At 40.7% G+C, this 72089-nt stretch overlaps 1 protein-coding gene across 1 annotated transcript; it reads right to left on the minus strand.

Annotated features, from left to right (window-relative positions):
- Positions 1-8252: 8252 nt before the first annotated feature.
- On the minus strand, positions 8253-38203 carry LOC104244182 (zinc finger BED domain-containing protein RICESLEEPER 2-like). Its single transcript, XM_070156826.1, has 5 exons — positions 38021-38203; positions 11122-11230; positions 10345-10419; positions 8603-9558; positions 8253-8528 (listed from the first exon to the last, which is right to left on the minus strand). Exons 1-4 carry the CDS (start codon positions 38201-38203, stop codon positions 8639-8641), a joined length of 1287 nt encoding a protein of 428 aa, XP_070012927.1. The 3' UTR covers positions 8253-8528; positions 8603-8638.
- Between the last annotated feature and the right edge of the window lie 33886 nt (positions 38204-72089).

The raw sequence follows: 72089 nt of genomic DNA on the forward strand, positions 1-72089 counted from the left end.
TGATTTAAATAGAGGAAGGGTCAAGGCTAACTGACCTTCCTTTGAGCAGAAAACCGAACAAGAATTCTCTTAGCCGCTTGGAATCAAGACATAAACCCCAATCAGTGAAAACTCGAAACCGGAAAGAGGAAAGAAATCAAAACTCAGTTAGGAACCCTAGTACCACGACCCAAAATTCACTAGTCGTGATGGCACCTAACCCAACCTGCTAGCTAAGCCAACTAATAACTATCCAATTCCAATAAAGTCAATCAAACAATCAAATAGAGAAGTTAACTGAATTTTATACATTCTCCAAGGACCGGTAGTACAAATCATGAGCTTCTAAGAATAAAATTTACAAAGACGATATGAAATATATACATCATCTATTTGAAAAGTACATAAACAGAGTTTTATAAATCTAAGGCTACCATGAACAAGAGGCAGCTACAACAGGAACGCAGGTACATCTTAAAATCCAGCTCCCATCGAACACAGCAACAACGACAGCCAACATCTGCACGCAAGGTGCCGAAGTGCAGTATGAGTACAACCGACCCCATGTACTCAATAAGTAACAAACCTAATCTTAGGTTGAAAGTAGTAATGAGCTGGAACATAGGTCGGGTCCAACACCAATAACCAACAATAGTTCATAACAATGTAAAGCAAATAATAAAAGAAGTAATAAGTCATGAATGACGTGATACCGTACAACATGAGGAAAAATGCATCTCTATGCCTGTATGTCATGTGTGCATGCCAATGCCATTTATCTCGAGATGAATCATGTACTCATACTCTCAAAGTACTCAATCTCATTGTCTCACACCTTCCACTCATCAATGCTCAACCACTCAGTACTGTATATGGCCCATACGGCCAGGGAAGATCCATCCCGGAATATATACATCACTGATCATCAGTTACTCAATACCGATGAAGGCCAATCCGGCCCCATGAGGAAGATTTATCTCTAGGTATATAAATGCTTCGAACAAGATCCATATCCAGGGAAGATCAATCCCTCAATATAATCAACCGCGCTCACTGGGGGTGTGTACAGACTCCGAAGGGGCTCCTACAGCCCAAGCGCTATAATCTGCACGGACAACTCACACGCCATAGTATCAATATCAGAATCTGCACAGACAACTCACGTGTCATAGTATCAATATCAGAATCTGCACGGACAACTCACGTGATATAGTATCAATATCAAAATCTGCATGGACAACTCACGTGTTGCACGTACAACTCATGTGCTATAGTATCAATACCCTCACAATCAGGCCCTCGGCCTCACTCAGTCACCAACCTCTCCAGTCTCACTCACGGACTCACAATATCATGAATCTAGCCCAACAACAATGATATGATGTGTCAATAAATAATAACTAAGACTGAGATATGATATGAATACATGAATATGACTGAGTACAAAATATCAATGAAATTAGTGAGATGACAGCAAGAAACGACCACTATGGGTCCCAACAATATCGACATAAATCCTAAACATGATATCTAGCATAATTGACAGCTCAATTACTTTATCACATGGTAAAAACACAGATATCAACAAAATAGGACCACTATTCAGTGCCTTGAAAACAATAAAGTCACAATTCACAGGGTGCACGCCCACACGCCTATCTCCTAGCATGTACATCACCTCAACATCAATCACATAGCACGTAATTCGGGGTTTCATACCCTTAACACTAAGTTTAGCAGAGTTACTTAGCTCGAACAAGCCAATTTCAAAACTGAGCAAGCCAAGCGATGCTCCAAAAATTCTATCACGCACGTAGCGACCTCCGAACGGCTCAAATCTAGCTAAAAGCAACTCAAATACATCAAATAAAGCCCAATGAAATAATTCTAAATGATAAAGATCGAATCCTAAATCAAATCCCAAAACTGGCCAAAAATTAAATCTGGGCCCACACCGCGGAACCCAAAAAACTCACAGAATCCGACAACTCATCAATTACGATTTCAACCATACAAGTTTCACTCAATTTCGACTCCAATTCGATGTTCAAAACTCAAAAATTCATATTATGAAACTTTAGGCCAAAGCCCCCAATTTCCTCTTTAAAATTCCTCAACCAAAAGCTAAAATCAAAGATAGATTCATGAAATATAACCAAAATCAAGTAGAGAACACTTACCCCAATTCATATGATGAAAAATTTCTTTAAGAATCGCCTTAATCCGAGCTCTCTAGCTCCAAAATATAAAAATGACTGAAACCCTCGAAATAGAGTACTTTATAATCTGTCCATGCATTTCTCTATGCTATCACGGACAAACTAATGCAATAGTGAAGTACAAAAAAATTTCATCTCTTTTTACTCTATGCAATCACGGCCAATCTCCCGCAATCACGACGAATAAATTTTTCCAACAGCCTTCTCCAACTCTTCCGGAAGGCCTCTAGTATAATGGTCATAACCTTTTTCTACAAAACTCCAAATTACAATTGTTTTGACTTTTTGAAAACTAGAGATCAAGGGCTACAACTTTTATATTTGGATCATCTCCAAATTCCTTATAGATTGTGAGATATAAGCTTCCAAAGTCCGGTTAGTGCAGCAGAACATTTACTCTACGCGATCGCGAAAAGCCTTCCGTCATCGCGAAGCACTGTCGATTTTATTCCATTTTTCTCTTCGCTATCGCGACCAGAACCAAGCTATCACATTGTGCATCACTGTAGCTAAAAACCAGCAAATAGAAATGGTCTTAAACCACCATGAAACTCACCCCAACCCTTCGGGACACCGTCCGAACATACCAACAAGTCTCAAAACATATCACAAATTTAGTCGAGGCCTCAAATCATATCAAACAACGCTAAAAACACGAATCACATTCCAATTCAAAATCAATTAACTTTGAAACTTCAAACATTCACAACCGATGCCGAACCTATCAAATCACGTCCAATTGACCTCAAATTTTGCACACAAGTTACATTTGATATTACGGACCTGGTCCAACTTCCAGAATTGGAATCCGACTTCGATATCAAAAAGTCCACTCCCGGTGAAACTTTTCAAAATTTCAACTTTTGCCATTTCAAGCCAAATTCTACTACGGACCACCAAATTGCAATCCGGACGCGCTCCTAAGTCCAAAATCACCCAACGGAGCTTACATAACCATCAAAAATCCAATTCCAGGTCAAATACTGAAAAGTCAAACTTTGTCACCCCTATCAAATTTAAAGCTTCTAGTAGAGAATCATTCTTCTAAATCAATTTCGAATAACCTGAAAACCAAAACCGACGATTCACATAAGTCATAATACATCATACGGAGCTACTCATACCCTCAAACAACCCAACAAAGTGTAAATGCTCAAAACGACTGATCGGGTCATTACACCTAGCTTTTTACTTTACTACTTGGAACTTTAGGTGTAGTTAATAATACTTCTGTAGTTAGGTCATATTGGTAAGAGCATTGAAGGCTTCCTTTTATAGTGGCATTGAATGTCTTAGGTTTCAACAGATTCAAACGATAGTGGAAGATGACGAAGAGTTGATGATGTGAGTAAAATCAAGTGAAATCAGAGAAGAACAGATATAAAAGTAGTGATAGTTTTTATCTGAGATGGGGAAGCTGACCGTTGAAGGCAAGATCAATCGGGTATAGGCCCATTGTCCAGAGGTCACTATGCTTGACCTCTGGACCAAGAATAATGATGATAACACTTAAGGAATGGCAATGCATGCCCCAGATTTGAAAGTCCATACCTGTGTTACAAACATTTTGAAGTATCGTCTATTAGCTAGGGTTTCGGATTTTAGGGACTTTGAATCTTATTGATGAAAGAGGAAAGAAAACAGCATGATTCACAGTCATAGTGGACAATAAGGATGATTCTATGGTCGATTTGTGACCTTGCACAAATTTGTGCAAGGTTTGTGATTGATTTGTCTGTGGGAGTTGAGAGAATAGAGAGTGGAAGGGGAAAGGGGGACGGCTGAGTCAAAGGAAAATGATTTAGGGTTTGGGTAGGTTAGTCTGTCTCTAAAAGTTAAGAGGGGTGGGAGTGATCTGGGCCGTTAGACTTTAGATCAACGGCCGTGACAATTCAGGGATTAAATGTTTAATGAGAAAAATTAGTTGTCGTTGGATCTCCGTGTTTCAACGATAGGGATCAAAGCTGTTGAGGCATTAAAATTAATGGAAAATTTGGATAAAGTATGAATTGTTGAGCAAATGAATTAACGGCTCAGATGAAATGTGTTTTTTGTGTGAGTGGTAGAGACGGGTGACGTGGCAAATTCTAATTGGTTCTGTCACACCTTCTTTTTCCCGAGGGGATAGGGGAGCTTTTTAAATTAAAGTGACATTAATCGAAATGGGATTATTTATTTAATTTCAGAGTCATCACTTGGAATAATTTATGGTATCCTAAGTCACCGATTTATTTTAAATCCCAAATCGAGGAAATTTGACTCTGTTTTAAAAGTTTGCGAAACCAGAAGACCGGATAAGAAATTCTGTTAATCCGGGAGAAGGTGTGAGGCACTCCCGAGTTCCATGGTTTTAACACGGTCGGTCAACTATTAATAATTAGCCTAATTATCTGATTTATTACATATTTAAAACATATGGTGCATTTTAACTTTATAACCGATTTTAATATTTATGGAATTTATTTGAACAAGTCGTGATACCGCGCACTCGTTTGTTTTTGTACATATTGTAAATCGAGTCAAGTGAAACGCACTTGCGATTTACAACATATTTATTTTATTATTATTTGAAGCAGGGCCGGCTTTTGGGTAAAGCCACTGAAGCCCAAGCTTTAAGCCCCCAATTTCAGGGGGCCCCACTTTTTACCCTATAATATTATTTTTTACTCAAGTATTTTTATTCATATTATATTTTTTGGTAAAAATTGAAAAGGAAAGATATGTATGTTCCTTAAAAATGGGCTCCTAAAATGTAAATACAAAATTTATGGAATAAATAAAGTAATTATTCTTTTTATTTTATTCTTTTTCTCGTTAAATATTATATAAACCTTTCTACTTTCTTTCTTAGTTTCCATAATATTCAATTTTCTTTTTAAATCTTTCTTAGTTAGCACCAAACATTACTACTATTATATTTTTTCTTTATGTATCCAAGATATTCTATTGTCCTGCATTTTTCTTCTATCAAGCTAAAGCTATAAGAAATATATTGAATGCAACAAATATTTATTTTCACATAAAATTAATGAATCATGTTCCTCCATTCCAACTTTTTAGTATTAGTTTTCTACTAACCTTTGTTTTTTTTGATATTTTCAATATGTACGCATATATTATCGTTTTAGTATTTATTGAAATTTAAATATATCAAATAGAAAATATGAGTCGGTTATTCAAAATATAAGAAAAAAAGTTGAATCTTTAATACAATCCCAAAAAGCAAAGATGATAGTACTCCAATCGATATACTCAATCATATAAAAATACTTGGTTCTTTTTCAAATGCTTATATTGCTTATAGAATAATGATAACAGTTCGTGTAATAGTTGCCTCCGACCGCCCTCGACCACAAACTAGAAATTTGAAAGAAGTATTTTAAAATTAAAATTGATAAAATCTTACTTAAGATCAACCATGGCGTAAGAGTGATTGAATAATTTAGCTATATTATCAATTGAAAAAGAATTATTTGAAGAAATTGATTATAAAATAATTATTCATAATTTTGCATCTCGAAAAACTAGAAAATTATGTATATATATAGGTTTTTTTTAGGAAAAAAGTTAAGGGCCTCTTATGAAAGTTTGGCTTTAGGCCCCTAATAGTATTGAGTTGCCCCTGATTTGAAGTTATGGCCGAGTCACGTGAAGCGCACACTCGAATTGGGGATTACGTATCATGACCACGCCACGGGAACCGTACCAATAGTCACAATGATTAATTATTAATCACGCCTAAAGCAGCTAGCCCATTTTAATTATTTTCCTAATATTTGAAATTATTGTGAGGCCAAGAGTTTATGGAAGGAGTTATTTTGGAAGTCGAGAAATCTTTTGGCAACTTAAAGTATAGACAAGTTATCCCCATTTGGAGATATTCACAAATTACTACTCTATCCTTGAGATTATGAGACAATTATCTATTATGGAAGAGTAGGTTAACTATTAATCTATTGACTAAAATCAATGAGGCCTGGCGGATTAAACTTGTTCGGCCCAAGTGCTTACGCAAGGTCCATCCTTAAATTAAGACACACAACCCACTTTGATTTTGCAAGACCCAACAATGACCTACGAGCCTGACACTAAAAATTTTCATTCCCTAATTCTAAACAAATTCCTTTAAGAAAGTTATATTCATTCGTCTGATCAACTTGGCATGTAGCTCAACGGACAAATAGAATCTGAAGGCCATAAGAAAGATAAGCAACTATAATAAACAAAATGGCTTAGCATATCCCACAAATTTAGAGATTCACCCTATTACATAAATAATTACTCACTCATAGTGGCTGAAAATTTAAACATAAGGAAATTTCTAATTACATGGCCAAAGCACTTTTTCAGAATATTTCTTGGACTAGTTTCAAAACATTCCTATGGAGTTTACTTTAAATTCAACAATCCAATTTCGAAATTTCAGTAAACTATGAAGCAATTGTTAATATCTAACTTAAATCTTAAGATTTAAACACCTAACAGAGCAATCAGATGTAGAAGATATAGTAGCCAACCATAATAAATACACAATAATCAGACACGGATTCAGCAGACAATTCAGGCCTTCGTTCATACAATTAATGGAGGATTACAAGTGAGCAATCACGTACCTAGCAGCAAACGAAACAAACTTCAAAAATCAAATAAATCCAACTACTGGAGGAACTTGCTGATTACAGGAAACAACAACAAATCTTCAACAGCAGCAGCAACTCGAATGTTTATTGACGAGCTCAGTGCAAAAACAGATTTAAAATCCTTCGTGGTTTTTTTTACATTTTTGTTTTGTTTTTGAAGCTCTTGAAAAATCAAATTTCAGATTTCTTTAGGATGGCCGAGTTTCTCTATCTCTATCGACGTATATGAGTGAGAGGAGAAGAGAGAAGAAGGAAATGAAGGTGGAGGCTAGGGTTTATAGTCACAATGGGGGGGGGGGTTTGATCTCTTGTTGTATATGGAGAGAGGTGCGCCGCTAGGGTTTCGCTAGGGGAGGGGTCTGTTTTTCGTATCTGGTCTCTGTGTGTGTGATTAGATGCGAGAAGGTGAGAAATGAGAGTGAAGAAGAAGAAGAAGAAGTGGGAGGTGTGGCGGCGCTAGGGTTAGAAATTTTTTTTTTTGGGGGGGGGGGGGAATCCATCAGGTTCTTCTAGGGTTTTGCAAAATGGGGGTTTTAAAGAGAGGGGGGAAGGATTGTGCCAGGCGGGTCAGTGGGATTTGGGCTTGGGCTGGCGGATGATTTTGGGGCGAGAATTGGGTCATGGAGCCTTTGGCCCAGTTTGCAAAAGACTAAACAAACCTTTTATTCATTTCTAGGGATGGAAAATGGTGCGGGGCGGTGCGGTTGCGGGGCACACCCGCGCATACCCGCGAAGACTCCAACTCGCCCCGCCCCGCCCCGCAAAACAAAATTTTCTGTTTTTACCCGCCCCGTCCCGCATATATTTTTTTTAATTTTTTTAATCTGATCTAGTAAACCAGGTAATTTTCTTTGAACTCTGCAATAACCCAGGTAAAATTCTAGTTTCTATTGCTTCCAACGTATGTCATGAATAATTGAATAGCTCCCCTTCCCTGCACTCAGCTTCTGTAATTCTTTTTTTTTTGTTGTCATTTTTAATGTATGTTTTATAAATATTTAGTTGAGAAAAACTTAAATAAAGTAACATGGATAGTGATGACTAGTTATGTGGATTTATGAACCATGGAAATATGTCTTTGTTGAACGCCATACATATTTCAGTTGTGCTGTTCTTTGAATATTTTGTCTATCTTTATAATGCAGCAACCAGGAGGAATAGACAAAGAAAAAAGAATTTCTGGCACAACCAGCAGCTTAAAGAGATACTGTAGAAGTTTTCAGTCCATGTACACATAACACATCTTTATCAAGAAGGTCAATGGAGTTCATCAGTTCAAGTCTTTTCAGAAGGATTAGTATTGATAAAAATAAGCCACATATCTGCTTAGTGAATTCTAAGATAAAATCACACTATTTATTAAGTTTAATGAAAAAGTAGATAACTAGATCAACAAACTATTTTTGTGACCAAGTTAAAAGAAACACAAATGCAGACACCAACTTAGCAAATGGAAAACGAACATCTTAATAAAGTAGATACACAAACCAGTCACAGCAGAAATAATACTAAATGATAACTCTGATTAGTCTGTTATAACAAAGCAAAAATTAAAATATTGGGATCTTCTTCTTCATCGGAAATAATGCATCTTCGACTTCCTTCAGTTATCAAGCAACTGAAACATATGGATCTTCTTCTTCATCAAGCATCGTCGGACATGAAACTCTATCAATGCTTGAACATGAACCTAAAAAAAAACTATAATAGTATAAGAAATTGAATACTATTATTAACATAGTAAATCGTAAAAATGTTACTTACCATTTATCTCGTTCCATAAATAAGTGCGAGCACACATCAACGCCCCAAAGTAGTAGGATGAAGTTTACTACGATGCGGGCTAATCAATCTCCCACTAGTGCTAAAGGCCGATTCTGAAGCAACGGTAGACGTAGGAATGGCTAAGAGGTCAGGAGCTATCTTTTGCAAAGTAGGAAATTTTAATCCGTTTGTCTTCCACCAACTTAAACTGTCAAATGATGGCGTACGAGGTAGCACACCTTCTTCTAAATATGACTCCAACTCCGATCTTGAGTCCATATTCGCGCTACTCGAAGCGACAAATCTATCGAAACTAGACAGTCGATCACCCTCAACAACACCATCAACTTCATTAGAACTAGATGCTTGAAATGACTCATGTAAAGCAACCACTCTGCTCGTATACTCTTGAAAGAGATCAAAACAATGGTTTCGAACTTCTTGAATTTTATGTAAAGTTTCTTCACCATAAATTTGTGCAAGGTAGAACTCAACCAACTTCATCTTAAATCTCGGATCAAAGATAGTAGCTACCCCCATCAAAATATGCATATCATCCCAATATTTTTTAAATTTCAACAACATTGATGATGCCGTAGAGCTAATCAAGGGATTTAAACTTTTCATCCAAGCTTCCAATTCTAGCTTAATATCACAAACTTTTGAAAAGTATTGAGTTGAAGTTGGATATTGACTCCCTGAGAATTGTTCATTGATATGGTGAAACAGCTGCAACGTTTCACAAACTTCATGTGCTGCACTCCATTGCCCTTCAGTTGGAAAATAACGATAATTGGTGTCAGTTAAACTCAACTTTGTGAACACCTCTTTGTAATCTAGGGCTGTTCTCAACATAAGATATGTTGAGTTCCAACGAGTAGGGCAATCATACTCCAACTTTTTAGTACAGGAAATATGTAGCAACCGTGCAGCTTCTTCGAACCTTTCAATTCTGCCTGAAGATGTTATCCAATATAAGACACTGTTACGGACATTACTAATACCATCTTCTATCACCTTTAGTCTTTATTGCACAATCAAATTTAAGATGTGTGCGGCACAACGCACATGCAACATTCGACCCATCTACAATAAATCCCTCTTACAATGTTTCTCATCTAACAAAACTTTCATCATAGCATTGTTTGTACTAGAATTATCAACTGTAATTGTTGATATTCTTCTTTCAAGATTCCACTCTAACAGGCAATTAAGCAACACACTACACAAAGTATCCTTATCATGTGGAGCAGGAACATAAATAAATCTAAGAATATGGCTTTGAAGCCTCCATGAATCATCAATAAAATGTGTCGTAATAGCCATGAACCCTTTTTTTGTATTGTTTGAAGTCCACAAATCAGTTGTTATTGCAATTTTACTTGTGAGTTTTTCCAACAACTTAGAAGTTTTTGATTTTAAATTGTCAAAAATCTTCAAAATATCATTCTTGATTGTGTTCCTAGACACTATTTTAAACAATGGCTGAAGACTAGCAACAAACTTCCTAAATCCAACATGATCGACAATCGACAAAGGGTATTCATGCAAAATGATGGCATGAGCAAGTTCCCTACGTGAAATATCTTGATCAAAACAATGTTGTTGGCTACCATCATCACCCCCCAAACCACCCCCGTCTTCTAAGTTACTTGTCTTTTTACGACATCTACGAATATGATCCCATAAAGATGATGTCCCACATTTTCTTGTTGATTTGATGCGAGTGTTACAATACTTACAAACACCAAAGCGAGCACCATCAAGCTTCACCACTTTGTAATGTTTCCATGCATCAGAACTAAGTTTTCTTTTACCTGTTTCATCAACAACTTCCATATTAACTTCATCAGATTGCATAAGCCCTCGACTCTCAAACTCAATAGGAATTGTACTTGAAGATGAACACATTGGATTTTGTTCGCCTTGAGACTCCATACTTTTCTACAAAAATAAAGATAAAAGCAAGAGATGAAGTTGGTATTGGCTAACAAAGTATTTGCTTTGAGACTCAACTTGACCTGGCACACCTTGCCAATTCTAGTTTAGTGTTGTGATATTGTCTTTAAACTAAAAGCAAGCTAGAGAAAAAGTGATAAAAAATCTTTAACATTATCTTATGATTCTTATAAAGAAATTTATTTTATTCTGTACACCAAAGAGTTTAGGAACCAAAGACTGCAGCTATAACTAACAGTTAAAAGTCCTAAAAAAACCTGATCATATATCGTACAACACCGAATTAAGGAACCAAAGAATTTAACTACCTTAACACTAAAAGAACTTGATAGGGTCAACAAAATCAGTGAATAAATTATTCACCTTTCTTATGAATCCAAAACCTAAGTACTGCTAGTAACAGAAACTCTTGGGCTTGGAAATCCCATGTTACAGAAATTCAAAGTTTGTAAAAGGAATTCAAAGTTTAACAGAAATAAGTCTCGAATTTGTCCAAAAACCATCAAAAAATGGGCAAGTCTGCCATGGCTACAAAAGGCAGATGACTTACTGTAACTTACAGTCTGTAAGAGAGTCGGTGAGGGCTGACGGAAGGCTGATGGGAGGCACTCCGGCGACGGCCGACGGGCTGAGTGCGCTGTGGCCTGGGCGTGACAGCGTGAGTCGTGACTGTATTTAGGTTTTAGTTCAAGATTTAGGATCTGGTATGCTGGTACCGTTTTAGACTTTAGTTCAAGATTTTGGTTTTAAAAAATCTGCGACCCGCGACCCGCACTGCCCCACGTTAATTTTTTTAAAAAAATTAGGCCTCGCCCCGCAAATGCTGAAAACCGCCCCGCCCCATTTGCCATCCCTATTCTTTTCTTTGTTTTCATTCATTTTAAATTCTTCAAAATTAATCCCAATTAAGTTCTAACTTAATATAATTTGAAGAATTAAACTTAATTGTCTACTTCTAACGTTTAATTAACTTAAAACTAATGCAATTACTAATTTAAAACTAATAAACAATAATGTAAAATGGCCAATATGGTTATGATTTTTTTGTTTAATAATGCGATTAAATCATATAATTTTATTCTAAATACAATTAAAATCTAAAATGCTTATTCAATGCAACATTGAACCTTTTTTGATGTTTTTCTATGATTTTAAGGTATTAAATATGCAACTAAATGCAAAACCAAATAAAGAAAAACTCCTAAAATTCATTAAAATTATTTTTGGTCTATTTTTAGAAGTAATTTTCATGCGGGGCAAAAATTAGGTGCTCACAACTGCCCCTCTTTGCTCGGAAACATGACGTATTTCCGGGTAAAGATGATGTGAGAAATTATGAATAATTTTTGCCCTTATGATACTCTATGGGAAGCATTCTTTTAAAGAGTCTGACCGAACCTTGCTTCGGAGGTTGCCTACATATCCTTGGCTATAAAGGAATCAGGTCAGTGTAGTTCTGAAAGTTTTGGTAATTGAGACTACTAAATAGTTGTGATTTCACTGCTGTTGCTACTATTACTGCTTGCTGAGCTCCTTATTGCACCAAAATTAAAATGAAAAGGAACTAAACAAGCCTATCAACTATGAGTTACAATGTTCTTATCTCTAAGTCTTCTGAAACTTGATCTTGAGTCTTGGCTGATTACTAGCACAGACTCTGATCTGAACCTTGATGCTTGCTAGCTGCAGGTACTAGTTCATTCTTCTTTGTGTTTTTCGGATCAAGACGGGAAATGCACAGATTGTGGATTCAGTCATATTTTGACCAGTCCACATCTTTTCTCCGCTTCTGCACTTTGAATTCAATTGTTTTTCGTTTCTTTTCTCTATTTTGGATTGCGACTTTTTATGGTCATCTCGAACCCTGTGTTTCGAGGTATAACATGCTCAGGCACCAAAAACAAACGAACGAAAGGAATTTTTTCTGCCCCAGTTTTCACTAGGAAAATTTCGTGAGTTATTTTTAACAAAACTCTATACTAATTAATTATTGAAAGCAAATAAAAGGACATGACTGGTGTATCCTGAGAAAACGGAGACTAGAGAGTGGAGACCGTATGTCTAAAATGAAAGCAACTAGGGAGTGGAGACCCTATATTGGAAAAGCGACTAGGGAGTGGAGACCCTACGTCTAAAATAAAATCAACTAGGGAGTGGAGATCCTATGTTAGAGAAGCGACTAGGGAGTGGAGACCCTATGTCTAAAACAAAATCAACTAAGGATTGGAGGCCCTATGTTAGAAAAGCGACTAGGGAGTGGAGATCCTCTGTCTAAAACAAAATCAACTAGGGATTGAAGACCCTATGTTGGGAAAGCAACTAGGGAGTGGAGACCTTAAGTATAAACTAAAAACGTAAACTACGGAATGGCGACCCTATGTCTAAAAATCAATAAACTAGGGAGTGGAGACCCTATGTTGGAAAAACGACTAGGGAGTGGAGACCCAAGGTCTAAAACAAAATCAATTAGGGAGTGGAGACATTATTTCTAAAATAAAAGTGACTAGGGAGTGGAGACACTATGTTGGAAAAACGACTAGGGAGTGGAGACCCTATGTCTAACACAAATTCAACTAGGGATTGGAGACCCTATGTTGGTAAAGCTACTAGGCAGTAGAGATCCTATATCTAAAATAAAAATGCAGACTAGGGAATGGAGACCCTATGTCTAAAAATCAATCAACTAGGGAGTGGAGACCCTATGTCTAAAATAAAATCTACTAGGGATTGGAGACCTTATGTTGGAAAAGCGACTAGGGAGTGGAGACCCTATGTCTAAAACAAAATCAACTAGGGATTGAAAACCATATGTTGCGAAAGCGACTAGGGAGTGGAGACCCTATGTCTAAAAATCAATCAACTAGGGAGTGGAGACCCTATGTTGAAAAATCGATTAGGGAGTGGAGAATCTAGGTCTAAAACAAAATCAACTAGGCAGTGGAGACCCTATGTCTAAAACAAAAGCGGTTAGGGGGTGGAAACACTATTTTGGAAAAGCAACTAGGGATTGGAGGCCCTATGTCTAAAACAAAAACAACTAGGCATTAGAGATCCTATGTTGGGAAAACTACTAGGGAGTTGAGATCTTATGTCTAAAATAAAATTGCAGACTAGAGAATGGAGACCCTATGTCTAAAAATCAATTAACTAGGGAGTGGAGATCCTTTGTTGAAAAAGCGACTAGGGAGGGGAGACCCTATGTCTAAAAACAAAATCAACTAGGGAGTGGAGACCCTATGTTGGAAAAGAGACTATGGAGTGGAGACCCTATGTCTAAAAATCATCAACTAGGGAGTGGAGACCCTATGTTGGAAAAGAGACTAGGGAGTGGGGATCCTATGTCTAAAATATTATCAACTAGGGAGTGGAGACCCTATGTTGGAAAATGATCAATTAGGGAGTGGAGACTCTATGTTTGAAATTTTTGGGGTTCCATGGTTTTTGCACGATTGCTCAACTATTAATAATTGACCTAATTATCTGATTTATTACATATTTAAAACCTATTGTGTATTTTAACCTTTTAAACCACTTTTAATTATTTTAAACAATTATGAAATTTATTTAAACAAGTCGCGATATCACACACTCATTTTTGTACATCTTGCGAATCGCATCATGTGAAATGCACCCGCGATTTACAACATGTTGATTTTAATTATTATTTGAAATTATAGTTGAGTGACGTGAAATGCTCAGTCAAATTGGAATTATTAATCGTGACCATGCCACGGGAATCATACCCATAGTCACGATGTTTGTTATTAATCGCGCCTAAAGCAACTAGCACATTTGAATTATTTTTCTAGCCTTTGAGATTGTTGTGATGCCAAATTTATGAACAAGATATTATTGGGCGGAAGATCATACTATTTTGTATACGATTTTGACAGAAATTATTTGAGGAATACATGAATCCCAAGTTCGCCGGTGAATTTTCGGCTATACACAATCAATCTATAGTATAATGTTGATGAGATACAACCAATCAATATTTCTCTTAAAATATCATTTGTTTTTATTGGAAAGACAAATGCTGCACGCAAACAGAACCTAAACACTTACTAAGCAACGACCAACGTTTAAATAATTATGCCTACACTAGTCATAACAGGATAATCACCGAATCATAATTTATTTTTATTTTTTTTAAAAAAATCTCCAAACCATAATCTCGTGAAACAAAGAAATAACCAGATTCAGAAATCTAAGCTCAATAAAATGCACTAAAATATCATGCCATCAAACAATTACACAATTCATCAACTGGCATATTGAGAAAGGTATAAGAAATGGACCTCAATATAGCCGAAAATTGATTGTTTCACTGTTTTGAACTCAAAAATATGATGAACCGCGGACGGGAGCATGAATCGGCGCCGAAAAGCTCGAAACCAAAACGACATCACTCAAACTCCGTCGGATTCCATGATTTCCAAATAGAAAATCAAAAAAGGAGCTAAAATCTTAAAAGACATGAACAAAACATTTTCTTTGAAACTTATTTTTATCCCAAATTTCCAAAAGAAAAACAGCAGTACCGCCCCCCTTACTTTTATTGTGCGTGTTCTCTCTTTTCCCTAGCTCTCCGATGCTTGTTTAACAATGCCTCCAACTAAACAGGTTTCCAAATTTTCATCAAATGAAAATTTCATTTGGCAGCTAAGTTAGAGATTCAAAGCTTCATCTAGGGTCAATGGTGAATACTGGGGAAAGTGAAGCAGAAATGGCGTTTGGGTTCTTCAAGGGTGGTGCGGCTGTCTCTTAGCTTAGGGATTTGCCGTTTTCACTTTCTCTAGGCTCTTTTGAATTAGGTTAGCTTTGTGTTATATTGGGGTTTATATTTGGGCGTAAGAATTGACATGTGCCGGTAGATTGGGGGAGAACAGATGACTAAGATTAAATCTTGCATTTAAGTGGAGAGTGGGCTAATGGGTTGGGAATAATGGGCCTTTATCTTGTTGGGCTTAAATATGGCGGGAAGACTAAAATAATACTCCCTCCATTTCAATTTATGTCAACCCATTTGATTCGGCACGGAGTTTAAGAAAAGAGAGAAGTCTTTTAATCTTGTGGTGTAAAATGAGGCACATATATTTTATGTGACTATAAATCATTGTGTAAAGGTAAATTGTTTCCAAATAAAGAAAGGGATCATTCTTTTTGGCAAGGACTAAAAAGAAAATAGGTTCACATAAATTGAAATGGAGGGAGTATAATGTACTTATAAAAATATAAAAATCACTCTTAATTAATTAAAATAAACTACTAAAATAAAACTAACTATTAAAATTGAAACATTTTTTTTGTATTTTCTTTTAATTTTTAAATACTAAAACAATAAAATTAAACTAATAAAATGGTAATAAAAATGAATTAAAAATCTATAATAACGCAAGTAAATATTTAAAATACTAAAACTAACTTAAAAATTGTGTGGGTCAAAAATTACGTGCTTACAGGTTCGGAGAGAAGGCCATGGATTGCCAAGGTGGAGTGAGGAGGCGTTTAGACTGAGTCAGATTAGGATTGGGCTTGAGTATTAGGTTGGTTTTAATTTAGGAAATAGCCATTTCAGGTTTAATTGTGGAATTGCAATTATAGCCTTTTTAGCCTTTAACCTTGTAGAATTAATTTAATTGACTTAATTAATTTCAGCAAAAATGTCGTACAAATTATAATCATCAAATACAATACTAATTACTGTAATTACTTAATTAATTATTAAATATCTTGTTTTTCTTTTTGTAACACTAATTTCGGATTTATTTTGAAATAGTAGGCTATTTTTCTAAAAATAAGAAACGACCTTATTAAATTAATTACAAATATATATAGCGAATATAAAAGTTATTTTAATAGTTTTAAAAATAGTAAGAGTAATATATTTATAATTATACAATACTAAATTATCAATTTAACACCATTAGTTACTTAATTTATAAAAAATAGGTATTATTAAAAATTAGTATAAATAAATAAATTTTTAAAAGGAAGGTCAAAATTGGTCCTCAACAACTGCCTTTTTGATCGGAGATAATAAAAGAGTTTTCGGGCAAAGAAATCGAACCAAAACCAATTTTGTCTAGACTTTAGGCATACATTGCAGGAATGACATATTGATTTAAGAAAGATTATGAGTTGTAGAGTTAGGGATGGAGTTAAGGAAGACTTCGGGGACTTTTGGAAAAATTGGGGCCGAATTCTCGCTTTGAATAGCTTACATACCTTGGGCTTAACGAGGATCAAGCCTCGTGTAGTTCTGGAATGATGATTTGGAGATGGCGATGCTTGCAGGAATTGACTTAGTATCGTATTATGATGATACTGCAAGACAAAAGATTATGGTACCCATGACATCTCTGAATTGATGTTTGATTTGAAAGATTTGATGAATTAGAGTTCCACTTATCTTATTTGAGTTTGAGTTTGGATCCTTGGCTCGCTTATGAGTTTGTTGTCCCTCATAGCGTTGTAGCTTGGTTTGGTGCTTAGAAGAAGTTCCAAGTCGTGATATTTTGGTCCTACAAAAAACAAAAACAAACACATACCCATGTATCATAAGGCAGATAAGTTAAGCTGTAATGTAAAAGATGCAGGAATGATGATGCCTAGCTACCGACTGGCCATTATTTGGGATCGGGGCAATGATTATCAGAGCATTAAGTCTCCTCACGTTGGGTGTATCCCCGCGCGATAGGAGTAGTTGACTTATAATGTAGAATGTATCTCTGTTTTATGATGGGAGTATCTCCATGCAATGGGAGTAGTTGACTTGAAATGTAAAATATCTCTGCACGATGGGAGTAGTTTCTTTGAAATGTAAAGTATCTCCGCACGATGAGAGTTTCTGACTTGAAAATGTAAAATGCATGTAAGCTGCATGAGCAAAACGTCACAAAATTCGATATAAAATAAAGAAATAAGGAGCATACCCAAGAGACACTCATGACTACAAAACTAATTGCGGCCGTCAATCGACATAATGTATGGCGGGTTTGGACGGTTCGTAAATCAATTGACAAAGTTGACGATGAGATTTGTGACTATCTACTTGTAATCTTCGATATGGTAGAGTGACGGTTTGAAATGCACTGGTTGGAGAAGCGGACAATTTGCTATATATAGGGCTTTGATTGGCAAAGCCGACGACTCGATTTGTACAAGGCACTTCGGTTGATTGAGCAGATGGTTTGCTATATACGTAGCTCTGGTTGGCGGGGTCGACAACTCAATATATACAAGGTTCTCCACTTGGTTGAGTAGGCGATTTTCTATTTACAATATGCTCCGATAATATCGGAGGTCTGGTTCCATAATACCTACAAAAAATGTGGGAGTTAGTCTTTAGTCATATGAGGAAATAAATTAAATAATGAAAGAGAGATAAGAGTCATGAGAGAGTAGAGGGTCCGTTATTGCTCTGAGCGTGCCCCAGTATTTTTCGTATCCTGTTGATCCTGCGTTTAGAGAAATATTCTTAGTTGGGAGGTGTTGGTTTGTGTTGACCGTAGTCCTTGCCTTGCCCTAGTCTGGTGAGATTATACCACAAAGTTCAGTAGGTGGAATGATAGTTTTTCATAAAACATTTTAAAAATTGTCCATTTTTTATGGCAAGTGCCATTGTTCCGGATTACGACATGTTTAGAAATTCCCTTAGACACAAACGTTGTTTTAGGAAGACTCTGTTCGATTGATGTCGATTCTTGGGGATGACCTTGATGACGTAGCTTTTTGCTGTTGCGATGTCACGACCCCAGTTTGCCCTCCGTGAACTATCATGATGGCACCTAGTCTCTACGACTAGGTAAGCCTAACAATTTGTGAAAAAGGGAAACAACAGATAAAAACTAATAGAAACTGCGGATAAACATAATGAAAATATTTAAGATATCGCTCGGCATATACAAATACACACTCTCAACTAAAAAGATCTCCCAAAACCTGCAATCTCATGAAATCACAAGCTATGGATACTACATAGTCGGCATATACAAATACACACTCTCAACTCAAAATATCTCCCAAAACCTGTAATCTCATGAAATCACAAGCTATGGATACTACATAATGCTCTAACTCTAGAATGTCTAAATCAAAGTAAATACAGAAGGGCTATAACTACAAGAGATAATGGAGAGGGACTCCTCGATTTGTGGATGCGGATGATATACCTCGAAGTCTCTGAAGAATCGCCTCGCCTCAATGATGGTAGGGCTGAGCTGAAGAACCTGGATCTGCACATGAAAAACATACGCAGGAAGGGCATGAGTACACAATAACGGTATCCAATAAGTGCCAAGCCTAACCTCAGTCGGGTAGTGACGAGGAAAGTCAGGGCCCTACTGATTATAGATGAAAAATAAGGTAAAACAGTATAGAATACGACAATATAAATAAAGTGCTAACACTCTATAATGAATAAAAACACAGAAAGAATCTAACTTAGCACACAAAAATAGCAACAGGGGATCTCCTAGGATATCGTCCCGTAGTCCCAAACGTAAATGTGCAAGGGAAACTACCCGAATACCAAATCTGTAGTCCTAAAGTAAATATCCAGTACAGGGTATCTATTGATTGTTGTATCGTAGTCCTAATTATAAATGCGCAGGGGGATCTACCGGAATACCGATCCGTAGTCCGAAAGTAAACAAGTAGGGGGATCTCCCGGAATATCGTCCCGTTGTCCCAAAGTAAACACAGTAGCAACACGAAGAATATTTAATTCAATCCAAGTTCATACAAGGTAAAACATGTATTTCTAACCTAGCATGCTGCACAAAATTGAAATAAAGCAGTTTGAACAAGTAAAGCAATTAAGTCACTTAGACATGCTTCCCTAAACTAACAGTAGGCTTAAATTGCAAGCAATGTACAACAAGGAAGAAAAACACAATTATAGTTACTTAATGAAAATAAGATTTTCAACAATTAGCACATGTACGCACTCGTCACCTCACGTACAAGGCATTTCATATATCAACAATACCAAATCCTAAGGGGAGTTCCCCCACACAAGGTTAGACAAGCCACTTACCTCGAACCAACTCAAACAACTCGAAATCACGTTCTTGCCATGAGTACCCGACTCCAAATGGCTCAAATCTATCCAACAATTACATAATGTAAATATAACTTCAAGTAACTAATTCCACTAATTAATTCGAATCTAACACACGAAATTTAGAAAATTTCCCAAAACGTCCCCCGGGGTCATGTCTCGGAATCGGGTAAAAGTTAGGGATTATGAACCACCATTCACTCATGAGTTCATTCGGGCCAAAGTTACTCCAATCCGATACAAAAATCTTGATCAAAACCCCAAAATTAGTCCTAAGAAGTTTTCCAAATTTTCCCCAATTTCTCACCCCAAATCCGAAATTAGGTGATGAATTCATGTTTAGATTAATGGGTTATAAGCAAAAAGGAGTTAAGAATCATTACTCGTAAACTCCCTCCAAAAATCTTTCCAAAATTCGTCTCCTACCGAGATCCCAATTCAATTTTGTGATATGAACTCAAAACCCTCGATTTTGAACTTTATGTTTTTCACAGACGCGGCCTTAATCGCGATCGCGGAAGCTCCCACGCGATCATGAAGAGCAACTTTGCTGGCTCCCAGATTTACCCTACGCGAACGCGATAATCCCTACACGAATGCGATAATCCCTATGTAAATGCGATGCTTGCACTGCTCATCTCTACGCGATAGCGAAGAGAAACTCCCACTGCACAGCTACCTCACTTCTTCCTATTCGCGGACGCGGCGTAGCCCACACGTTCGTGATTCAACTTCCACCAATACTACACATTCACATTCCTTGTCTCGGGATCGTATAGAACAAAATTCCCTCTGCCTCATTTAACCCTTCGCAATCGCGAGCCTCCTCACGCGATCACCATGAAGGAAAGTCCGCAATAGAAAACCAGAAAAATCTGATCCTTCTCCAAATCCAAAAATGGTCCGCTGAGCATCCGAAACACACCCGAGGCCCCCGGGACCTCAACCAAACACACCAACCAATCCTAAAACATCATACGAACTTAGTCCAACCCCCAAATCACATCAAACAACACTAAAACCACGAATCACCCTCCAATCCAAACCTAAAGAACATGAAATTTCAAGAATCCTACAACCGATGTCGAAACCAACCAAACCAAGTCCGATTGACCCCAAATTTTGCACACAAGTCACATTCAACACTACAGAGCTATTCCAACTTTCAAAATCATATTCCGACCACGATATTAAAATCTTACTATTGCTCCGGAAATTTCAAAAATTCAACTTTTGGCATTTCAAGCCTAAATAAGCTACGAACCTCCAAATTACAATCCGAACACGCCCTTAAGGCCGAAATCACCCAACGGAGTTAACGGAATTGAAGGAATTCCATTCTGAGGCCGTCTTCTCACTTCTCCGACTACGGTCCAAATTCTAAAGCTTAAACTCTCTTTTAGGGACTAAGTGTCCCAATACACTCCGAAACTTAAAACAAATCATCCCGGCAAATCAAAATAGCATAAACAAACACGGGGAAAGATGTTAATAGGGGATCGAGGAATAATTCTTAAAACGACCGGCCGGGTCATTACATCCTTCCCCTTTTAAAACATTCGTTCGTCCTCAACGAGCATAGAGACTTACCTGAAGTGGTAAAAAAATGAGGGTAACGACTGCGCTGATCCTGCTCGGTCTCCCAGGTCGCCTCTTCGACCGGCTGACCCCGCCACTAAACCTTCACTGATGCAATGTTCTTTGACCTCAACTTCCGAATCTTCATGTACAATATTGCCACTGGATCCTCAACATAAGATAGATCCTTGTCCAATTGGACTGAACGGAAATCCCATAAGTGTGATGGATCATTGTGATACTTCCGGAGCATTGAAACATGAAATACCAGATGAACTCCTGCCAAGATGGGAGGTAAGGCAAGCTCTTAAGCAACCTCCCCAACACGTCTCAATATCTCAAAAGGACCAATACACCTCGAACTCAACTTCCCTTTCTTCCCAAATCTCATAACGCCCTTCATAGGCGAAACCCGAAGTAAGACCCGCTCTCCAACCATATAGGAAACATCATGAACCTTCCGATCCGCGTAACTCTTTTATCTGGACTAGGCTGTATGGACTCTATCCTGAATCACCTTAACCTTCTCTAAAGCATCCTGAACCAAGTCTGTTCCCAATAATCTAGCCTCACCTGGCTCAAACCAACCCACCGAGGATCTATATCGCCTACCATATAAAGCCTCATACGGCCATTTGAATGTTAGACTGATAATTGTTGTTGTAGGCAAACTTCGCTAGTGGGAAGAACTGATCCAAAGAGCCTCCATACTCCATCACACACGCATGGAGCATATCCTCAAGAATATGAATAGTGCACTCGGACTGTCCGTCCGTCTGGGGTGTGAAATGTTGTGCTCAATTCCACCCAAGTACCTAACTCATGTTGTACGTCCCTCCAAAACCATGATGTGATCTGAGTACCTCTGTATGAAATGATGGAAACTGGAATACCATGTAGGCAAACAATCTCCCAGATATAAATCTCCGCCAACCGCTCAGAAGAATAGGTAGTACACACAGGAATGAAGTGCACAGACTTGGTCACCCAATCCACAATAACCCAAATGGCATCAAACTTCTTCAAAGTCTGTGGGAGTCCAACTACGAAGTCCATGGTCATCCGTTCCCACTTCCACTCCGGAATCTCTATTTGCTAAAGCAACCCACCCGGTCCCTGGTGCTCATACCTCACCCGCTGACAATTGAGGCACCGCGATACAAACCCGACTATATCTTTCTTCATCCTCTTCCACTAATAGTGCTGCCTCAAATCCTGGTACATCGTTGCGGCACCCGGATGGATGGAATACCGCGAACTATGGGCCTCTTCTAGAATCAACTCACGAAACACATCAATATTAGGTACACATACCCGACCCTGCATCCTCAATAACCCATAATCACAAATAGTCATATCTCTAGCATCACCATGCAGGACCTTGTCCTTGAGGACAAGCAAATGAGAGTCATCATACTAACACTCCTTGATACAATCAAATAAGGAAGACCTAGAAACCAGCAAGCTATAACCCGACTGGGCTCCGAAAGGTCCAATATCACAAACTGGCTGGCTAAGGCCTGAACAACCATCGCCATGGGCCTCTTCGCTGCTGGTAAATAAGCCAAACTCCCCAAACTCTCTACCTGGCGGCTCAAAGTATCGACCACCACATTGGCCTTGATCGGGTGATACAATATAGTGAGAGCATAGTCTTTCAGCAGATCTAACCACCTCCTCTAGCAAAAATTACGATCCTTTTGCTTGAACAGATGTTGCAAACTTCGGTGATCGGTATAGATCTCACAAGGAACACCGGACAAATAATGATGCCAGATCTTCAGTGCTTGGACAATAGAAGCTAACTCGAGATCATAGACAGGATAATTCTTCTCATGTACCTTCAACTGTTTGGATGCATAGGCAATCACCCTACCGTCCTACATCAATATCGCTCCAAGGCCAATCCTCGAGGCATCACAATAGACAGTCTAAGACCCTGAACATGTAGGCAATATCAAAACTGGGGCTGTAGTCAAAGCTGTCTTGAGCTTCTGGAAGCTTGCCTCACACTCTTCCGTCCACTGGAACGGAGCACCCTTCTGGGTCAGCCTGGTCATAAGTGCATCAATATATGAAAACCCCTCAATAAATTGATGGTAATAACCCGCCAAGCTAAGAAAACTACGGATCTCTGTAGCTGAGGATGGTCTGGGCCAACTCTGCACTGCTTCTACTTTCTTCGGATTCACTTGTATACCCTCACTCGATACCACGTGACCCAAGAATGCCACAGAATCCAACCAAAACTCACATTTTGAGAACTTTGCTTATAACTTCCTTTCCCTCAAAGTCTGAAGCACTGTCCTTAGGTGCTGCTCATGATCCTCCCGACTCCGGGAGTATACTAGAATATCATCAATAAAGACAATGACGAACAAGTCAAGATATGTCCAGAACACACTGTGCATCAAATGTATAAAGGCGGATGGGGCATTGGGCAGCCCAAACGACATAACAAGGAACTCGTAATGACCATACAGAGTCCTAAACGCAGTCTTCGGGATATCCGGCTCTCGAATCTTCAATTAATGGTAACCTGAATGCAAGTCAATCTTAGAAAGCACTCGTGCACCCAGTAACTGGTCAAACAGATCATCAATACGACACAAAGGATACCGGTTCTTTAATGTAACTTTGTTCAACTGACGATAATCAATGCATATACGCATAGAACCATCCTTTTTCTTCACAAATAAGATATGAGCACCCTAAGGTGATACACTGGCCCGAATGAAACCCTTATCAAGCAATTTTTGTAGTTGATCCTTAAACTCTTTCAACTTAGAAGGGACCATACGATACGAAAGAATGGCAATGGGTTGAGTGACCGGTAACAGATCAATGCCAAAATCAATATCTCTATCGGGCGGCATGCCCTGAAGGTCAGCTGGAAATACAATAGGGAAGTCCCATACTACTGGTACTGAACTGACTGTAGGGGTATCAATACTAACATCTCTCACGTAGGCCAAATACGCGTCATACCCCTTCTTAACCATTATCTTAATGAAAGAAACAACTCTACTGTGAGTGTGATCTAAAGTACTACTCCACTCTACTCGCGGTACACCTGGCATAGCCAACGTCACGGTTTTGGTGTGACAATCAAGAATAGCATAATGGGGCAACAACCAGTCCATGCCCAAGATAATATCAAAATCAACCATGTTGATCAATAATAAATTGGCTCTGGTCTCAAAACCATTAATAGCAACCAAACACGACCGATAAATGCGGTCCACAATAAGAGAATCCCCCACATGAGTAGAAACATAAACAGAGGAACTCAACGAATCTCGAGGTACGCCTAAATGTAGGGCAAGATAAGAGGACACATAAGAATAAGTGGAGCTTGGATTGAATAGAATCGATGCATCTCTATGACAAACAAGGACAATACTTGTGATGACAGAATCGGAGGCGACAACCTCGGTACAGGCAGGAAGGGCATAATATCTTGCATGGCCTCCCCCTCTAGGGTGACCTCTACTACCCTGACCTCCATCTCTTGCTGGCTGAGTAGGTGGGGTAGCAACTAGTGCTGGAACCATAGTCTCGGAACTCTGCGGGGCACGTTGTGGCTAAGAAGTTTGTGGAGGTCCACCCCTCCTATTTTTGGGGCAATCCCTCACCATATGGAGTGTGTCGCCACACTCAAAACAAGTTTTGGGGGGACATGGCGGGTGTGACTAGCTCGGGCTAGGTCTGCTGGATTGACCACTGAAAGCACCCCGTGCAGGAGGTGCACTCGATACTAGAGGTGCATAATAAGGCTCCTAAGTCCTAGGAGGAGCTGGAATACCACTGGTTGCTGGACGAGTTGAATGAACGGGGTAACTCATATAACCCCTACCATGACGAACTACAGTTGGAGCATGGGCACCAGAATAATGGCCCGACTCTCGAGACCTCTTGCCTCCCTCTCCTCTCTATCACGAGCATGCATACCCTCCATTTTCCTAGCAATGCTCACCACCTACTAATAATAAATATCCATCTCTAACTCACGAGCCATGCTAGACCTGATGCTGGGAATGAGCCCCTCAATAAACCGGTAAACTCTCTTAGGAACTGTAGCAACCAAGGCTGGTGCATGCCTAGCTAAGTCAATGAAATGGATAGCATACTCCGAAATAGTCATAGTGCCCTAGCGCAAATGCTCAAACTTTGTGTGCCATGCATCCCTGAGGCTCTGAGGGACAAACTCTCTCAAGAACATATCTGAAAACTAAGTCTAAGTAAGGGATGCTGCCTCAGCTGGACTGTCCAACTCAAAAGTATGCCACCACTGGTAGGCTGCCCCTCGAAGCTGGAAGGCAGTGAAAAAAAACCCCACTCGATCGTGATATACCCATAGTGCGGAGGATACAGTGACACTCCTCCAGAAATCCTAGGGCATCATCTGATACTGAACCACTGAATACAAGAGGCTTATACTTTTTGAACCTCTCAAGCCTTAACTGCTCATCCTCTAGAGCCACTGCTCTATCCTCGGGTTGATCTAGAACTATAGGCGGTACCGATATAACCTCTGGGATTTAATCAACCTGGACTCGTTGCTCAAGAGTGCAGGTGGCGGGAGTCTGTCCTCCTCTCCCGGCCTGGGATGTGGCTGCAGCAAGGGGAATCATCCCTACCTAAGCTAGAGTGGTGTACATGCTCATGAACTGTGCAAGAGTCTTTTGAAGTATTGGAATAGTAGTAGTAGTAGTAGTAGGCATATCAGGTGCCTGGACTCTGGCTAGAGTTGCTGGTGGCTCCTCTGTGGTAGCTTACGTGGGTGCTCTGGCTGCACCACAAGCAGTCCCTCGACCTCTACCCTAGCCTCAACCTCTGACGGCTCTAGCAAGGGGCGCGAGTGCCTGGTCATCTCCGGTAGACACGTGTCCTCACCATCTGTGAGAGAATAGAAGACAAAAGTTTAGAATTGTGATATCAAAAATCTCTCACGACAACGAAATCAAATGAAGTGAAATTTTCCTAACAATTACATAGCATCTCATAGATAAGTACAGACGTCTCTGTACCGATCCGCGAGACTCTAATAAACCGGCTTGTGATTCATGACTCCTATGAACCTAGAGCTCTGATACCAACTTGTCACGACCCCAATTTTCCCTCCGTGAACTATCATGACGGCGCCTAGTCTCTACGACTAGGTAAGCCTAACAATTTGCAGAAAAAAGGATACAACAAATAAAAAACTAATAGAAACTACGGATAAACATAATGAAAACATTTAAGATGCAGCTCGACATATACAAATACACACTCTCAACTCAAAAGATCTCCCAAAATCGGAATCTCATGAAATCACAAGCTATGGATACTACATAGTGCTCTAACTCCAGAATGTCTAAATCAAAGTAAATACAGAACGGCTATAACTACAAGAGAGAATGGAGAAGGACTCCTCGGTCTGCGGACGCGGCACATATACCTCGATGTCTCTGAAGAATTGCCTCACCGCGAGGATGGTAGGGCTGAGCCGAAGAACCTGGATCTGCACATGAAAAACATGTGCAGGAAGGGCATGAGTACACCACAGCGGTACTTAGTAAGTGCCAAGCCTAATCTCGGTCGGGTAGTGACAAGGAAAGTCAGGGCCCTACTGATTATAGATGAAAAACAAGGTAAACCAGTATAGAATACGACAATATAATTAAAGTGCTAACAGTCTATAACAAATAAAAACATAGAAAGAATCTAACTCCGTACACAGAAATAGCAATAGGGGATCTCCCGGGATACTCTCCCATAGTCCCAAACGTAAATGTGCAAGGGAAACTCCTGAAATACCAAATCCGTAGTCCCGAAGTAAATATCCAGTACGGGGATCTACCAGGTGCTGTCCCGTAGTCCCCATTATAAATGTGTAGCGGGATCTACCGGAATACCGATCCGTAGTCCCAAATTAAACAAGCAGGGGGATCTCCAGGGATATCGTCCCGTAGTCCCAAAGTAAACACACAACAACAACACAAAGAATATTCAGTTCAATCAAATTTCATACCAAGGTAAAGTAGGTATTTCTAACCTAGCATGCTGCACGGAATTCAAATAAAGCAGTTTGAACAAGTAAAGCAATTAAGTGGCTTAGACATGCTTCCCTAAACTAACAGTATGCTTAAATTTCAAGTAATGTACAACAAGGAAGGAAAACACAATTATAGTTACTTAATAAAAACAGGATTATCAACAATTAAGGCATGTACGAACTTTCCACCTCACTTATAAAGCATTTCATATATCAACAATACCAAATCCTAAGGGGAGTTCCCCCCCCCCACAAGGTTAGACAAGCCACTTACCTCGAACCAGCTCAATCAACTCGAAATCACGTTCTTGCTATGAATACCCGGCTCCAAATGACTCAAATCTATTCAAATCAATTGCATAATGTAAATATATCTTCAAGTAACTAATTCCACTAACTAATTCAAATCTAACATGCGAAATTAAGAAAATTTCCCAAAAAGTCCCCCGGGTCCACATCTCGGAATCGGATAAAAGTTACAGATTATGAACCCTTATTCACTCACGAGTTCACTCGTACCAAAATTACTCCAATCCGTTACCAAAATATTGATCAAAACCTCAAAATTAGGCCTAAGAACTTTTCCAATTGTTTCCCCAATTTCTCACCCAAATCCGAAATTAGGCTATGAATTCATGTTTAGATTAATGGGTTATAAGCAAAAAGGAGTAAAGAATCATTACCCGCAAACTCCCTCAAAAAATACTTCCAAAATGTCTCCTACCGTGCTCCCAATTCAATTTTGTGATATGAACTCAAAACCCTCGATTTTGAACTTTATGTTCTGCCCAGATGCGACCTTAATCGCGATCGCGGAAGCTCTCACGCGATCGTGAAGAGCAACTTCGCTGGCTCCCAGATTTACCTTACGCGAATGCAATGCGTGCACTGTTCAACTCTATGCGATCGCGGTTAACCTCACACGATGGCGAAGGGATACTCCCACTCCACATCTGCCTCACTTCTTCCTCTTCTAGGACGCGACATAGCCCACGCGTTTGAGATTCAACTTCCACCAATACTACGAATTCACATTCCTTTTCCTGCGATTGCATAGAACAAAATTCCCACTGCCTCATTTAAGCCGTCGTGCTCACGAGCCTCCTCATGCAATCGCGATGAAGGAAAGTCTGCAATAGAAAACCAGAAAAATCTGATCCTTCTCCAAGTCCAAAAATGGTCCATTGAGCATCCGAAACACACCCAAGGCCCCCGGGAGCTCAACCAAACATGCTAACCAATCCTAAAACATCATACGAACTTGGTCCAACCCCCAAATAACATCAAACAACGCTAAAACCACGAATCACCCTCCAATCCAAACCTAAAGAACTTGAAATTTCAAGAATCATACAACCGATGTCAAAACCAACCAAACCAAGTCCGATTGACCTCAAATTTTGCACACAAGTCACATTCAACAATATAGAGCTATTCCAACTTTCAAAATGGGATTCCGACCTCGATATCAAAATCTTACTATTGATTCAGAAACTTCAAAAATTCAACTTTCGGCATTTCAAGGCTAAATTTGCTACGGACCTCCAAAACACAATTCGAACTTGCCCCAAAGCCCGAAATCACCCAACGGAGCTAACAGAATCGATGGAATTCTATTATGAGGCCATCTTCACACTGCTCCAACAACGGTCCAAATTATAAAGTTTAAACTCTCTTTTAGGGACTAAGTGTCCCAAGACATTCCGAAACGCAAAACAAATCATCCCGGAAAATGAAAATAGCAGAAACAAACATGGGGAAAGTAGTTAATAGGGGATCGAGGTGTTAATTCTTAAAATGACCGGCCGGGTCGTTACATACGATTTCATCCTAATCTAAATGAATGTGTTACAAAGGTTTTTCTAGGATTATGACCGAACTTTTTTAGGTTGCCTACATATCCAAAATGAAATCAAGTCTAAACGTAGTTCGAGGCTAATAAAATTATAAATAACAAGATGATGGTGACTGAGCTTGACTCAGGTAGTCGGCATATCCAAATGATAACAGGTCATACCATAGTTCAGTTACAATAGATGCAAAATGATGAGAATGGAAAATGACGTGGCTGAGTCTAACACAGACTGCCTACGTATCCAAATGAAATCAAGCAACAACGTAGTTCAATATAACTGAATTCGATGAGGATTGCCTATGTATTTTGGCAGAAGGAAATCAAGTCGTGGAATATTTCTAAGTACATACAATATGTTGATTGGTTTTTCTTTTACAAAAAGGGAGGGAGAGACAGGACGCTGCATGGGTTGCTACGTATCCCACTGTATGAAGTCAGGTTGGGCGTAGTTTTTTTACAACCAAACCTTAATTCTACTATCTTCAAATGTAGCATTTCTTGATTGTATCTAAGTTGATGGGCTTCGTATTACTCTGCCATCCATTTCTGCTAAGATCAGAGTTCCTCGTGAAAATACTCGATGTACCACATAAGGACCCTGCCAATTTGGCACGGACTTTCTTTTAGCTTCTTCTTGTTGAGGGAATATTTTCTTCAAAACCAACTGCCCGAGTGTAAATTTTCTGAGATTTTGCCTTCTTGTTGAATGCACTGGCCATCCTATTTTGATACAGCTGACCATGGTACACTGTTTCAATTCTCTTTTCATCAATGAGCATGAGTTTCTCCTCTCTGATCTGTATCCATTCTGCTTCATCTAACTTGGCTTCTTGAATGACCCTTAAGGATGGTTGTGATGATTTGGTCAGTCATTTTTAGTTTAGCCTTCATTTCTGTATTCTGAAACCTCGAATAGCTCCTTTTAGCCTTCCTCGATTTGTGTGCACAGTAAGTGTCTCTTTCCAGAAATTATTTATGTGAAAAATTAATGAAAGTGTGAATTTTAACCTTAAAAATGAATTGAGTTGATTACGGTCAACATTTTGTATAAACAGACCTGGATTAGTGTTCTGACGGTCCTAGTGGGCTCGTATCGTGATTTGGGACTTGGGAATATACCCGGAATCGAATTCAAAAGTCCCTAAATTGATTGAACGTGATTTGTTAAAAACTAGTAATTTGAAGGTTTAAAGAATTCCTAAGTTTTACTGTAGGTTGACTTTGTTGCTACCGGGTTCAAATTTCGGTTTCAGAACTTGGTATAGGTCCATGTCACTATTTATGACTGAAGGCGATTTTGTAGAAGTATTTCTTCCCCACTTCATAGTTTAGTATATTTTATATCCTTTTATTCCATTTCCATCAACACCCATTGATTTCTAACCTTAATCTATCACATTTCATGGTAGAAAATTAAGAATTTGGGTAGAATTGGAGATTTTACTTAAATTAAAATTTAGACCTCATATTGAGGTCGGATTTCGAAACTAATCACTTAATCGAGCTCAGGGGTGAATGGGTAATTTGGTTTGGTCCGAATCTTGGGGTTTGACCATGCGGGCCCGGGGTTGCCTTTTGTTGACTTTTTCCGATATCATTAAAGATTGAATCATTTTCACTCATGGGTAGTTTCTAAGGCTTATTTTGAATTGTTTGAACTATATTTGTTTAGATTTGATTGGTTTGGCGGTAAATTTTAGCGTAAAGGCCCGATTGAGATTTGATTTGATTGCGGAGTGAGGTAAGTGTCATGGTTAACCTTGACTTGAGGGATTAGGACTTGATAGTCTATTTTCTACGTGTTCAATGTGTGGGAACAACGTATATGTGAGGTGACGAGTACCTATACGTTATTTTTGTGTTAAAGGATGTGGGTGGAACTTGTTTCCTTGTGTTTTATTGCATTATTAATTATGATATCCATGCTTAGGTTAGGTTATTACTTCTTTGATTATTCCTTCCATAATTATTACTTATTTCATAATTGTTAAGTATTTCTCGAACTCATATTATCTTCATTACATGGTAAGTAAGAGTGTAAAAGCACGAAGGGTTAAGTCGTGCCATTGCATTTATCTCATTTATTGACAGATACATAGTGAGGAAGAGAGTTAAAGCATGAAGGGTTATGCCGTGCAATTTATATCATTTATTCATTATTATATGGTGAGGAAGAGAGTAAATCAAGAAGGGTGATGCCATCCTATTCATCTCATTTATTCATAGTTACATGGTGAGGTTGAGAGCAAAAGCACGAAGGGTGATGCCTTGTCATTTCATTTTGCATATATCATCATTTCATGGTAAGGACGAGAGTAAAAGCACGAAGGGTGATGCCGTGCCATTTTATATCATTGGTTTACCTGATTTCACTGGTTGGTGATTGATTTGGCTATTACGTGATATTTATACATGTCGTAGTTATAATCTTTTTCACTTTTCATGTCCCCTCCCAATTTGTACGTGCTATTCTCTGTTATTGTTACTGCTTCGCATATACTTGTACATGTTTATTTACGTAGGTGTCTAGTAATAGCCTTGTCACTATCTCATCGAGGTTAGGCTTGACACTTACAGAGTATATTGGATCGTGTCATGACCCAAAAACTGACCCAGCCGTGATGGCACCTATCCTGAAACTAGGCCAGCCGACACAAATCCAGAATCAACCATTATTCAATAAAAGTCATTTTTATACCATTTATTAATCAATAATCTCATGATGTAAGTTTAAATGAACAGTGCAGAATAAATACACAATCCCAACATCGGGGTGTCACTAGTCATGAGCATCTACTACAATTGTCTAACAACATCAAGACCAATATGGTCGGGAAAATTACAAGAATATAGTAAGGAAGAATAAGGATGGAGAAAAGCAGGGCTGCGACCACTAGGCAGCTACCTTGCTAACTCCGATGAACCTGCCACCGAGCTTAGAAATACCTGAATCTATACACAAGGTGCAAGGAGTAATGTGAGTACGCCAACTCAATAATAATAAAAGTAAATGAATACTGAGCGATAAGAAATCACGTAAACCACGTCATTGCACCACAGTAGTTACAGTATATTCCCAAGATAGGATACCATTCAAAACATTTCGTTAAATTTTCAACTTCAGTAAAATCCTTTAGAAAATATCTTTGTAACATTTTCAATAGAGGTTTAATGAAATATATAGTGAACGTGATGAAAATCATAATCGGCCTCTCAGGCAAAACATAGTTCGTATACAGTCCCTCGGCAAACAGAAATTCATAGCCATTTCATGACTTAAAAATCTCAGAGAAAGTAACAAAGCCAAATCAATGACTAAGTTCCGAACGTCTTGTAAAACTTCAGTTTAAATGAAACTTGTTTAAAGCATTTGTTGAACATTTTCAATAGAGGCTCGGTCTAAAGATGAGTGAAAGTAGTAATTTAATCAACATATTCAACAAAAACTCACTTTAAGGAGGAGTGAAAACAGTAAGTTCATAAACATGCCCCTCAGGCAAAACATCATTCATATACATGTATATATATCCCCTCGGGCAAGCCTCTCAGTCACTAACGACTCAACTCTTATCAATCAGTGCTCCCACTTAGTACTCACGCTCAATATGTACCATATAATAACTGCTGTGGCGCGTAGCCCGATCCATATATCACTACGGCGTGCAGCCCAATCCATATATATAGTCGACTACGCTCACTGGGAGTGTGCAGACTCTGGAGGGGCTCCTACAGCCCAAGCGTTATATCGCTGCAGTGCGCAGCACGATCCAACATATCGCTGTGGCGTGCAGCCCGATCCATATATCCCTACGGCGTGCAGCCCAATCCATATACATATAAATATATATATTGCTACGACGTGCAGCCCGATCCATAAATATATAATTCTCATAACCAGGCCCTCGGCCTCTCACAGTCATTAACCTCACAATCAAACCCTCAGTCTATCTCAGTCATCAACCTCACAATCAGGCCTTTGGCCTCTCTCAGCCATCAACCTTACAATCAGGCCTTCGGCCTCTCTCATCCATCAACCTCACAAGCCACTCGGACTATCAGAAAAACAGGGCGTTCAACTCAAAATATCATTTGTAGCATCTAAATTGAGTAAATAAGGCTGAGTTAGGAAATCCCTAAAATACAGCATCACTGAGTACAATTATTAAGTCAAAACAGTGAGGAAAAGTAGTAAAATCCCCATAAGGGTCCAAAAATAGTTGCCACGAGGCCCAAATATGGCATTCAGCACAAAACATAATAATTCTTTTCAAAATACAATGATATCAAATAGTTTTCAATCAAATACACGACTTAACAGTCGTACGGGATGGACCAAGTCACAATCCCCAATGGTGCACGGCTCCACGTTTGTCATCTAGCATGTGTGTCACCTCAAAATAGCACAACGATGTGAAATCCGAGGTTTCATACCCTCAGGACAGCATTTTCAATCATTACTTACCTCTATCTGGTCCAAACTCTAGCCCGTGATGCCTTTGCCCCTCGAATCGGCCTCCAGATGCTCCAAATCTAACCAAAATCAGATTAATACCATCAAAATATGCTAATAGAACAAAACCCAATCGAAAATTACCAATATGCATAAAAAATCCCGAAATTGGCCAACCCAACCCCCAGGCCCCGCCTTGGAATCCGATAAAAATCACATCAATAGAATCCTTATTCTCACAAGATTTTATACATACCAAAATCATCAAAATCCGACATCAATTGCCCATTTTCCCCCAATTTCCTCAAACTTTCCTTCCATTTCTCCCCAATTTCCACTCTAATTTCTCAAATTAAATGATGAAATTCAAGACTAAATCATGGAATTAGACCAAATATGAGTGAATAATACTTACCCCAATTGCTCCACTGAAATTCCCCTCCAATTTCACCTTCTCCCGAGCTCTCCAATGGTTTTTGTGATATAGGACTTAAACCTTCAATTTTAATATATAAACTGACTGCCTAGGTATTTGTTCATCGTGAACATGGAAGCACCCACGCATTCACGAAGCACTAAGCTTCACTGACCAAAATTCTCTTCTTCGCGAACGCGAGGCCCTCTCGCGAACGTGAAGAACAAACAACCGACCCTACGCGAACGCGGAACGCTCCTCGCGGACGCGTAGCTTTAACTCAGGAACCTTCGCGAAAGAGAAGAACAAACCTACTTCCCCTCTCAGAAATCCTCCGTAAACCCGAGTCCCTCTCACGAACACGAAGAACAAAGCTCTGCAATAGAACAGAAGAAAAATCTACAACTCTAAAAAACTAAGAATTTGTCCGTTAACCACCTGAAACTTACCTGAGGCCCTCGGGACCTCAACCAAACATGCTAGCATATCCCATAACATCATTAAACTTTTTCCAACCTTCGGGACACCAAAGCCACATCAAAACTTCAAATCATCATCGGATTCAAGCCTATGAACTCCAAAAACTCCCAAATTTCGAATTCGATCAAAAAGTCTATTAAACCTCGTCCGAATGACCTACAATTTTGCACACACATCACTATTGATACAATGGATCTACTCCGATTTCCGTAATTCCATTTCTACCCTAATATCAAAATTTTCACTACCAACCGGAAAATTTCAAATTTTCAATTTCACCAATTCAAGCCTAGACCTTCCACGAACCTCCAAAATACATTTAGATCATGCTCCTAAGCCCCAATTCACCTAATAGAGATAACCAAATCATAAAAATTCCAATTTGATATCATATACTAACAAGTCAAAACTTGGTCAAACCTTTCAAATTTTAACCTTCAAACTGAGAACTGTTCTTCCAATTCCATTCTGATTACCCTAAAAACCAAAATTGATGATTAACATAAGTCATAATACATCAAACGAGGCTAGTCATGCCCAAGAGCTGGCGAGCAAAGTGAAATTTCTAAAAACAACTGGTCAGGTCATTACAGATCAGTTATACTTATACTACACTTCTGCATTTCTTGTGCAGATTCTGGTGTTAGTCCTAGTGGTGCGTGAGGTGTGTCATCTCGTATTAGTGCATACAGAGACTTGAGGTTGATATGCTGGCGTCCGCAGACCTTGAAGTCCCCTTCCTTTTCCCTCTTTTACTGTTGAAACAATTGTATTTATTTCAAATTCTGTTTGTAGAACTTGTAGTTGCTCAGAATCCTTGGGAGTAGATATTATCAAATGGCTTATGTTGATATTGTATCAGATTGGGTTACTCTTTCTAGTTGTATATTATCATTGTGTTTAAACTATTTAAAATTGGCTATTGAATAATCTCACGTCGGCTTGCCCAGAAAGTGGATGTTAGGCGCCATCACAACCCTAGGGTTTGGATTCCGGGTAGTGATGGGTTGGTATCAGAACCCAAGGTTGCCTAGGTCTCACGAATCATGAGCAAGCTTAGTAGAGAATGGAGGATTAGTATGGAGACGTCTGTACTTATCTTCCGAAAGTTATGGAGTTTAGGGGAAAGATTCACTTCTTTCCTTCTTTATTGTGGGATTTTATTATATCATTGATGATTGAACCATTCTATTCTTGTTCTTTCGCAGATGGCGAGAACACGCATATCATTTGTAGCTGGACAGGAACCGAAGCCCCTTGTGGCAGCTACTACTTGTGAGCACGTGATTTTTGTTTCGCACGACAATCACTCCAAAAGAAATAAAAAAAAATAATAATTGGCCCTGCTGTACAAATTTTGGATTTTTACATGGCACTTTGTTGGTTATTTACGATTTTTGCCCATTTTTACTTTATTAAAACAAAACACAAAAAATATGTGTGTCATGCATAATTCGAACCGTAATCCGGTCGTTAAATAGAAAATCATAAATAGGCGTCTTCGTCCGTGATTTTATTTTGTTTGGTTTTACCTGTTTTGAAATATTTCAGTGTGTGTGCAAATAATTGTATTGAGTGTGTGTTTAATTTTAATTTGATTTTTGCTTAGTTTTGTTTTTAAAATAAAAAAAAAAAAAGAAAAAAAAATCTTTTCTTCTTCCGGATTGGGCCAATTTATTAAAATTGGCCCAAAACAAACAACGTCCAAACCAGGCCTGCCCGGTCCACACCAGCTGATACCCAGGGTGTCCAAACGACGCCGTTTTGGTCCAAACTGATCTGGGCCGTTGATCTTAGATTGATCAACGACCAAGATCACCTCCCCATAACCCACTAATGGCCCCGACCCGTTTCCACCCGGACCAACCCAAACCCTTTACCCTCGAAACGACACCGTTCCACTTAAGCCCTCAGATCCAGACCGTAGATCTAGATTGATCTAACGGTTGAGATCAACCCACCCATTCCATATATAAGCCCTTAACATACCCTGCCCCCCTATCCAATACCCCAGCCTTCGTCTCCACAGACCCTTCCCCTCAAACCCTAGACGCCCCCATCTCCCTTCACCAGAAACCCGGCGGCATGAACGCCGGTGACCTCGCCCTTAACACCATAGAACCCCCTTGCCATCCGGAACATGGATCTGTTAACCACGTAGTTCGAATACCATCCCACCTTCTCGAATCTTCATTTGAAGATTCGAGTCAAAACTCGATCTACACCGTTTAACCCCAGCTTCACACCAGACACTCCCCAGACCCCTCGTGACCAAACCATACTTGGTTTGGTCCGAATCTGACCAGGGAAGCATGAATCCCGGATCTAGTTTTTGAACTTTAAAGGTCTTCGTCGATGGTCCGTGTCTTGTTCAAACCAAAGGATTAAGGTCTAATGGACCTTAATCGAAGTGTTTCTCATCTGAGAAACACTTCGATTAAAGTCCGTTCAGCCTTAAGAAAGGTCTGTCTGAATCCGAGTTAAGGTTGTGATTTTTCGATATTTGAGGTGAGTCTTGATTTTTCTTTTCTTATTTCTGTTTAGTCTGTGTGATTGACTAAAGTCCGTTCATGTTTGTTTTAATTTTATCAACTTCTGTTTGTCCACTTTGCCTGAACCTTTGTTGTTTGATCGAGTGTCTTCTTCTACTTGTTCTGATAATGTGTGTATGTATTTGTTGTGCAATTAGTTGAATTTCAAATGTTGACTGATCAATTGGTTCCTCGAGTACCACTTTGCTCAGTCAGTATAATTCGAATCATGTATCGATACTGTTTAAATGTCTGATTTTTGGCTACGATTGTGTATGTTAATGCTAATATAGTCGAGTCGACATGTGTCGTCAATTAGTTTCAACTGTCTGAACAAAATAAATCGATTTGCTTTTGTTGAACATTGCCTGAATCAATTAAGAACCAAGTTCAGTTACTTATAATTGCTAATTTGATTTCAGAAATCTAAGGTTAGGCTGTAATGGTAATCTGAACTGGGGGGCATGTGCACAACATGGGCATAAAGGCCCTTTTTGAATTAAATAGTTTGACAGCATGTGCTGTCAGACTACATCCTGCTGCCCATGTTTTCTTTTAGTTAATAAAATGGAAAGTTAAGCCTGCCAAGGGAATGATGGGGTTTAATACTTAATTAGCTAAAGTGGGACTTGAAAATGGAAGGCACATGGGAGGGGTATGGTGATATTCTAAACAGGCAGTTAAAAGGGGTAGTGTTAAGGCTTATAAAGGGGGGGAAGGACATCTAATAGAAAAAAATATACAAGACCCTGGGATTAGAGGAAAAAACACACACACACAATAGAGGGATATACAGACAGGGAGATACACAAAAGTGAGGAGGGAAGAAAAAGAAGAGATCTGATAGATACACATAGATACAGAAATAGAAAGAGAGCAAGAAAGAGATAAAACAGAAATCAGAAACTTGGTCTTGTTTTGTCTGAAGTTCATCTGTTGTCAATACGTCAGGCAGTGTTGCTTCTTCTAAGTTTCAATCGAGATTATTGTTAGTGTTTTGTTGCATTTGGTATATCTCGAAATTGGATTGTCTGGAGTTTTATTGCCATCACACTGTGTGCTGTTTCATTTGGCTGTTTCCTCTTCAACTCTAGTTCCACCTTGCAATAGAATCTTTTCTGTTGTGCTGTCCTGATTGCTGCTGTTACTCTGATTCTTGATGCTGCTATTCTGTTTCCTGTCCTGCTGCTATTGCTAGTCCTGTTTCTTGCTGCTGCTGATTTCCACATCTTCTTCTTCTTCTCCTTTGCATTTTCAGTATTTCCAGGTACACATTTCAAGTCCCATTTTGATGTAACTGAAACAGTTTGAAAGCATGAAATGAAAAAGGTTGAAGAAGTTCAAGTATTTGTTGTAATATTCATGGTACATTAACGGGCCTGTAAAAATTGATTAGTTTATAATTCAACAGTTCGAAAGTATGTACTGACATTCGACTGAGTTTACCCCTTTGTGTTTTAGTTCGGTAGTTGTTTGTTAGTATGGGGTATGTATACTCCGACCTTGTACAACGCTGTTTCTGTTTCATTTAGTCTTTTTTTGGGTTCCGTTGGGCAGTACCTATGGTCACATTCAAAGTCTCATTAGTAACGATATCTAGTAGCTAAATCCTTTAATCTAGTCCAAATAAGTTTAGTTAAGTTCAACTCAAGAAATGTTCGGATTAAGTGTTGTATTTCGTTAGCTTGTATGTGATTCCTTGTCAAATTAAAGCATTTTTCATTAAAGTATAATGTTTTCTTAACTTCGTAGATAATTAATCATAAGAATCCGGATCAGGCCAAAGCATATAATTAAATTAGCATGTACCTCTTCCTCTAGTTTTAGGACAAATGTATTAAAAACATAGCCACTTTAGGATATCCTTTCTAAAATAGAGACGAGCCTCGCCAAATAAAAATGCAAAATTGCGGGGCCCTCAATAAATAACCATAACAATTATTTAGAATTTAGGATAGGCCGTTTAGTGAATTTCACGGCCTTCTACAAAATAATAACACGCTAGACCCTTTAGGCACGACTTAATTAGATTACATTCTTAAACACGGGTGCACATTGATGTGACCCAAATTCAAATCTCAACGGAGTCGAAATGTGTTAACAACTACGGGTGCATTGATTGTGACGTGGTTCGAGATGCATTTTCACGACGTTGCAATTCTATAAAAATAAATGATAATAATAAAAGCGGTTTAAACTTAATAAAAGCACGTAAGTCATAACATGTATTTAAATCAGATATTTAGCCATTATAACAATTTAAGCGACCGTGCTAGAACCACGGGATTCGAGGGTGCCTAACACCTTCCCTCGGGTCAACAAAATTCCTTACTTAGAATTTCTGGTTCGCAGACTTCATTTGGAAAAGTCGAAAATTTCCTCGATTTGGGATTCAAGATAAACCGGTGACTTGGGACACCAAAAGCCAAACCTTTCCCAAGTGGCGACTCTGAATTAAATAAATAATCCCATTTCGAATATTGTCACTTAAATTTGAAAAACTCCACCCGCGCATCTTACCCTTCGGGGCGGGCGCGCAAAAAGGAGGTGTGACAGCTCTGGCGACTTTGCTGGGGAACTAAAACCCAGAACCACTGGTTCAGGGTTCAAGAATTCGAGCTTAGAATAATTGTTATATTTGGCTTTATTATATGATATTTATTACATGTTTTGATATAACGTGCTGAATGTTGTCTTTTACCGCTTTGATATTATCTGAACTGTATATAAACTGTGCCGAAACCCTTCTCTTCTTACCTCCGGGGAGAAGCTCGCTGGTCGAGACTCCCTATTCTGTTAGTGTCTATACCTGAAATAAGAAAGAGGTCGGACAAGTTACAAAGCCGGACGATCTCGTGGGTCCCAGGTACGTAGCCCCCTCCTCGACTCGAGTTGTCCGCTCAGGTACACAGTCTAGAACAAATGCCCAGGTCACGAACCTAGAATAACTTGACTTCATGACGGATCCCTAGTAGGAACGCTTATCTGCATCATGTTGCATTTGACTTAGGGGTCTCAACACAGGGGTTGGGTCCGTCTAGGACAGGCAACCTAAATGAAAAGACCACCCTGCTGCATCCTATTTGTTTTGCGCATTTATTTGCTTCGGTTCCGCATGCTGACCGGTTTCTAAAAAAAAGAGAGGGAAAATAGCAGCGTAGGGAGATAATTACTTATTTTGAAAAAATAAAACCAATGTCCAAGTAGTGTCAAAACCTCGCCGGAATTTCTCTAAAAAAAAAAGAATAAAAAAAAATTTGTCTTCTTAGTTTGAATTAAAAAAAAATAATACAAATTTTCTTTTTTATCATTTCCAAAATCAAAAAGAAAAAAAGGGTATTTATTTAAAAGTAAAAAAAAAAAAACGGAAATTCATAATTCAAAAAAAATGTTGTTTCTTTTGTAGTACCCCTTTTATAAATTCAGACTAATAGTCCAAATATTTCCCAAAAAATAATTAGTAATAAATATTTTCTTTAATCTTTATCTCTTTTCAAAAAAAAATAATAAAAATACGTATTCTTGATTTTTAGGTTTATTTGGTTTTCTCTATTCACGATAGCCCGAACTACGCCGGTTTGATTCTCACCGGATGTGAGATACGTAGGCAACCCTCGTCGGGTTCAACCCCCCCATTTTTACTAAAATAGCCAAAATCAATAAATAAAAAAAAATGCGTTTCAAATTTGTTTAAAAAAAAAGAGTCGTAAATAAATCGGGTGACGCTGTCTTGTCATAAATAGCCGAATGTTCCCGAAAGGGACGCCGGAAGGCTGACTTTGCATAAATAGCCACCTTTGGGTCTTGTTTAGCATTTTTATCCAGTAGACCCACAAAGCCTTAAAATCTTCGTCCCCGAAGTGTTTAAAGGCCGTGTTCAAAACTTGATCTCCTCTGTAAAAAAAAAAAAAAATTTTGAGTCAGTTCGTTTTGTTAAAATCACCTTAATAAATGTGCAGGATGAGCACGATGCAAAATGAACATTTTTCAATAATGACCAAAATCCCTATCAAGTTACGGCTATGGTGGAATGATCTAGGTGTTTAAGGACAAAATGAGGTTAAGAAATATCTGAAAGGTCTTGTGGGTTTATTAGAAATCCAGCCTCGGGGAGATATCATAAGAGCTTTGGTTACCTATTGGGACTCGGCGCACAATGTTTTCCATTTCTCTGATTTTGAACTCACCCCGACTTTGGAAGAAATGGCCAGATACATCGGGAATACTGAACTTCCTTTGAAGGAAAAATACTTGGTCGCCCCAAGAGTCGTCACGGTACATCGGTTCCTAGATTCATTAAAGATACCTAGAACAGTCCACAACCCGGATCTGGCAGCCGGATTTTGTACTCCATGCTTCATATATGATAGGTACGGTCATGAGGAGGGATTCAATAATCCAATCAACAAACTGTGCAGCAAAGGAGTTCGTCAGAAGTGGGACAAGCACAGACGGGTAGCTTTCATGGTGATGTTCCTAGGCCTTCTGGTATTTCCAAGGAAAGACGGAAACATTGATCTGAAGATATCCGGGGTCGTCAGCACTTTACTCACGCAAAGTGACAGTACTCTCGCACCTATGGTGGTATCTGACATCTTTCGAGCTCTTACAGTTTGTAAAGCTGGGGGAAATTTCTTCGAAGGTTGTAACTTGCTCCTACAGATATGGATGACCGAGCACCTCTGCCATCATTCCGAGATTTTGAGCCATGGTTCCCCGGAAAAGACCCGCATAGAAGAATCTTACACGAGAACCAAAGAGATCATTTTGCCCAAAGGAGTCCTGGCATGGACCTCGTTCTTTCAAGCTCTTACTGCCAGCCAAATACAATGGACGTTGGGATGGCTGCCTGTTGATGAGATCTTATATATGTCGGCAGCTAAAACTCATTTCTTGCTGATGGGGCTTAAGAGCATTCAACCTTACGCACCCTGCCGAGTTTTGAGACAGTTCGGAAGATGCCAGACAGTACCTCATGAGGAATATCTTAGCACTCAAGCAGTTGAGATAAGTCCTAACGGACAATTCCCAGAAGCGAAGATTCGCCAAATCTGGAGTGAGTGTCAATATTTGAAATCAGATACTTGCGTGCGAGATCGAGCCAAAGGAGAGACGGCGCCAGGATACCTGGCATGGTATAGAAGGGAACTTGAGCATGAAAGGCCAGCTAAGAGACCCCACATCCGGAATTTCATCGAATCATCGCAAATGCAGTGGGATTGGTTAGCAAAGGAAAGAGGCTATTGCGCCGAAATCAGCAGGTTAAAACAACAAGTGGAAAGTTTGAAATATGAGCACAATGTGCAAGATGCTACCAATCTGGGAGAGCGGAACAGGTTAATTCAGGACAACGAAAGGCTCAGATCCCAGATCAAACAGATAAGGGTGGATGCGGATAAACAGCCAAGGCATCGATTAGACGAGCAGTTGATAAAAAGGCTAAAAGGTGAAATCAGGGAATGGCAAGATAGTTTGGAGAAATCTGAAAACGTCATAGCAGAGCTCAGGGCACAGTGGGATACAAGAGCATATAAGCATCGCAGATACCTGAACCAATTGGAAGGCGGCCACGAGAAAACCGTTGCTAAGATAAAGAGAGAGATGGCTGCACTTGAGATCAAAGCAGTTAATCAGGCCAAGGATTTCCAAATTGAGAGCAGATACTGGTATGACTCAATGGCCCAGATGAAGTTGGAAGTACGGCGATTGAAGCATCAGCATATACAGGATACTCAAGTATTCAAGATATGTAGCGATCAGATAAAACGCCTACTCATAGAGAAGAAGCAAACCAGAGATAGGATCAAGGCCATTGCCCATGCCATCACCAGACGATGTCTACGATGTGAGAACATGTCCAGCGTTACCGTCCTCTCGGCAGTGATGGGTTATGTCAAGCAGACTATGCATGAGCTGGAGCAACTTGAGAGGGATATCACGCCTAGGACCGCGGCGAGGCCGAACGATGCCCCGCGGACACCAATTTTCAAAACCATAATGCACTCATAAGTCAAGCCTGTATCTTAGCATCTTCTGCCTGTTTTTCCATCAGGGTGATTTTTAGTCTATTTTGAGTCTAGGTTTATTTTCAAAGTTTGCTCTTTCTTTTGCAAAATGTAGTTTGTAATAGACCATTTCAACAATAAAGAGGTTGCTTCTTTTACGCTCATTTGTGTTTTTCGAACTACGTAATGATCTGATTCACATAGGCATCGTGATACGTAGGCAATCCTCATCGGATCTGGTCGCATTTCTTTTACTGCAAAATAAAAAAATAATAAAAATAAAAGAAAAACAAAAAAAAAAAGAGAAAAAAAAGAAGGAAAAAAAACAAAAAAAAATGCCGGAATGACGCATGCTCTCGTAGCAAACATATAGTAATCCACTTAACTGTATAGGTGCATCATGCCCAACGTGAGATTAACTATCTGTTATTTGCTGCAAATTAACCGTGCGTTTGTCGATGAGTATTCCAGGGTTTTTTGAAAAGACGGTTGGTTTGGTGAAAGTCTGGCCTCGCACTCATATTTCACGAGGTCAAGGAGAAGCGTTCAACTACCTGTTGTTAAGGCCAGAAGCGGTACTCACACTTACTTCACCAGGTCAAAAGGAAGTGTGGAAATGTCTTCAGAAATTCCATTGCAAACGATCCCTGTTTCTGAGGAGAGCTCGATCTCAGCCGTCCTCACACCTGAATCCGCAACTGCAGAGGAAAATAGAATCCTACGGCTCCGCATGTTGGAAATGCTGGACGATTGGAATAATGGGAAAGAGCCGCCAAGTGTCGTCCCTGGATTCCCTGAATTATTCTCCAGGTCAAGTGGGACGTCTAATGTCCCCATAAATTATCCTGCTACCCCATTCAGGTACCCAGCCACCTCAGCCTTCTCTGCTGGATCGCCTTCTGAGCCTCATCCCCGAATGTCGGCAACTGATGCAAGCATGAACATCTTTACTGCATCGCCTTGCCCGATCACGGCACAACCAACCACGTACAAGCCAAACTTTGACTCATCCTCCTTTACATTCCAAGCACCATCGTTCCCAATGGAACCAACTAGGTTCGCTACCAGTACTAATCCTCTACCGCCTCAGTGCGAGCTTGCACCTGGGCAGGATCAGAACCCCAGAATTGCAGAACAAAATGAGATTGCCAAGAGAATGAGAAGCCTTGAACAAAGTTTGAAGAATATGCAAGGATTGAGCGGACAAAAGAGCGTCTCTTACGCCGACCTGTGCATGTTCCCTCACGTGCACCTGCCAACGGGTTTCAAGACCCCAAAGTTCGAGAAATACGATGGGCACGGTGACCCCATTGCACATCTTAAGAAATACTGCAACCAATTACGGGGAGCCGGCGGAAAAGAAGAACTGCTGATGGCGTATTTTGGGGAAAGTCTAGTAGGGATAGCTTCGGAATGGTATATGGATCAGGAAATGTCCCGATGGCATATATGGGATGATCTCGCCAGAGATTTTGTAAAACAATTCCAGTATAACATCGACATTGCGCCAGACCGAAACTCTCTGTCGAATTTGAAGAAGAAACCTTCGGAAAGCTTCAGAGAATATGCTATTAAGTGGCGTGAACAGGCGTCGAGAGTGAAGCCTCCCATGGATGAAGTGGAAATGGTCACTACCTTTCTCCAGGCTCAAGAGTCTGACTATTTCCAAAACATGATGTCAGCCATGGGTAAGCCATTCGCGGAAGCAATCAAGATTGGAGAGATGGTGGAAAATGGTTTGAAAACAGGTAGGATTCTGAGTCAAGCAGCCATAAGGGTGACCTCCCAGGCCGTCCAAAGCGGGTCTGGAGGAACGACAAGGGGGAAGAAGAAGGAATAAACGACTATGGCAGCCTCGGAAGCAAGGGAGTATCGTCATCCCAGGCCCCATTTTCCGGAAAGAGCCCCACAACACTACTACCCCCACTCAAATTCGGCATATGCTCATCAACCTTATATGGTCATGAATGCCCAGCCTTATGCCCATCCACCACAACAAGCCAACCGTGGCCCAGCTCCACCTCCCAGAAATCAGCCTCCTTACCGCAACCACTATAACCCACAACCCCCGCAGAATAACTTCCGCCCTCAGGAGCCACCCAGAAGGCGGACTTTCACGCCCATCGGTGAACCATACTCAACTTTGTTCCCAAAGCTGGTCCAGTTGGGTTTCTTGCAACCAATCCCTCAAACAAGGCAAAACCCGACGTCACCTTCTTACAAAGCTGGAGTCAGATGCGCCTATCATTCAGGGGCCGAGGGACATGATACAAATGACTGCTGGTCGTTGAAAAGAGTGGTCGAAAATTTGATAGAGCAAGGGAAAATAGTGCTAAGGGACGAGGAGATCCCGAATGTAACTAACAATCCATTACCTGCTCACAATAATGGGCCGCTGATCGGAATGATTTGTGAAGACAAAGAGTTCGACCCTGCTCTGAAAGCCATAATTGCCATTGTCGACACGGGAAAGAGGCCCGAAACGGACCAAAAACCAGAAAAGGGGGAAGAGGCCAAAGCTATAAAGAAAGTGCCTGAAAAGAAGTTGGAGAAGAAAGTGGTACCGATAAAGGATGGAGTTCTTTACATACCACGAGGTCAAGCTGAGAAGGCGCAGAACTTCAGAATCAAAAAGACAAAACCTATGTACGTGCCAAAAGGGGCCTATGTGGTCCGGGGGACGATTCAACCACCTCGGCTGAATGAGCCAGTGGTTATCGGACGCGTGCCACAAAAGCCAATGACCAACCCGTCCACAGTACCGTGGAATTATCAAAAGACTTTGGTAATGTACAAAGGTAAAGAGGTCATGGGAGAACTTCCAGAAAATACTTTCATTGGAAGGTATTCAAATACCCAAGAACTGAACAACGCCATACAAAGGCGCTTCCCTCCAAAGAAGCCCGTGAGTGTTGAAGAAGCGGAAGTGTTCTTCCAACAAATGAAGATGCCGGATTACGAAGTGATAGATCAGCTACGCAAGCACCCTGAGCAAGTATCCATGCTGTCATTATTGATGAGGTCAACCGAGCATCAAAAGATCCTGCTGAAAACCCTGAATGAAGCATATGTACCAGTTGAAACCTCGGTGGAGCAACTAGAGCGGATGACAGAAAGATTCTTCGCCGTCAACCAAATCTCTTTCAGCAAGAATGATTTACCCCCGGAAGGAGCAGCACACAACAAGGCTTTGCATCTAACAGTTAAATGCGAAGACTATTATGTCAAGCGGGTAATGTTGGATGGAGGCTCAGGCGTTGACATTTGCTCGCTCTCCACGCTACAAAGGATGGAAATTGGGACAGGAAGAATCCGACCCAACAATGTCTGCGTAAGAGCTTTCGACGGCATCAAGAGAGACACCATGGGAGAAATAGACCTGTTGTTGGTCATAGGACTAGTCGAATTTCAAGTAACCTTCCAGGTGATCGACATGGATACATCCTACAATTTTCTCCTTGGCAGACCTTGGATCCATGCGGCAGGAGCCGTGCCTTCCACTCTTCACCAGATGGTGAAGTTCGAGTACGAAGACCGAGAGATCGTGGTCCATGGGGAAGACGAACATGCCATTTATCGGGACCCATCCATCCCGTATCTTGAACCGAGAGAAGGGAGCGAACATACGGTCTATCAAGCCTTCGAGATTGTACTGGCAGAGCAGCACGAAGAGGGAATACCTTGCCCCCAGCCTTTCTTGTCTAACGCCTCGGTCATGGTGGCCAAAGAGATGATCCGGCATGGATTTAGGCCAGGGAAGGGACTTGGACGAACCCTTCAGGGAATAAGAGAACCCATTACCTTGCCAGTCATCAAGAAACCTTTTGGACTAGGTTTCAAACCTACTCCAGCAGACGAAGAGTTGGCAAAGAAAAAGAAAAATGAGGGTTGGAAATTGCCTCAACCACTGCCGGATTTATATGCAACTTTCATCAGGCCAAGGTACGCTGAAGAAGAAGATGATGAGGTCTTCACAGCTGAGGAAATCGAGGAGATATGTGGGGCGATGAGAGAAATGCTCTACGAGGTCCACATGGTTCAACCAGGTGAAGGCACAAGCACTGCTGAGATGCTGTACATGGGGCCGAACGCCCAACTTCAAAACTGGGAGGCCACGCCATTCCCGACTAGACGGAAGTCCGGGTAGACCTAATGCGGCTTTAAATATGACATGCTTGCGGACTTCACGCCCAGATCACAATGAGTTATTTAACTGCGAATTAACGAACCCAGAACCAGAATACAATGCGGAAGAGGCTTTTAGGGAAATAAACCGAGAGTTGGAATATTTCGAGAATAAACCTAAGCCAAATCTGAATGACACTGAACCGGTAAATTTAGGAACCCCGGAAGAAATCCGGGAGACCAAGATAAGCATTCACACGGACAAGAAAACGCGAGAGGCGATAATTCAACTTCTTTTTGAATTTAAAGACGTGTTTGCTTGGTCATATGATGACATGCCGGGGCTAGGTGTTGATCTAGTGGTTCATAAATTGCCGATTCATCCTGATTGTCCTCCAGTTCAACAAAAGCAACGAAAGTTCAAAACTGAGGTCAGTGACAAGATTAAAGAGGAGATCACCAAACAACTGAAAACGGGAGTGATTCGGGTAGTCCAATATACAACATGGTTGGCGAATGTGGTTCCAGTACCAAAAAAGGACGGGAAAACTCGGGTATGTGTAGATTACCGAGATCTGAACAGAGCAAGTCCTAAAGATAATTTCCCGCTGCCCAACATCCACATCCTCGTTGATAATTGTGCCAAACACGAGATACAGTCTTTTGTAGATTGTTACGCTGGGTATCATCAGGTACTGATGGATGAAGGGGACGCCGAGAAAACTGCCTTCACCACGCCTTGGGGCACCTACTGCTACCGGGTCATACCGTTTGGTTTGAAGAATGCGGGGGCTACTTACATGAGGGCCATGACTGCCATTTTCCATGACATGATGCATCAGGAAATAGAGATGTACGTAGACGATGTGATAGTCAAGTCCAGGACGCAGGATAATCACATCCAAGACTTGAGGAAATTCTTCGAGAGGCTAAGGAAGTATGATTTGAAGCTAAACCCAGCCAAATGTGCTTTCGGAGTTCCGTCGGGCAAACTTTTGGGCTTCATCGTAAGCAGGAGAGGTATCGAGCTAGATCCAACTAAGATAAAATCCATCAGAGATCTGCCTCCCCCAAGAACAAAGAAAGACGTGATGAGTCTTTTGGGCAGGTTGAACTACATCAGTCGGTTTATTGCCCAGCTGACAAGCACGTGTGAGCCCATATTCAAGCTGTTAAGGAAAGATGCGGCGATTAAATGGACAACTGAGTGTCAAGAAGCCTTTGATAAAGTCAAAGAATACCTTTCGAATCCCCCGGTCTTGGTCCCTCCAGAACCGGGAAGGCCACTTTTCTTGTATCTAACAGTCTTGGAGAACTCTTTCGGCTACGTCCTCGGGCAACACGACGTAACCGGAAAGAAAGAGCAAGCAATCTACTACTTAAGCAAGAAATTCACCGGCTACGAGGCCAAATACACGCTGTTGGAAAGGACATGTTGCGCTCTCACATGGGTTGCTCAAAAGCTGAGACATTATCTCCAAGCCCACACTACGTTCCTCATAAGTAGGTTGGATCCTTTGAAGTATATATTTCAGAAACCAATGCCTACTGGGAGACTGGCTAAATGGCAAATCTTGCTTACGGAATTCGACATAGTCTATGTCACTCGCACGACAATGAAAGCCCAGGCATTAGCAGATCATTTGGCTGAAAATCCGGTCGATGAGGAATACCAGCCATTGGATACCTACTTTCCAGATGAATAAGTAAACACCGCAGAAGTGGTCTCGGAGGAAGCTCATGTTTGGAAGATGTTCTTTAATGGAGCCGTGAACGCCAAGGGTGTAGGGATTGGGGCAATTTTGATCTCGCCTTCTGGTCAACATTATCCCGCCACAGCTAGACTGCGTTTCTTTTGCACAAATAATACAGCTGAGTATGAAGCCTGCATTATGGGCATGCATATGGCAATCGATCAGGATGTCGAAGACTTACTGATTATGGGAGATTCTGACTTGATTATCCGGCAAGCTCAAGGCGAATGGGAAACTCGGGATGTCAAACTTATCCCATACCGACAACATGTGGAGGACCTCAGCAAGCGCTTTACATCAATAGAGTTCAGGTATATCCCGAGGTGTCACAATGAACTGGCAGATGCACTTGCTACTTTGGCTTCAATGCTACCCTACCCGGGCAACGCCCACGTCGATCCTTTGGAAATCCAAATCAAGGAAAGACACGGTTACTGCAGTGTAATCGAGGCGGGATCAAATACGCAGCCTTGGTACCATGACATCAAGAAATTCCTGAAGACACAAGAATACCCCGAGCATGCAACTGGAGATCAAAAGAGGACCATTAGGCGACATGCAAGTGGTTTCTTTTTGAGCAGTGAATTGTTATATAAGAGGACTCCGGACCTCAATCTCTTAAGATGTGTCGATATCGAGGAAGCAAGAAAGATCATGCACGAAGTACACGCAGGTGTATGTGGACCTCACATGAACGGGTATGTCTTAGCGAAGAAGATCCTTAGAGCAGGTTATTACTGGATGACCATGGAAAAGGATTGCTTTAGCTTTGTTCGGAAGTGTCATCAGTGTCAGGTGCACGGTGATTTGATTCATGCCCCTCCCACGGAGCTGCATCCCATGTCTGCACCTTGGCCATTTGTCGCCTGGGGCATGGACGTCATTGGACCAATCGAACCGAAGGCTTCGAATGGACACAGGTTTATACTGGTTGCCATCGATTACTTCACAAAATGGGTAGAAGCTGTCACTCTCAAGTCGGTCACTAAAAAAGCTGTAGTGGATTTTGTACACTCAAATCTTATCTGTCGTTTCGGTATTCCTGCGACTATCATTACAGATAATGCAGCAAACTTGAACAGTCACTTGATGGGAGATGTATGCGAGCAATTCAAGATAACGCATAGGAATTCTACTCCTTATCGGCCGAAAGCCAATGGCGCTGTGGAAGCGGCAAACAAAAACATCAAGAAGATTTTGAGGAAAACGATCCAAAGTTCCCGACAGTGGCATGAGCAGTTACCATTTGCGTTGTTGGGGTACCGCACTACGGTACGCACATCAGTAGGAGCAACCCCTTACCTTTTGGTTTATGGGACCGAGGCTGTAATACCGGCAGAGGTAGAAATTCCTTCGCTTCGAACCATTGTCGAAGCGGAAATTGAAGACAGCGAGTGGGTCAAGACCCGGCTAGAGCAATTGACTTTGATTGATGAAAAACGAATGGCCGCGGTTTGTCACGGACAGTTGTACCAACGAAGAATGGCCCGGGCTTACAACAAGAAAGTCCGGCCCAGGAATTTCGAAGTAGGTCAATTGGTACTGAGGCGTATTCTGCCGCATCATGAGGAAGCAAAAGGGAAGTTTGCTCCAAACTGGAAAGCCCCATACATCATAAGGAAGATATTGCCAAGAGGAGCATTGTATTTAGGCGATGTCGAAGGAAATGACCCCGACACAGCAGTAAATGCAGATGCAGTCAAGAAATACTACGTCTAGATCATACTCCAAGTAGTCCTGACACATTTGAAAATGGCGAAGGTTTTATCCCCCACCACTCCCAAACACTACCCAATCGTCTCTACAAAAAAACAAAAAAAACAAAACATTGATTGAGGCCTGAACTACGTTTGACTTGATTCCGAAAGGATACGTAGGCAGCCTCTCCTTGAGGTTCAGTCACACCAACAATAAAATCCCATTCACCCTGAAATTGAAACCGGGGCACGTCGAGCAATTTAGAAGTTTAGTATCAGCTACCTCTCTTTACCAAGTACAAGCCTTCAAATCAATTACCAAAGATAGTGGGAAACCAATAAGCATCACAAATGGAAACCGGCACACCCTGAGTTGAGAGAAATAAAATGAGAGAGTCTCGGCGGTGAAAACCTTCGGGCACCACGAGGCGACGGGAGAAGAGAAACCAAAATGAGAGAGCTTGTTTAGTAAAAAACTCACAAAGAGTTCTATCAAGCGATGACAGAAAGAGAAATGAGAGAGGTCAGCCAGCGAAAACCCGCAAAGGGCGCTGTTGGCCGAAAAAGAATGACTCTACCCCAAGGAAGTCTCGGCGGAGTTCCGCCGGTTTGGAATCACAGATCCGTTCTGGTTCAGGGAAACGCAAGTTCATGGAAGATCAGGCGTCCAGTCCAAAGAGCATGTCAGGTCATCTAAAGCCAGTGTTATCTTCCTCAAATAAGTCTTTCTCGTCCTGAAAAGGGCACTCCCTTCCTGAAATTTGTTTTCTCCTCAAATCCCTTTTGTGTTTTAACCCCAAGTTCAGGATACACCGGAAAGGGCTGGTGGCAGGTTTGTTTGCACGGAATCCCGTCTCATGAAGGAAAGCGACTCATTTCGTTGGTACGATTGCCCAAGCCTGATGGATCATGACGTTTGATGGTGTTTAAAGAGGAAAGAGAGAAATCTTCCCCAGCAAGTCCGCCTTCGGACAAATCCCCACAGAGTCTCTCCTTTTGTACAATCTCCCACAGAGTCTCCCCAATATAAAAAAAATGGAATCTCCCCAGCACATCCCAGCGAGTCCCTTTGTAAAAATTCCCCAACAAGCTTACCCCAACAAATCCTAGAAAGCCCGCTTTGAAATAAATCCCCAGCATGCCCCATTGTACAAAAATCCACACAAAGAATCCACTTTGTAAATATTCCCCCACAGAGTTTCCTTTTGTACAAATCCCCACAGAATACCTCCAATAAAATCCCCGTTGAGAACCTCCAAGCAAAACGGGAAAAAAAAGAGATAAAAGAAAAAGAAAAAAGAAAAAAGGAGAGCCTTACGAAGCAAGTCATCACAGAATCTGGAAATACAAGCCTGAGCAGTCTAAAGGTTTCGCCATTCAAATCAAATCAATGGCGGGACTTCGCAACAGAAATAGAGACGCAACAAAGCAATTGGGAACGATCAAGGTCACCGAACCTGAACTTTTTCCTTTCAGCCAGCATTAGGGTTTTAAACCCTAAACTGAGCTTTTCCATGCAATCAGCATTAGGGTTTTAAACCCTAAACTGAATTTTCCTTTTAGTCAGCATTAGGGTTTTAAACCCTAAACTGAACTTTTTCCTTTCAGCCAGCATTAGGGTTTTAAACCCTAAACTGAGCTTTTCCATGCAATCAGCATTAGGGTTTTAAACCCTAAACTGAATTTTCCTTTTAGTCAGCATTAGGGTTTTAAACCCTAAACTGAACTTTTTCCATTCAGCCAGCATTAGGGTTTTAAACCCTAAACTGAGCTTTTCCATGCAATCAGCATTAGGGTTTTAAACCCTAAACTGAATTTTCCTTTTAGTCAGCATTAGGGTTTTAAACCCTAAACTGAACTTTTTCCATTCAGCCAGCATTAGGGTTTTAAACCCTAAACTGAGCTTTTCCATGTATTCAGCATTAGGGTTTTAAACCCTAAACTGAATTTTTCCTTTTAGTCACCATTAGGGTTTTAAACCCTAAACTGAACTTTTTCCATTCAGCCAGCATTAGGGTTTTAAACCCTAAACTGAGCTTTTCCATGCAATCAGCATTAGGGTTTTAAACCCTAAACTGAGCTTTTCCATGCAATCAGCATTAGGGTTTTAAACCCTAAACTGAATTTTCCTTTTAGTCAGCATTAGGGTTTTAAACCTTAAACTGAACTTTTTCCTTTCAGCCAGCATTAGGGTTTTAAACCCTAAACTGAGCTTTTCCATGTATTCAGCATTAGGGTTTTAAACCCTAAACTGAATTTTTCCTTTTAGTCAGCATTAGGGTTTTAAACCCTAAACTGAACTTTTTACATTCAGCCAGCATTAGGGTTTTAAACCCTAAATTGAGCTTTTTCATGCAGTCAGCATTAGGGTTTTAAACCCTAAACTGAATTTTTCCTTTTAGTCAGCATTAGGGTTATAAACCCGAAACTGAACTTTTTCCATTCAGCCAGCATTAGGGTTTTAAACCCTAAACTGAGCTTTTTCATGCAGTCAGCATTAGGGTTTTAAACCCTAAACTGAATTTTTCCTTTTAGTAAGCATTAGGATTTTAAACCTTAAACTGAACTTTTTCCTTTCAGCCAGCATTAGGGTTTTAAACCCTAAACTGAGCTTTTCCATGTATTCAGCATTAGGGTTTTAAACCCTAAACTGAATTTTTCCTTTTAGTAAGCATTAGGGTTTTAAACCCTAAACTAAACTTTTTCCATTCAGCCAGCATTAGGGTTTTAAACCCTAAACTGAGCTTTTTCATGCAGTCAGCATTAGGGTTTTAAACCCTAAACTGAATTTTTCCTTTTAGTCAGCATTAGGGTTTTAAACCCTAAACTGAACTTTTTTCCATTCAGCCAGCATTAGGGTTTTAAACCCTAAACTGAGCTTTTCCACGCAATCAGCATTGGGGTTTTAAACCCTGAACTGAATTTTTCCTTTAGTCAGCATTAGGGTTTTAAACCCTAAACTGAATTTTCCTTTAGTCAGCATTAGGGTTTTAAACCCTGAACTGAATTCTTCCTTTGTTCGGCATTAGGGTTTTAAAACCCTAAGCTGAACCTTTCCCCAGCTAGTCGGTATTAAGGTTCCAACCCTGAACTAAACATTTTTATCTTCCTTCATCAATTTTATGAACTTCCTGGCGAATAATTAACGAAATTTTCCTAGTGAAACTAGGGCAGAAAATTTCGTTCGTTTGTTTGTTTTCTCCTGCAGGTCTAACCTCGAGCCACATGGATCGAAACGACCCACGAGATGAGTTCCAGTTCGGAATCAAAGAAGAAAAAGAAAAAAAAAAGAGAAGATGTCCCGAGATATCGGAGTAAATGGAAAGCAGATTGACTCCAACATTTGATTGAGATTCTAAACCCTGCCAATCGCGTCTCACTCAGTATCTCAGAGATTAAACAAATCGCCGCAACTCGCTAGCATCAAGATTCAGATCAGAGTCTACAAGCAGAATCAGCTAAGACCCAAGATCAAGTCGTAAAAGAATCATAGATAGGAATCTTGTAACTAGCAGTTGACATGCATATAAGTAGTTAGTTCAGTTTCCAATTTTCGTTTGGTTGTAATAAGGCGGTCAGTGACGCAGCAGTGACAACAGCAACAGCAGTAGCAGCAAGCATTGCAATCCCATGGTAGTCCCAGCTACCAAAACTTCTCGAACTACATTGACCTGATTCCTGTTTAGCCCAGGATATGTAGGAAATCTTTGAAGCAAGATTCGGTCAGATCTTTCAAAAAATGTGCTTCATACGGAGTGGTCTTTAGGCAAAAATCGCTCATACACGCTCACTTTATCTTTGCACGAAAACTCTTCGTGTTTCCGAACAAAGAGGGGCAGCTGTGAGCACGTGATTTTTGTTTCGCACGACAATCACTCCAAAAGAAATAAAAAATAATAATAATTGGCCCTGCTGTACAAATTTTGGATTTTTACATGGCACTTTGTTGGTTATTTACGATTTTTGCCCATTTTTACTTTATTAAAACAAAACACAAAAAATGTGTGTGTCATGCATAATTCGAACCGTAATCCGGTCGTTAAATAGAAAATCATAAATAGGCGTCTTCGTCCGTGATTTTATTTTATTTGGTTTTACCTATTTTGAAATATTTCAGTGTGTGTGCAAATAATTGTATTGAGTGTGTGTTTAATTTTAATTTGATTTTTGCTTAGTTTTGTTTTTAAAATAAAAAAAAAAGAAAAGAAAAAAAAATCTTTTCTTCTTCCGGATTGGGCCAATTTATTAAAATTGGCCCAAAACAAACAACGTCCAAACCAAGCCTGCCCGGTCCACACCAGCTGATACCCAGGGTGTCCAAACGACGCCGTTTTGGTCCAAACTGATCTGGGCCATTGATCTCAGATTGATCAACAGCCAAGATCACCTCCCCATAACCCACTAATGGCCCCGACCCGTTTCCACCCGGACCAACCCAAACCCTTTACCCTCGAAACGACACCGTTCCACTTAAGCCCTCAGATCCAGACCGTAGATCTAGATTGATCTAACGGTTGAGATCAACCCACCCATTCCATATATAAGCCCTTAACATACCCTGCCCCCTATCCAATACCCCAGCCTTCGTCTCCACAGACCCTTCCCCTCAAACCCTAGCCGCCCCCATCTCCCTTCACCAGAAACCCGGCGGCATGAACGCCGGTGACCTCGCCCTTAACACCATAGAACCCCCTTGCCATCCGGAACATGGATCTGTTAACCACGTAGTTCGAATACCATCCCACCTTCTCGAATCTTCATTTGAAGATTCGAGTCAAAACTCGATCTACACCGTTTAACCCCAGCTTCACACCAGACACTCCCTAGACCCCCCTTGTGACCAAACCATACTTGGTTTGGTCCGAATCTGACCAGGGAAGCATGAATCCCGGATCTAGTTTTTAAACTTTAAAGGTCTTCGTCGATGGTCCGTGTCTTGTTCAAACCAAAGGATTAAGGTCTAATGGACCTTAATCGAAGTGTTTCTCATCTGAGAAACACTTCGATTAAAGTCCGTTCAGCCTTAAGAAAGGTCTGTCTGAATCCGAGTTAAGGTTGTGATTTTTCGATATTTGAGGTGAGTCTTGCTTTTTCTTTTCTTATTTCTGTTTAGTCTGTGTGATTGACTAAAGTCCGTTCATGTTTGTTTTAATTTTATCAACTTCTGTTTGTCCACTTTGCCTGAACCTTTGTTGTTTGATCGAGTGTCTTCTTCTACTTGTTCTGATAATGTGTGTATGTATTTGTTGTGCAATTAGTTGAATTTCAAATGTTGACTGATCAATTGGTTCCTCGAGTACCACTTTGCTCAGTCAGTATAATTCGAATCATGTATCGATACTGTTTAAATGTCTGATTTTTGGCTACGATTGTGTATGTTAATGCTAATATAGTCGAGTCGACATGTGTCGTCAATTAGTTTCAACTGTCTGAACAAAATAAATCGATTTGCTTTTGTTGAACATTGCCTGAATCAATTAAGAACCAAGTTCAGTTACTTATAATTGCTAATTTGATTTCAGAAATCTAAGGTTAGGCTGTAATGGTAATCTGAACTGGGGGGCATGTGCACGACATGGGCATAAAGGCCCTTTTTGAATTAAATAGTTTGACAGCATGTGCTGTCAGACTACATCCTGCTGCCCATGTTTGCTTTTAGTTAATAAAATGGAAAGTTAAGCCTGCCAAGGGAATGATGGGGTTTAATACTTAATTAGCTAAAGTGGGACTTGAAAATGGAAGGCACATGGGAGGGGTATGGTGATATTCTAAACAGGCTGTTAAAAGGGGTAGTGTTAAGGCTTATAAAGGGGGGGAAGGACATCTGATAGAAAAAAATATACAAGACCCTGGGATTAGAGGAAAAAACACACACACACACAATAGAGGGAGATACAGACAGGGAGATACACAAAAGTGAGGAGGGAAGAAAAAGAAGAGATCTGATAGATACACATAGATACAGAAATAGAAAGAGAGCAAGAAAGAGATAAAACAGAAATCAGAAACTTGGTCTTGTTTTGTCTGAAGTTCATCTGTTGTCAATACGTCAGGCAGTGTTGCTTCTTCTAAGTTTCAATCGAGATTATTGTTAGTGTTTTGTTGCATTTGGTATATCTCGGAATTGGATTGTCTGGAGTTTTGTTGCCATCACACTGTGTGCTGTTTCATTTGGCTGTTTCCTCTTCAACTCTAGTTCCACCTTGCAATAGAATCTTTTCTGTTGCGCTGTCCTGATTGCTGCTGTTACTCTGATTCTTGCTGCTGCTATTCTGTTTCCTGTCCTGCTGCTATTGCTAGTCCTGTTTCTTGCTGCTGCTGATTTCCACATCTTCTTCTTCTTCTACTTTGCATTTTCAGTATTTCCAGGTACACATTTCAAGTCCCATATTGATGTAACTGAAACAGTTTGAAAGCATGAAATGAAAAAGGTTGAAGAAGTTCAAGTATTTGTTGTAATATTCATGGTACATTAACGGGCCTGTAAAAATTGATTAGTTTATAATTCAACAGTTCAAAAGTATGTACTGACATTCGACTGAGTTTACCCCTTTGTGTTTTAGTTCGGTAGTTGTTTGTTAGTATGGGGTATGTATACTCCGACCTTGTACAACGTTGTTTCTGTTTCATTTAGTCTTTTTTTTTGGGTTCCGTTGGGCAGTACCTAGGGTCACATTCAAAGTCTCATTAGTAACGATATCTAGTAGCTAAATCCTTTAATCTAGTCCAAATAAGTTTAGTTAAGTTCAACTCAAGAAATGTTCGGATTAAGTGTTGTATTTCGTTAGCTTGTATGTGATTCCTTGTCAAATTAAAGCATTTTTCATTAAAGTATAATGTTTTCTTAACTTCGTAGATAATTAATCATAAGAATCCGGATCAGGCCAAAGCATATAATTAAATTAGCATATACCTCTTCTTCTAGTTTTAGGACAAATGTATTAAAAACGTAGCCACTTTAGGATATCCTTTCTAAAATAGAGACGAGCCTCGCCAAATAAAAATACAAAATTGCGGGGCCATCAATAAATAACCATAATTATTTTTTAGAATTCAGGATAGGCCGTTTAGTGAATTTCACGGCCTTCTACAAAATAATAACACGCTAGACCCTTTAGGCATGGCTTAATTAGATTACATTCTTAAATTCGGGTGCACATTTATGTGACCCAAATTCAAATCTCAACGGAGTCGAAATGTGTTAACAACTACGGGTGCATTGATTGTGACGTGGTTCGAGATGCATTTTCACGACGTTGCAATTCTATAAAAATAAATGATAATAATAAAAGCGGTTTAAACTTAATAAAAGCACGTAAGTCATAACATGTATTTAAATCAGATATTTAGCCATTATAACAATTTAAGCGACCGTGCTAGAACCACGGGATTCGAGGGTGCCTAACACCTTCCCTCGGGTCAACAGAATTCCTTACTTAGAATTTCTGGTTCGCAGACTTCATTTGGAAAAGTCAAAAATTTCCTCGATTTGGGATTCAAGATAAACCGGTGACTTGGGACACCAAAAGCCAAACCTTTCCCAAGTGGCGACTCTGAATTAAATAAATAATCTCATTTCGAATATTGTCACTTAAATTGGAAAAACTCCACCCGCGCATCTTACCCTTCGGGGCGGGCGTGCAAAAAGGAGGTGTGACACTACTAGGGGTAGAGGTAGATCTCAGCCTAGAGCTCTGGCAGCAGTACGCGCAGTAGAGCCTCAAATTGATAACAAAGAGGAGGTCCCAACTCAGATCGTGCCCGTCGGACAAGCTCAGTCCCCGGAAGGGGTTCATAGCCACTCTAGTGCTTCAGGACGCCCTAGTCCTCTTAGTGGGTCTTATGGAGAGTGTGGCCTAGACCGTTGCATTTCCAGTACCACCAGTCATCTCTCGGGCTGGGGGAGGATCATAGACTCTTACTACTCACACCTCGGAGCAGGTGGCTTCACTATTTCAGACTCCAGCAGCCCAAACAGTTGGGGTGGTTCAGTTTGTTTTTGCGGCATAGGCCGGTGGTTCACAGCTAATTCTAGAGATGTTCATTCCTATCACCCTAAGAGAGGATTACTGTAGGCAGTTTGAGTGTCTTCAGTAGGGTAGTATGACTATTACCCGATATGAGACTCGATTTGTGGACCTCGCTTGCCATGCCATTATCTTTCTCCCTATTGAGAGGGAGAGAGTGAGGAGATTCATTGATCGGCTCACTTTCACTATCAGGCTACAAATGGACAAGGATATTGGAGATGATATTTATTTCAAGAGGGCCTTAGATATTGCTAGACGGATCGAGATGGTTTTTGGTCAGGAGAGGAGGCCGGTATCTGATAAGAGTCCTTGTCATTTCAGTGGTTTTAGTGGTGCCTCGTCTAGAGGCAGGGGTACTTTTGGCAGAGGCCATCCACCTAGGCTGTTTCAGTCAGCACTTCAGGCATCCCATGATGCTTTGGGTAGTCGAGGTCCTTATGTGTCTCATCCTGAGTAGCTAGCCACCACCAGCTCCTATTAGTGCACCTCCGATCCTGAGTTATCAGGGTGGTCACCAAGTCGACAAGGCTAGTTCTAGGGTCAGTAGTCACAGCAGCCGAGGGCTTGTTATACATGTGGAGATCTGAGGCTCCTTTTCTAGATTTTGCCCCAAATCATAGGGTGACATGCACCAACACAGTTCTCGTGCCATTATTCTGGCACCGATTGCTTCACTGCCTACTAAGCCAGCTAGAGGCAGGGGTCAGGTATATAGAGGTGGAGTTAAGGCCATTGGAGGTGAAGGTCAGGCCTTTAGAGGTCGAGGCCAGCCAACTAGATGTCGTCTGAGAGACGAAGGTCAGGATGATGGGTCCCAACATCAATTTTATGTATTCCTAGCTAGACCTGAGACCGAGTCATCTGATGCCATTATTACAATTATTGTTCTAGTTTTCATCCTATTTCGCTTCATATCAGGTTGTGCCTTATGAATTCTTTAAGTGCTCATGTGTATGTGTCTACGCCTGTGGGAGATTCTATTATTTTAGATCGCTCGTGTGTGATTACTATTAGGAGTCTTGAGACTAGTGTAGATTTCCTACTTCTTGATGTAGTAGACTTTGATGTTATTCTGGGCATGGATTAGTTGTCATCTTATCATGCTATATTGGATTGTCACGCCAAGACGGTGATCTTAGCCATGCCGAGGTTGCCTCGATTAGAGTGGAGAGTGACTCCTGGCCATTCGACGAACATAGTTATTTCATATGTCAAGGCTCAACGTCTGGTGGAGAAGGGATGTCTAGTTTATTTGGCCTATATTTGCGATTCTAGTATGGAGGTTCCTTCCATAGATTAGGTACCAGTTATGTGTGTGCTTATAGAAGTGCTTCCTACAGATCTGCCAGAGATGCCACCCGATAGAGATATTGAATTTTGTATTGATTTGGCTCAAAGGCACTTAACCCATTTCTCTTCCCCCGTGCCGTATGGCCCTACCAGAGTTGAAGGAATTGAAGGAGCGGTAGCATGATTTGCTTAATAAGGGATTCATTAGACCTAGTGTCTCGCCCTAGGGTGCGCCCATGTTGTTTGTGAAGAAGAATGATGGTTCGATGAGGATGTGTATAGACTATCGACAGTTAAACAAAGTCACTATCATGAAAAAGTATCCGTTGCCGAGGATTGATGACTTATTTGATTAAGTTCAAGGTGCCAAAGTGTTTTCGAAGATTGATTTGAGGTTTAGCTACCATTAGTTGAATATTAGGGCATCCAATGTCCCTAAGATAGCTTTTCAGACTCGGTATGTGCATTATGAGTTCCTAGTGATGTCATTTGTGTTGACAAATCCATCGCAACATTTATGGATAGAATGTACTGTGTATTTAAGCCATATTTGGATTCTTTTTTTTATCATATTTATTGATGATATATTGATCTACTCCCACAGTCGAGAGGAGAATGAGTAGCAACTTTGAGTCATGCTTCAGACTCGAAGAGATAGTCAGCTATATGCCAAGTTTTTAAAATGTGACTTTTGGTTAAACTCGGTCGCCTTATGGGGTATGTTGTATCGGCCGAGGGAATAAAAGTGGATCCTAAGAAGATTGAGGTAGTTCAGAACTAGATTAGACCCACTTAAACTACGGAGATTCGGAGTTTCCCAGGTTTGGTAGGTTATTATCGCTAGTTTGTGGAGTGGCTTTCATCCATAGTAGCCCCATTGACTAGAATGACCTAGAAGGGTGCTCTATTTAAGTGGTCTAATGAGTGTGAGTTGAGCTTTTAGAAGATCAAGACTTCGTTGGCTATCATGCTAGTGTTGGTGTTGCCCATAGGTTCATGAACCTACACGGTGTATTGTGATGCATCGTATATTAGGATCGATGTAGTATTGATGCAGGATGACAGGGTTATTGCATACGCGTTGCGGCAGTTGAAGGTTTTCGAGAAGAATTACCCTGTTCACGACCTAGAGTTGGTAGCCATTGTTCATCTAAGAGGTGTTCATAGATCATCAGAGTCTATAGTATTTGTTCAAGCAAAAGGATCGCCACTTCAGGCAGAGGAGGTGGTTGGAGTTGTTGAAAGACTATGATATCACCATTTTGTATCATCCCGGGAAGGCCAATGTAGTAGCCGATGTGTTGAGTAGAAAGGTTGTGAGTATGGGTAGATTTGCATCTATTCTAGTTGAGTAGAAGCCGCTAGAATAAGATGTTTAGGATTTGGCCAATTAGTTCTTGAGGGTAGATGTTTTGGAGCCCAGTTGGGTACTAGCTTGCACGGTCTCGTGGTCTTCTTTGTATGAGGGTATCAAAGAATATGTTATAACACACGACTTTGTATGAGGCCGCTAGCTTCCACAGCTCCCTTGACTTAAAAACGTAACACACGACTATCATACGACTAAAATAACTCATAACATAACCTCCTTATCATGTTAATCACCCTAGTCTCACCCCAAAAGTATATGTTATAACATTCCAAACTTGTCGACTTTCGACGAAACTTATTTTCTTTAATTGGTTTAGCTTCTAAGCTTTCCAACCCTCTTGGTACTCATTATTCATAATCTTAAATATTTGTAACCTCCAAGGTAACATGATTACTGTTACATTCGTACTTTTCTACAGAGGATTTATGACCGTAAGACCCCGTAAGTTTAAAAACCTTGATACCGTTAGATCCATTTTGATAGGTATTTATATTGAGTGAAAACATTTTGTAAAAAATTTGAAAAATATGATTTTATAAAGTTATTAATATTACTACTTTCGAATATATTTTAAATTATACCCATAATATGAGAAATTTTATGAGATTTTCTTTATTGTAAAGATAGAAATTATTTTCTCACATAAAAAGAAGGTTATCTTTTTTCCATTTTAAGAATTAAGCATATGAAAATTTGTACTCTTTATATGAGATTAGGAAAATTAGAAATTAAGAAAATATATGCATTTTTTTACATGGGTATTTTAATGAAATAATAGTATATGTATTTATTTTATATGGTACCACATGACCATGATAGTAAGATGTATAAAGTGCATTAAAAATAAGTAGAACTGTACGTAATTTGAAATAATTCTTAATTATGAGGGTAATTGGTTAATTACCGGGTAGCAGGACATTACCTAATTAATTAATTAACTATAGTATAAAATGAAAATCCCCATCCCACCCCATGTGGCAGCCACCCTTTCTTTAAGTGATAACTCTTAAATGCATTTAATAAGGTGACAATATGTAGGGAGTTAGAAAATAAAAAAATAAATTGTATCTTGTGGCTCTCTCCCCGACCTTTCCTCTGTGACTCTATATTTACTGCTTAAATAGTTCTATTTTTCTATCCAATGGCATATATTTGTGTCTTTAAGTGTGTAAGTCTTGCTTCTGTTTGAATATCAAGTCTTCCTTGAAATGAAGTTCAACTATATAAAATCAGTTTGACGAGCACTCATAGTAGACGAGATTGGCAGTCAGCGAAGGATCGGTAAGACTCCACCTCATTCGTAATGCAGCCGAGTCTATGAGTCATCGTGTCAAAGTTTTGATATAGACTTATGGTTAGGCTGGTACCCTGTACCATTTGATGTCAAATAAGCTTAGAGGCTTTGTAGACAAAGCTTCATTTTGTATAGTATGTTAAAGGCCTTGACATCCCATATGTATTCATGTTTTATGAACGATGGTTCATTGCTATAACATTTGCCCACTTACAATTGTACATAACGAGTTGTGGCCATGTTGGCCCATGATAGTTATAAAAAGGAATGAATGAGTTACAGAGTGGTTCGCTCGGGCCAGTTTGGCATCGGGTGCCACCCACGCCTCCCAAGGTTTTGGGCGTGACAAAGTGGTATCAGAGCGGGTCGTGTCCTAGGAAGTCTACAAAGCAGTGCCTAGTAGAGTCTCACTTATGTGTGTGTTGCGCACCACATTAATATATAAGAGGCTATCGGTCATTTAGGAAATGTTACCCTTCTTTTGTTTCCAGATCATGCCATAGAGCTAAGTCGTAATAAGTCAGTATAGAGCTTCCACCGAATTTGTATGCACCTGAGGTGCTATCGCAATAGAGATTTAAAGCGTAGATGTAATTTCTACCTATGAGGAAGGGATGTTATGAAAGTGACAGAACATACGATGCGATATTGAAAGGTAAGTAAGGTAAAGGTAAAGAAAATACGAGATACTCAAGTACAAAAGGTTGTGAATAGTCAAGACTTCAGATATAGTTTGGGTTTTAGTTTAATTTACAGAGGAGACCCTAGTGAAAATTTTATAAATCCTTAAGAGTTAACATTCGAGGACGAATGTTTCTAAAGGGGGGAAGGATGTTACATCCCGTACTTTTCTACAGAGAATTTATCACCATAAGACCCTGTAAGTTTAAAAATCTTGATACTGCTAGATACATTTTGATATGGTATTTATACTGAGTGAAACATTTTTGTAAAAAAATTGAAAAATATGATTTTATATAGTTATTAATATTACTACTTTCGAATATATTTTAAATTATACCCATAATATGAGGAAGTTTATGAGATTTTCTTTATTGTAAAGATAAAAATTATTTTCTCACATAAAAAGAAGATTATCTTTGTACCATTTTAAGAATTAAGCATATGAAAATTTGTACACTTTATATGAGATTAGGAAAATTAGATGGGTATTTTAATGAAATAATAGTATATGTATTTATTTTATATGGTACCACATGATCATGATAGTAAGATGTATAAAGTGTGTTAAAAATAAGTAAAACTGTAATTAATTTGAAATAATTCTTTATTATGCGGGTAATTGGTTAATTACCGGGTAGCGGGACATTACCTAATTAATTAATTAACTATATGATAAAATGAAAATCCCCATCCCACCCCATGTGGCAGCCACCCTTTCTTCAAGTGATGACTCTTAAATGCATTTGAAAAGGTGGCAATATGTAGGAGTTAGACAATAAAAAAGATAAATTGTATCTTGTGGCTCTCTCCCCGACCTTTCCTCCGTGACTCTATACTTACTGCTTAAATAGTTCTATTTTTCTATCTAATGGAATATACTTGTGTCTTTAAGTGTGTTAGTCTTGCGGCTATTTGAATATCAAGTCTTCCTTGATATGAAGTTCAATTATATACAATCAGTTTGACAAGCACTCATAGTAGACGAGATTGGCATTCAGCGAAGGATCGGTAAGACTCCACCTCATTCGGAGTGCAGCCGAGTCTTGAGTCATTGTGTCAGAGTTTTTGATATAGACTTATGGGTAGGCCGGTACCCTGTCCCATTTGATGTCAAATAATCTTAGAGGCTTTTTCGACAAAGGTTCATTTTGTACAGTATGTCAGAAGCCTTGACGTTCCATATGTATTCATGTTTTGTGAACGATGGTTCATTGATATAACATTTGCCCACTTACAATTGTACATAACGAGTTTGTGACCATTGTACACACTGAAATCTAGGAGGCTGATTTCTCCTCGACTGAATACTTTGAATAGTGATACCGGGAGCCTGGGATCTCGGGCCGGTCACTTCCTTTAAGATCGGGCGGCACTCCGCCAAGGATAATGTAGGCCAAAGCCTCAGCACATGCGGGTATCTCTCAAGGAATGCACCTGGGGTCGATCCGAAATATTCAAGAAGCTCGATATCGGCCCACACAAACATCGCAGAGTTAGCTGGTTGTCCCATCTTATTTCTTGCATCATGCAGCGTATTGTACTAAGATTGGACTCCTCCCTTTTTCTATAAAAGGGGAGTCACTAACACCCTGTAAAAGCAAAGCTCCAACTATTCTACAAAAGTGTAATAATATCTTCTCTCTCCTTCTCCTCTCTAATTCGCTTGTCCTCACTGGGTCGAAGCCATTTAGCTTTGCTATTTTCTTGTATATTCTTTGTTTGTCACGTGATATTAACCCGAAGTCACCTCGATATCTATCGCTTTCTTACTTGTTCTTGATCATATACCCTAATAGTGGCCATAAAGATCCTTGTTTAACTATATTTTCAATTGTTCTCCCATATCCGACTATCCCCGATAGCTCGAACTCGACCCTGACATCGGCTCCGAGGTTCAGCATCGACCAGACACATGTCTGGGCAGCAGGCCCTGCGGTGCGATTATCATCCCGTTTTAGCTCGTATTGAATGTTTACACTCTAGATTATTAGCATCAACTTCTCTAAAAACTAGCTCGGAAATAAATCACATATTTTTAGAATCACATTTATAAATTTAATTGTTGTTACCATTTTCACGGTAAACAGTTTGGCGCCCACCGTGGGGCTAAAAATAATAGTGATTATCTTCTTTCTAGTTTCATTGCACAAGCGCACATTATATTTCATACTTTTCTTGTCCAAGATCCTTTTATTTCAAGTCAAAATGTCAGTCTCGGTAAACGGAGTGGAAAACGACAACCTCGAGAATCACGAGGGAAAATGGCGTGGCTGTCCCGGTCGCCAGAGCACCACTACAGAATCCAGATAACGCGCCCGACCGATTCTGGTGGACGCGAACTCATAGGACGCACTGTTAGTCGACAAAATTTCTCACACCAATAGGAGCATACGGCAGAACGACCAACAGGAAGCTCAAAAAACCCCGGCCTGGGAAGAATAGGATGTTAGTCTTCATGTTATTTTTGAAATGTTGCAGGCACAACAGCTGGCCATTGCTCAGTTGCAAAGGCATCTGAGAACTCCCAACACAGCAGTACCGAAGGTAGCTCCCCCTGCCGAACAAGTACCCAAAAGATCAAGCAATAACGGGTCAGTAACTGACCCCGCCTTAGTGAAGATGCTTGAGGACCTCACCAAAAGGATTGAATCAGGTGAGAGGATGATTGCAGCCAACGATAAAAATGTCGAGACCTACAACTCTAGGGAGGATCAAATCCCAGGAGCACCCCCTGTCTTGAAAGGTTTGGATTCAAAGAAATTCATACAGAGGTCGTTCCCAGAGGAAGCGGCCCCAAAGCCCAAAAGCCCATTCCTAAAAAGTTTAGAATGCTAGAACTCCCTAAGTACAAGGGTACCACCGACCCCAACGAACACATTACTACCTATACCTGCGCAGTAAAAGGTAACAATATAAAAAATGACGAGATCAAGTCCGTATTGCTGAAAACATTTGGGGAAACGCTTTCGAAGGGGGCCATGATGTGGTATCACAACTTGGCTCCCAACTGCATAAATTCATTCGCCATGTTAGCAAACTCCTTCGTAAAAGCACATGCTGAAGCCATCAAGCTAGCAACAAGGAAGTCTGATGTTTTCAAAATTAAGCAGAGAGAGAACGAGATGCTGCGGGAATTTGTGTCTAGCTTCCAGATGGAACGGATGGAGTTGCCGCAAGTCTCTGACGATTGGGCGGTATAGGCCTTCACCCAAGGCCTGAACGAACGAAGCTTGGTGGCCTCGAAACAACTGAAGTAGAACCTAATCAAATATTTGACCGTGACTTGGTCAGACGTCCACAACTGGTACCAGTCAAAGATCAGGGTCGAGAACGACCAACTGGGAACCCCTTCGGGCTCAGCGTACCCAAATAGACTCCCGGTAAAAGAGTCGAAACCAAACAAAGAAAGGTACCAACCATACCTCGAAGACAGGAGGAATGCCACAAGATGTGACCTACCTCACAACGATAGGGAAATATTTCGAGGGCAAAGTCCTTGAGGAACTTTCAGTAGAACCAGATCTGACGAGACGCAACCAGCAGAGCACGGTTTCAACATCGCTATACCAAATATCATGATCACCATAAGCGAATACAGGGGCATTGAGCAACTTAGGCCTATTCGACTAAGACCCTTTCAAAAGAACCACCGCAGGGTATGCGCGGCCACAGGGTCAAAAATGACCCCCATCTCGGTAAATTGACAGTTGTGTTACTCAATAAAAGCCGTCGCCGAGTACCATCGAGCAGCCAGGTTCAAGTCTAGCCCCAAGGAAGAATGGAAACCAGGAAGGATGAATTGCACAAGCCATGACATATTACCAAGACAGTGAAGGAGCGGAGACACCCTCCGAGGAATCATAAAATGGAAAGTGAGAATGTTCGTCATCAGGAAAAGATAGGTCCAGGGAAGTATTCTGGAAGACACCCTTACATCCAGGGAAAAGGACATCGATACTTCGCCTCAGCATCACAATGACGCACTGGTAACCCTCTCCCTCATTTTATCTATTTTCAGATAAAAAATGTGTTCGTGAATTTAGGTGGTTCAATCACGTACAACAACGATGTTGAACCAAAGTCAATAGGGCGGTTCGGGCTAACAGACCAAATCACTCCCGCATCCCCAGTGAATTCCTAATGATGAATCACCACAAAGACCATCCTCTTAATACGACCCATATGAGCTCGGGCCAAGACGTCGAGCTCTGTACCATTGGAGGAGGCACAAAGCACGAATGTATTGTTCAAACAACCGCCGGCACAACACTCGGAGACAGTGTCGGCCCCATTTTGCCAAAACTGTGGAACCCCTCGCAAAGGACAAAACTAAATTAAGTCGACAGAAAGCAATACGCAACAAGAGGAAATTCTTTACCGTATAACGCATCGCCGGTATCAATGCCCCCACACTCGAGAGGATCAAAGGGTAAGCAAACGACATCTTCAGCCAAGCCTAATAAAACACGGCAAAGGGCTGAACGGGCTCGCCCCCCAAAGGAATAGAAACATACCTAATCTCAAAACGTCGCCTATACATCTCGCGGTATGGAAGAACTGCTTTACTCCTTTGTTATTTTTTCGCTAACCTGTATGCAGACAACTAGCCAGGATATTCGGAGGTTCTAACTCTACCTGGAGACCCCTAGGCCTTAAAAAGAGGGGAGTCGTGCTATTTCTCCTTAGTCGAGCTTCCGCCCCAAAGAGGGCCTTCCCAGTAAGATTATTAGCGGAGCAACTTACCCCCAGAGGAGGATCCGATAAGGTCGCAAGCATTCTTCTACAGTCCAACGACGAAGCGATGATCTACTTCTAAGGGCACCGTCCCCTCGAGAGGACCAGGAAATGGCAGGCTAAACCCCAATCAGGAATTATGTACCGAAACAAATGATCTGAAAAGCTGCACCCGTGCGAGCCAAGCTCACGACAATGAAACAATGTATGTCTACACCAAGCAGTAAAAGGATATCTTTTCAACATCTTATTCTCCAAGCAAGGATATCTCAAATATACCCCCGATAGGTGCCTCTCCACCAAACGCGTCCCGAGATACTCGGAGACTTAGCGTCAGCAATTCTGCACCCACACGACCCCAGGGTGGGAACTCCGAGCTCATAATGCCCATACGAGGAAACTCCAAGCTCACAAAAAGCGATATTCACGGTTAACAAATTCGATGACTCGGAGACTGTCAATCATCGCCAATCGCCATGTGCTGGAAAACCCGAAACTGTAAGACCCCTAGCGGGAAGACTCGGTGTAACCAGATATATTCTATAAAAATTGTAAGACCTCAACAGGCATGACAAACTGTAACACCTCAACAGGCATGACAAACTGTAACACCTCAACAGGCATGAAAACTCCGAAGTTCAGGCTATACGTCGCATTTGTAAGAATCCCAAAAGGGCATACCCTCGGTGTAGATGCCTGAACTGTCACTCAAAATCAAAAATGGCTACGCCCAATGCATATGACTACAGTCAAAACGGCTGATACATCCAAACTAACGCAACTCGGGGACACCCGACCGTCGCTAAACAAAAATCGCAGGCCACTACTTCGAATATACTTCGGAAAGAACCAGTTAAAACAGGCTTCCCTCAACAGGCAAAAACGAGCTTCAACCATGTCAGCTCCAAATCACAAGGCTTCGACTTACTCAGCCTACGAGCTATGAACCTTCCGAGGTGCTCAAATATCACCGATAACGACTTGAAATCGAGGTTCTCCGAAACCGACGATGGGTCAGGCAAAAATCTTTCAAAAGACCTTAACGAGCGGAAAACAAAGCCTACAAAAAGCCCACAAGAAAAAACATCATAAGAGCCATTGTCTCCAGTTAAACAAGCCTCCGGGCCACATATTTAAAGTTCTCTACGACCAAACAGCATAAGAGCCATTGTCGCCAACTAAAAAATTGATAACTTGAGGATTAAAATGAGCTTGAATCGTAACCTGATTCGGAGACTGGATCCAAAACAGTTAACTATGAAAGCCTCCGAGCCACATATGAAAAGACCTCGACGACCAAAAACAGCACAAAAGGCCATTGCCATCCGCCCATGCAGGCAGAAGAGAACTTAAGGGTCAATTAAAGCTTGAATCACAATGCGACTCAGAGACTAGACAGGATATGGCTAAATTACAAATATGCCTCAAGGCATGGCATAAATGCCGCCATCACCAACCGAGTGAGCCTCCGGGCCACCCACCTGTAAGTTCGCTTCAACCCGAAGCACAAAGGGCCATCGCTATCCGCCGATGAAGGTAGGAAAGAACTAAAGGGTCAATTGAAACTAGAATCGCAATGCGACTCGGAGACTAGACCCAAAATAACTAAACCACAATATGTTTAAGGGCACGACATAAATGCCGCCATTGCCAGCCGAGTGAGCCTCCAGGCCACCCACCTGTAAGGTCACTTTGACCCGAAGCGCAAAAGGCCATCGCCATCCGCCCATACAGGCAGGAAAGAACTAAAGGGTTAATTAAAGCTCGAATCGCAACGCGACTCGGAGACTGGACCCGAAAATTGCTAAACTATAATATGCCTAACGACACGGCATAAAAGCCACCATCTCCAGCTCAAACAAATGCAAAACTCAAAGGTAAATTAAGCTTGAGTCAATACAGAAGATACAATTTGCAGGGTTTCCCCCTCTTATTGCTACGTATTGATGACGAAGCGCAACCTCAGGTTGCGTCATATAATGAAAGCTATGAATATACATAACAAAGAAGGTAGGGAATGATCATTTCGCTCTCTTCCGGTAGTTATAGCCCGGCTGACTCCTCCTTATCGTCCTTATATCAGACAGTAGGAACTTGGCTTCATACACCTTTCCTCTAGCTTGCTCGAACTTCCCCGAGAGATCAAAAGCCCCTGGCGTGATTCTCCTCAAGGATTTTCCTCCGGGATCTACACCTCACATACTCTTTGTCGTTATTGGCATGATCGAGGGTCTTCTGCAATTTAGCTTTAGCAACGGCAGCACTCCTTGAATAAACCGCTATTTTCTATCTCCACCCTAGTATTATTCATCACAACCTAGGCCCGGACATTTACCACCTCAGTTTTCTCCCTTGAAAGCTCGGACAAGAGTATCACGATCATCTTCACACGATCAATCTAAATTTGTGCCTCGAGAGTGGAAGCCCCGGTTTGAGCCCCCTCTTTGGCCTCAAAATAGGCATTCACATGCGCCTGCGTCTCGGGGAATTCACCTTTTGATTTTCCAAACTCGCCTCAGAGTTGTTCCAGCTCATCCGCCTTGTCCTTCAGCTGAAACAGCAAAATACCCGAGGGCAAAAAGTGAAGGCGATCACCATCCGCCCGCACGAGCACAAAAAAGAACAAAGGGCGGGCATGCTCAAATAAAGGCCTCACTCAGAGACTGAGCCTAAAACAGCTGGGCAACACGTAGAATCCCCAATACCTTCTTGAAGCAAGGATCGTGCTTAAAAGCCCCCGGGCCTGCCCGATCGATTCCGAACCCACGAAGATCTCGCCAAAGCACAGAAGCCAGCCCGCCGGATCAAAGGAAACACTGGAAGAGATACAAAGGAGGTAAAACTTCAAGATTTCTCCCATTATATATATATATATGCGCGAAAGGTGCGCTCTCCATATACAAGCATGCTTTACAAATAACAAAATACAAATTGGAAAAATCTACGCTCTGCCCCTAAAGGGTTATGACCTACCAGCCCAGCCTCGTTCTTCGTGGCATACGCAATAAAATCGGGTATTGCGCCCGACTACCTTCACTCAAGAAAATTCTTCTAGAAGTACAGAACCCCGGGGATGGGTCTCTTCAAATGCCTATCCCAAATATCTATGACGAACGTGTTCCTCGAAGGCCCGCTCCGACTCGGATCAATCATCGGAAACAAGTTGCCACTCCTTCATCATCCCCGGTCCAAGCTCAGTACTGTGCCAGTCCAGGCATCGGTTATTCCCATTACGGACTTTTGAGAAATCAAGCTATAGCTTCACAATTATATCCATTCAGATCAAAGCTCGAAGCCTGCATTTTGGTACTTTAGGACCCCCCGAAGTATAGCCTCTTGACGGAGCATCTCAAAGACCTGAGATATGGAGGGATCGTGTTGAGACCTACCACAAAGTGAAGCCGGCAAATCTACTCAATGATCGAACATCCTCCTGATGGCCCAACCCTTGTTGGCCAAAGGAACCGCTGTTCCGGAACCAAATACTTAGGAAACACCAGGCTCGAACGATGCACTCTCCATAAAATCTTAAGCCCATCTTGCCCCGATAAAAGCTCTTTCATGATTACAAAGCACACATCTCATCTAACGCCGTTCCCGGTCTTTTCCGTCCCCCAAATAAGTATCCACTAAGGGCATGACCCGCTAGCATCACAACATCAAGGAACCCCGAGGACCCTCAGGAAGCAGAAGCAACCTCACGACTGGTCAACACCAATCAAATACACTAATCATCAGCACCCCCTCCGGTTTTGAGATAATGCTCAACCCTGAAGACCTCCGCCATAGCAAAGCAGCGCCCCAGTAGACCAATAATGCCTTTACCAAATTGGCGTTTATCCTTAAGAAGCCTCTGCCAAAGAAAGCCAGTTTACGAAGAAATGGGCGTCCCTAACAAATGCCCCCACAAAACAGATTCCGGGTAATGACCAGGGTGACCCGAGACACGGCCAGGCCTCCAGTCAGAGATTACTTCTAGGAAGTCACTGGCGTACTGAGATCGCGAACCCTTGGGAAAGCCTCTTCTTAAAGGCCATTATGGGGCCCGAAGATGTTATCCACGCCTTCACAAAGTGAAAGGGTCCCGGCAGCCCAAGGTTATTGGCCTAATTTGGGTACGATTCGGGAAA

The sequence above is a fragment of the Nicotiana sylvestris genome, chromosome 9, assembly GCF_000393655.2.
Source record: "Nicotiana sylvestris chromosome 9, ASM39365v2, whole genome shotgun sequence".
NCBI classification, from domain to species: domain Eukaryota; kingdom Viridiplantae; phylum Streptophyta; class Magnoliopsida; order Solanales; family Solanaceae; genus Nicotiana; species Nicotiana sylvestris.

What these genes read in the sequence shown, in the direction of transcription:
- LOC104244182 (XM_070156826.1), bottom strand. Translation starts at nt 38,203, where the DNA reads ATGTGGAAATCAGCAGCAGCAAGAAACAGGACTAGCAATAGCAGCAGG. An exon ending in CACCGACTCTCTTACAGACT is followed by an intron (nt 10,420 to 11,121) that starts GTAAGTTACAGT and finishes TTGATGAAACAG; the next exon opens with GTAAAAGAAAACTTAGTTCT. An exon ending in TGGTGCTCGCTTTGGTGTTT is followed by an intron (nt 9,559 to 10,344) that starts GTAAGTATTGTA and finishes TAACATCTTCAG; the next exon opens with GCAGAATTGAAAGGTTCGAA.